This window comes from Carlito syrichta, unplaced genomic scaffold, assembly GCF_000164805.1.
Source record: "Carlito syrichta isolate Samal-C Ts95f unplaced genomic scaffold, Tarsius_syrichta-2.0.1 Scaffold303331, whole genome shotgun sequence".
Classification (NCBI taxonomy): domain Eukaryota; kingdom Metazoa; phylum Chordata; class Mammalia; order Primates; family Tarsiidae; genus Carlito; species Carlito syrichta.
Window position 1 is genome coordinate 1,307,309 of NW_007247427.1, and position 72,089 is coordinate 1,379,397.

The following is a 72,089-nucleotide window of genomic DNA, read 5'->3' on the forward strand; positions in this document are numbered from 1 at the left end:
ATCAATAACTCAAAAACCAACAGATGCTGGAGGGGATGTGGGGAAAAGGGAACACTTCCACACTATTAGTGGGAGTGTAAACTCATGCAATCTGTGTGGAAAACAGTTTGGCAATTCCTAAAAGACCTAAAAATTGACCTTCCTTAGGATCCTGCATCCTCCTACTGGGAATATACTTGGAGAAACTCACATCACTTTATGAAAAAGATACCTGCACATGCATGTCTATTGCAGCATTATTCACCACAGCAAAAGCATGGAAGCAACTGTGCTGCCCCTCGAAAGAGGACTGGATTAAAAAAAAATGTGGTACATATACACGACAGAATATTACACAGCCATAAAGGAGGACAAAATTATGAGCTTTGCAGCAACTTGGATGAACTTAGAGTCTATAATTCTGAGTGATCTATCACAGAAACAAAGAACTGAGTACCACATATTCTCACTCATGAGTGGACCTTGAACAATTGTCATACTATAAGAAAGGGATTGGCAGTAGTGGGAAACTGTTGTGGTGGGAGGTGGGATTGGCAGTAGTGGGAAACTGCCAGGGGGCAGGGGGGGCACACCTCATCAAGAAGGTACCTAAGCCGGGCTCAGTGGCTCAGCCTGTAATCCCGTGCCTTTGGGAGGCTGAGGTGAGTGGATTGCCTGAGCCTGCGGGTTTGAGACCCGCCTGGGCAGCGAGACCTCATCTCTACAAGAAATCAAAAAAATCAGCCGGGCGTAGTAGCGCATGCCTGTAATTCCGGCTACTTGGAAGGCTGAGGTGGAAGGATCGCTGGAGCCCAGCAGGTCAAGGCTGCGGTGGCCGGGAGCGGTCACTGCACTCCAGTCTGGGCGACAGAGTGGTACTCCAACTCAAAAAAAAATAAAAAGAAGGTACCTGAATAATGAACATCTGTATACCTAACCCTGAATTTTACCCCACATCTTTAAAATTAAAAAAAAGAAAAAAAAAAAAAGAATGTAATCTTTTTTTTTATATTACTTGGGCTAACCACATACAAAATGTGTTTCCCTATTAAGAGATTACCTAATAATTTTTATAACATTCTTCTTTTATGTATTGGATAAATGCATTTTTAATTTTAGGAAATATAAACACCTACCTCTTTAGATAAGGTCCAAAGAACATCATAATAAAGTCTTTATTTCATTTCATTTATTTTATTTAGAGATGTAGGGTACAAGTCAGGATTAACTATACAAGTAGGCTTCATGCAGGTGAGGTCTGGGCCTCTCCTGGTCCTTACCTCACTTGGTTTGGGGCCAGGTGCTTTTTGCTACTGGTTACTGAAATACAGACCTCACTGAAAAGGCAGAACAAATGCATTATGCTTTCTTCTTCTTACCAACTTTCAAAGTAAGGAATTGGCTTAATGACCATCTCAAATGGTGACAAAAAAGTTTTACGACTTATTTGAGAATCATAATGAATTTAGTAGACTTAATGAGTTTCAGTCACCTGTAGTCAAGAATCAATGGTGGCAAATTCAGCCATTGGAACCTGCATCACTCTGGTTTTTGTGACCTTTTGATATTACCTTATTGGTCTTTAACAGTTTCCTTGCTTTTGATCACAAGATAACATGGGCTCACCTTGTGCATCTCTGTCCAAAATCTGGATCAGCCATTTCTTCAAGGAGCCCTTATTACTTTTAGTGAGGAATGATATTAAAGACCAAAATCTGGGCTTGAAATGGTAAGCATTGGTTTTTAAACTACACTGTTTTTTAGCTTGACTTTGTTCTTATCATACATTTTTCCCACATGATTAAATATTCTGCTAGACATTTTTTTTTTTTCTTTGAGTTGGAGTCTCACTCTGTCGCCCAGACTGTAGTGCAGTGGTTGCTCCCGGCCACCGCAGCCTTGACCTGCTGGGCTCCAGCGATCCTTGCACCTCAGCCTTCCAAGTAGCAGGAACTACAGGCACACGCTACCACACCCGGCTAATTTTTGGTTTATTGTAGAGATGAAGTCTTGCCAAGTTCCCCAGGCGGGTCTCAAACCCGCGGGCTCAGGCCATCCACTCACCTCAGCCTCCCAAAGGTGCGGGATTACAGGCTGCTAGACATTTTTAAGTGACTGAATAGTGTTCTCTGAAGTCATCATACATCATAGTTTTTGTTGAGTAGGTTTGTGTTGTTAGTCTCTTACATGCTTTCTTCAAAATGCTGTTAAACATTAGGCCTAGAAAAATTGCAATAGTCCTACAACGTTTTCATTGACTTTAATCTATTAATATGACCCTTTGCCAGCTATCCCACAGATCTTACTAGACTGAAAATGTTTTCAATAAGAATTCTCAAATTCTCTTACCAGAAAATCAACCCAATGGGAGAATAAACAACACAGTAATCTTCCCTAAATTGACTTATTGCTTTTCGTTGAGTTGTATCATTTGTTCAATTTTAAACTCATCATGACATCTTTAGGCACGTTGTTGGTCAGGATTTAATTTTGTGAAACAGAATCAGAATTAAGTCCTTTTTTTTCTAACAGCTTTGAGGTCGACAAAAATTGTGTATCTGTATATATATATATACACATCTATAATTATATATAATTATTTATCTATTTCTTGAGTCCAGATCTCACTCTATCAGGTTGGAGGCTGTAGTGCAGTGGCACAATCAGTATTTACAGCAGCCTCTACCTCTTGGGCTGAGGCAATCCTTCCACTTCAGCCTCCTGAGTAGCTGGGACTACAGGCACACATCACCATGCCCAGCTATTTTTTTCTTCTTTTTTTTAGTAGAGACAAGGTCTTGTTATTTTGTTCAGGCTGGTCTCAAACTCCTGGCCTCAATGAATCCTCCTGTCTAAGCCTCCCAAAGTGCTGGGATTACAAGAGTGAGCCACCACAACCAGCTACAAATTATACATATTTGAAATGTACAGTGTGATGTTTGGATATAAGTATACATTGTGAAATGATTACTACAACCAAGGTAATTAATATATCTATCACCTCACATACTTTTTGGCGGTGAGAACAGTTGAGATCTACTGTTTCAGCACACTTTAGGGATGCGATTTGTTAATATTGACTTTAATCATCATATTGTACATTAGGTCTCCAGAACTTACTCATTTTACAACTGTAAGTTTGTACTACTGGTCAATATCTCTTTTCCCTACTCCCTCCCCCTGGTAATCATTATTCTGTTACTTTGAGTTTAACCTTTGAAAGAAAGACTCAACTTGTTAGTAAGATCATGTAGTATGTCTTTCTGTGTGTGGCTTCTCACTTACCATATTGTCCTTCAGGTTTTTCCATGTTATCACAAACAGCAGGATTTCCTCCTATTTTTCAAGGATAAATACTTCTCTGTTGACTACATACCACAGTTCTTGGTCCATTCATCCATTGTAGAACACTTAGGTTAGTTCCTTATCTTGGCGATTTGTGAATAATGCTGCAATAAACATGGAAGTGTGGATAGCTCTTTGAAACAGTGATTTTCTTTTCTTTGAATATACACCCAGAAGTGGAACTGCTGGATCATATGCTGGTTCTCTTTTTAATCTTTTGAGGAATCTCCTTATTGTCTTCATAATGGCTATAATGGAAGGACCATGTTGTCACTTCCTCATTCTTGAGATGGGGAAATTGGGACTTTCGGAGTTGGTGGTAAAGGCATGACGAGGAGTTTCAGACGTCCAACTCTCGTGCCAATTCTTTCCATTTTCATTTTGCAATTCTGCCACTCATGTTCCTGTTAGTGGAGTTGATGGTTGTAAAGTTGCAGCAACATTTTTGAAGAGGGAAGAGTAAAGATCAGAGTAGAACTTACTACGATTGCAAAGGTAGGAAAGAACCAAGAGTTGAAATATGAAAGATCAGAATTTTGTCATAGAAAACAGGAGGGGATATGGCATGGGTTAAAAAAAAAAAGGGTGAGGGGGAAGACTAAATGTTATGGCAGTACTTTCCAATGGAGATATATTATTGAGAGAATTGAAGCACCCAGTGGGCATTTAAAATGCTGTCCAGGGAGCATGATCAGGGAGTAATACACTCAAATGAACATCTGGGTAATGTTTAATGGTCAATACTACACTACAAAGAACTCAAGGCTTACTACACCGAACTATCAATATTTTTACAGTTTGACATTACCAGTACTATATTTCAGAACATGCTATTGATATTTAGCCAAGCATTTTTAAAATCTGTACTGCAGTTCATTACAGAAAGAACTGCTAAATGATACTGATGTCTGGGTAATTTCTTATTCTTATTTTAACAAGTAACTTTGATCACCTCGTCACTTTATTAACACAGCTAAAGGAAAGATAGTGATGTAAGTTCTTTCCCAGGATTTCCTCTCCCCCTGGTGGCGATGAGAATAAGTAACCCCATTCCCACATCCTGATGACCTAATGTTAACTCGTCAAAAAGGTAACTACCGTAAAAAGTTGTTTTACTATCAGTAGCACCTTGATCTTACTTGTAAAGATTAACAGGGTCTGTGGCCTCAAGTTTTTATTGCCAGACGATGATATATTGGGGAAAAAAAATTTCTTCACCGTTACCTGATGTGACTCCTTCCCCATACATAAGTGGAAATGTGGTGGCAACGTAGTTCTTCCTTGGCCTTATATCCTGGGTTGTTGTATAAGATTCAAGTCATTTCATGAAAGAAGTGAAATTGTAATAAGTGATAGTACTTTTTATATTTCTAATTGCTGCCAAGCAATGGCATCTGATGTAATAATCGCCTGTCTTTTCTGGCTTACATGTGAATAAGAATATCAGATTCTTGCACTAAATTCATGTAAAAACTTGACATACCTATCTCCAGTTTTAAAAAAGACATTAATTATATTTATAGAATTAGTGCCAGAGCCTTTCAAGTACTCTTGATTATTTTCAACATCATTCTAGATGATAGGTTTGAAAAACAAAATGAAAACAGCAAACGTTGAGAAAAAGTATAACACAACATTGAAATACATTAGAACACTGCATGCAAGACAGCTAAATGCAACCAAGAATTGCCAAATCTTCATAAATTAACATTTCATCTGAAGATGGTTTTGGCTGTGAAACCAAGAAATATCATACTTGCTGAATGTCCTTCAGGAAATTAATATGCTAAAAACTACTTAATATGTTGAATACTCACCATATTTGCTAAAAACTACTTAACCTTTTTACAATAATCCATAAAATGAGTATCCTAATACCCTGCTGATTACTATTAAAAAAATCAGAACACCTGTTACCCAAAACTGTAGGACTCTGAAACTGAACTATGTCAAGCATAAGGAGACACTGACTTCATCTCTACTCACGTTATTCTTCACGTCACTTAACTTTTACCCATGAAAATGATGATGGTATTTATTGTTTATCTCCCGGGGTTCTTGTGAAATAAAATATAGAGGGGAAAAGCTACACAAACTCACGCAATAGTGTCAGAGAGATACTTCAGGATTTATGTTTGTTAAGGATTTTAACTGTTGGTATTTATAGATATATCTCCATTTACAAATTTGACGGCCCAAGTGTTGAGTGTAAATTTATTTTTGTAATCAAATCACTCAAAGGGACTCCGTAGAGAATCACTCAACAAACATTTTATTTGGCAGTTGAATTGGCACTAATATGAATGTAACTTTTTATGCGAAGATGTTCTTGATACAAGCGATGTCTGTTATACAGCTTTGATCTCCTCACCCTCGAGTAAGAGTCATTGGAGTTGATGTGCTGTCTGCCCTGTCTAGTCCCCACTTCCACGTGGCTCTTCTCCTGACACGCTAAGGTGGAGAACTTAATCTTCCAAGGAGAGTTCCCAGTGAGTCAGAAAGTTCTAGAAGTAATATGTAGAAGAATATGGGGAAGAAAGAGAAAAGAAAATCCAAGAAGAAAGCAGGAGGAGAAATAAAAATGGGAATGAAAGTTTGTGTTGGTTGGAGATTTCGAGGTATATGAACAAAACAAAAAAACCACCACCACTGCCCCCACCCCACATACATATAGTATGAAGATTTTTAGATATTTTAGCATATATACGAGTAAAAGAATTGACTATTGCTTATAGCAGGAAGAATAATGAGGAAGCAAACATGATTTTGCATATACTTACATAAGCAAAATCTTAAGCTTTGATTGGCAAATCATCTGTAAAAATGGAATTAAAGGACCGATTTGCAATTTTAAATCAAAAGTGCAAGTCCTAAATTTAAGCACTTCTAAAAATGTAAATATCTATTATAATTTTGTTACTTTCATTAATAGATTAAATTAAGGCCGGTCTTCTTAATTTAAAGACTAATGTAGAGAAAGAAAAAAAATACAGTTTGTGAATCACCCAGTGGTTCTTTGCATCTGAGGAGGTCAGATCAAATTAACATATAGCACGATGCCACTGAGGCACAAACATGACCTGGAGACCAACCATGCCTTGCTGCAATTTTCATCATATCTAAAGCAAAAGAACTGAGATTCCCGTGGGTACAGTCATGTGTTAAAAGTAGTTTCTCTTCAAAGAGAGAACTCCTGGTCTCTTTAGTGCCATTTTTTAATAAGTAAAAAGAAAAAGAAACCTATGGAAATTAAGTAGTCATTGAGTATTTTAACATACATAAAAGTGTACTTAATAGTTCCAAGTTAAGAGAGTTCCATAATATCACTTTCTACCCAAAAAACAGCTCCAAGAAGAACACCGAAACTCATGCATGTTTGCAGATATCCTTGTCTGTTTATAAAGGTTGTTTGGAAATCTGTAACTCCCGGTCATTTCTGTCGCCTTTGCTTGCATGGAAGATTGCATAATTAAATTAATTTGGAGAACAAGAACAATATATAACAAGTGAGGATTTTCTTTATAAGTTCAGCCAAATTGAGTGTGTAGCCAAAGTCAACAGTGACTTGAACCGGTTTGATTTCAGATGAGTGCCACATAATTAAAGCCTCTAGTATCATCCAATTTTCAGCCATTTTTTAATTTAGAAAGTTATTACATATATTTTAGCACACTCCCAATTTACTGTAATAAAATCTTATTAACTTCTCTTTTGCATTTTCTGAGTGGCAATAGTCAAGTAACAAATAAATGGATGGTGGGAGATATTCTATTCTAAAATAAAACATCAATGACTGAAAATGTTAAATAATGCAAATTTAATAAAATAAACTGAATGACTATTATACAGTCTTGCATTATATAGCCTGTATTATATATAAAACCTGTAAGAAAATCATACCGTAAGCAAACAGATTACATGACAAGTGACCAGCAAATTTTTGGTTGCTTCTGAGTAATCCAATAAGACTTAACAGGCTTCTATTATGTCTTCATAGCACAGCGTTCTTCCTTATCTCCAAACTTCTAGAATTTTATGGAAAATTAAGTGAGAATTTATGACTATTGGGATTCATAAAATCCTAGGAACTTCACACATTGCTAGTTCCTCATGCAGGTATCCCTTGGCCTTTTGCACTTCAAATCTACCATGGGAACAACCAAGGACACCTCACTTAAAGCTACAGACACTACCATGCCCAGAAATGAACCAAAGTTGTCTTTCTTCTAGAACTTTTTTCTCCCTTTAAAGCCCAATCATCCCATTCCAGCAGGTGTAGCCAAAAACAGAAAAACAATCAAAACGTACAAATATTTTCTATCATCAGCATCAACTTTGTTGGCACTCTTCTGAATCTCTCATTCTTAAAACATTAATCCTATTCTCCCAAAGTACAGAGGGTTTTCTTCTTCATTCATTGATTTATTACTTATTAAGATACAGTTTTAGGCTCTAGGGATACAAAGTGGAGAGTTGGGCAGATGGGAAGGGCAATGTTAGTAAGTCAAACAAATTAACAAAAGATCAGGTATTGCTGATGCTATGCTAAATAGGGTAGAATGACTGAGAGAGACAAGTGACGACTTGACAGTGAGCCATCAAGGAAAAGCCTCCACAGAAGCTACGATTATTAAGCTGAGATCAGAATTACAAATGGTGCATCATTTACTGTAACGTGCTGCCTGCAAATATATGACTCTGCTCTTAGGCCTTTAATGAGTGATACATTCGAGTAGTTATCCCTAAAATACGTACTCCTTACTGCAAATACATCATCCACATGCTTGATACTGACTATAAAGTCAGATTTGAGTTGTTATGAACACCTCTGTACCCAATATCCTAAACACAAGTCTCTACTCACATTATAAATATTATTTTTAATAAGTTTTCAAGGGGAGGGTGCTCCTAGTACCTATTATGTATCCTATAAACACATATATAAAACATGGTATTTGCATAGAATTTTACTATATTAATAAAAATGACCACCTTATTCCATGGAATGTTGAACCTGGTATTGACTTGTAGAAGAATGAACCTTTTTTTCTTTGTATGTTACTTTATCTTACTACCTCCTATGCTCAATTTCCAGGCTACTATTAGCAGAACCTCTACTTGTATTTAATTAGCCCATGCTTTCACTTTCAAGTCTACAGATGGTCTATTATCTGTAGTATTTATAGTTGCTACTTTTTAATCAACATAGATTTTCAGAGAATTAAAAATTATAGCTTTTATTATTCCTGGTCCCAGGATAAAAATGGTAAAACTTTTGAAGAAACAAGTCTTTTTTTCCACAAATATAAAAATGAAGACTAAAATGGGGAAGACGTCAAATACAGACACAATGACATTTTTATTCATTACAAAAAATAATTGTTAATTAGAAAGTTCTAAAAAGCATATTGAAAGACACACTAAGTAGATAAGAAAAATAAAAACAAAAATCGATACAAAGGTAGAAAAGAAAAGGGACATAAACTCATCTTAAATACTCTTCTATCCCCAGGGATAAAGTGAGACAAGGTACTGGCCTAAACATCAACACTAACTATAAACCATTTTAAACTGTACTTCCAAGCCAATGTAAACTGGAGGAAAAGGACAGAAAAGATAATTTCATTTTTAGCCCTCTTTTAATGTTACCTAATTCTGTCTCACACACACACACACACATGCGCGTCTTGATTCAATAAGCCAACAGAAAAAGTATTGTATAGGTAATTATGTGTTGTCTTCAAGTCCACACTGAGTTGTTTATAAGGTCCTCCAAAGAATTTAAGAATGTTGTGATACATTAAAAAAAAAAACAATGACTTACTACTATTCTTTCCCTGCAGCTTTCCTTTGAGTGGCTGCACTTAGAATTGTGCCAATGAAGTCACAAGAAATCAACTACAGTACTCAAAGTAAATTTTATGGTAGCAGCAGAATGATTCTGAATGTCTGCTTCAGATAGAAACATTTATCTACAAGAAAACAAGTCATCAAGTTAAAACTTTAAGGGAGCATTTTATTCTTTTCTTTTTCTTCCCCCCTCCCCAAGAGCCCCAAGTCATAGTTATAAATTCCAAAGAGGAAAAACTATTCATCTGATAAATGGATCACAGCTGGCTATCAGTTCTAGGCCACACAAGCCATTTTCATTTTGGTGTGTTCAAAACCACGCACATAAATACACATTTTTATACATGTGCATTAGGACTCCTTTTATAACCCATTTAACTGGAATTAGAAGATACTTTAATTAAAAACTTTCTAGAGGATTACATAAATGATTTCTTAGCCTTTATGTCAGCAGTGGCCACATACATATTAATTTCCATCACTGATGAGAGACTCAGAATTTTAAGGGGCAAACACGATGCACTTTATAACAATGCATATCACAGCAAGTTTTCAGAAATTCATTGTGGCAAAGTTAAGAAGAACCTGATGTTTTTATTTGGGTAGAATACAGAAACAGTAATGGGAAATTGAGACAATATGCTACAACTCAGTTCCTTCCTTGCCCCCCAAAAAAGGTACATCAAGAGAAGTTAAACCACCTTACTCATGTTGAAAGTAATCTATTCAGCCACTCAAATAATAACTAAACATCAAATAAATCTTGAAAAACCTTTTCAACAAGTTTCAGTGAAAATTCTTTATTGATAAGCAGACACTTAAAACTTTTTGATTACATACATCATGCAGAATGACTGACCTCAAACATAGTAGTCTGATTGTATATTGTGACAATCTTTTCTGAGGTGACTATAAATGTTAAGTTACGATGACGACAGTCGTAAAAATAATTCAAAAAAATGACTCTCAATGATGCAAAACACTATGTAGCACATATAAAAGTACTGTTTATTCCTCCTGTAGTTTAATTCTCCTAATGTAAATCTCTGTACTTTGGAAGACTATTATATACAAAAATGGCAGTTGTTTTTGTATGTGCGTCTATAGGCACTCAACTGATAAACACAATAAGGAAACTTCAAATAATTTTATAAGGTTTGGTTATTTTTCCTGTTTTGGCTGGGTGCTGTGGCTCACACTTGTCACCCCAGCAATTTGAGAGGCCAAGGCAAGAGGACTACTTGAGCCCAGGAATTCAAGACCAGCCTGGGCAACATAGTGATACCACACCTCTATAAAAAATTTTTTAAAAATTAGCCAGATGTGGTGATGCACATCTGTAGTCCCAACTACTTAGGGAGCTGAGATGGGAGGATCGCCTGAGTCCAGGAGGTCGAGGCTGTGGTGAGCCATGATAGTGCCACTGCACTCCAGCCTGGGAGTCAGTTTGAGACCCTGACTCAAAAAAATAAGTATTTTTCCTGTTTTGTTAATCCAAAACAGAACAATGCCCTTTTATTTAAAATATTTCTTTTGGCCAGGCATGGTGGGTTCATGCCTATAATCCCAGCAGTTTGGGAGGCCGAGGTGAGAGGATTGCCTGAGCCCACATGTTCGAGACCAGCCTGGGCAACTTGGCGAGACCTCATCTCTACAATAAATTAGCCAGGTGTGGTGGCACGTGCCTGTAGTTCCAGTTATTTGTAAGGCTGAGGCAGAAGGATCACCTGAGCCTACCAGGTCAAGGCTGTGGTGGCCGTGAGTAGCATGCCACTGCACTCCAGCCTGGGCTACAGAGAATGAGGCTCCGACTAAAAAAAAAAAAATTCTTTCAAGAAACCCATTTCCTTAGGGAGATGATTTTTGCCCCATGGAAATGTAGTTTACCTCTTGAATTGGGATTGTTATATATATATGTATTAACTAACTTGTTCAGTAAGTAGAAAGGAGCAGGGCTTCCTATTTTGAAGATGACTTAAGAATAATCTTCCAGGCCAGGCTTGGTGGCTCAGCCTATAATCCCAGCACTTTGGGAGGCCGAGGTGAGTGGATTGCCCGAGTCCGTGGGTTCAAAACCCGCCTGGGCAACTTGGCGAGACCCCATCTATACAATAAATCAAAAATTAGCTGGGCGTGGTAGCGTGTGCCTGTAGTTCCAGCTACTTGGAAGGCTGAGGCGGAAGGATCGCTGGAGCCCGGCAGATGGAGGATGCAGTGGCTGGGAGCAGCCACTGCACTCCAGTCTGAGTGACAGAGTAAGACTCCAACTCGGAAAAAAGAAAAGAAAAAAGAATAATCTTCCGCTATGTTATGACACAAAAAAATCCTCTGCAGTGGTGGGATCAACACTTCTATCCTGTGGCAGTTCTGTTAGTACTCCTAGTATTAAAGCCTCTAGCACCTCCTTGAAGAACTAGTGACCTTTGAGAAAGGTGAATTCCAAATCTACTAGCAGCACATTCAAGTCTGGCAGTGAGTAGGCATAAAAGACTTCTGGATCCTTGGAAGTGGGTGCTGCTGAAACAAATACCTAAAGACGGAGAGTGGCTCTGGAGTCAGGCAGTGAGTAGAAGCTGAAAGAATTGTGAAGAGCATGACAGTAAGAGTGCAGATTGCCTTAGATTGTAGGTAGAAATCTAAAGTGTTAACGTTAGCAAGGGCTTGAAGAAAGGAAGGAGAGTGGTAGAGTATCTAAATTGCCATAGAGAATATCTAAATGTAATCAACAGACTGTTGGAAGAAATAACATTAAAGGTCTGCCACTGGGAGCTTTAAGGAAAGTAAGGAATGTATCACTGGAAAACTGTAAGAGATCCTTGTCACACAATGGCAAAGAATCTACTTGAATAGTAGTGTCCTGCAGTTATTAGAAAGCAGAATTTATAAGTGTTAAAATTATTATTTAGCTAAAGATATTTGCAAGTAAATCGAGAAAGGTATGGCCTGCTGTTTTCTTCCTGATTACAGTAAAATGTGAAAGGAGGTAGAAAAATTGAGGGAATAACTATTATATGATGCTGATGATTCAGGAAATTCTCAGCCTCCCCAAATGGCAAAAGACACTAAGAGTCACAGTCAGAAGCCTGTTCTAGAGAGAGACATGAGTGTGGCCGTACAATCTTTTGCAGATACCTCAGAAAGATCAAAAGGTCTTACCTATTCACATAAGACTCTGTGAAGATACTTAAGGGTATGAATCATAGATCCCTTCTGTTTCAGAAAAAGTCAAAAGTAGACATTATACAGGAAAGACAGGTGAGGAACTTCCTGCCTGATGAAATGGATTCCTGTGACATACACAGAAGACCCACAAGTTTCTTGATATGTCAGCAGAAACACTGCCACTGTTAATTAAAGGTATAGAGAATATGAAACTAAAGAAGGAAACAAGATGATAAGATGACTCAGCTGCAAACTGTCTGTTGGAAAAGAGGAAAGACCATTCAGAGACAGAGTCACAAGCCCAGAAAACTGAGCTGTGAGCCAAGGAAGATTGATCCCAGGCCTTGAAATCTAATGAAGTTTGCTTGGCTGGATTTGTAACTTGATTGGCACTGGTGGTTCCTTGTTTTCCCATTCCATTTTCTGCTTTTGAACAGGAATGTGTATGTTATTCTATGTCTGTCCTGCTATCCTATTTGGGTATACATAACTTGTTTTTCAGGTTCACAAATGCATAGATGAAGAGGAATTATGCCTCAGGAATAATTCCCAGATTCTCTTCTATACTTAAAATAGATGATTTAAATAATGAGATTTCAAACTTATGAGTTGGTGAAAGTCAGAAAAGATTGTGGACTTTGAACTGATGCCATCATGGGTTAAGACTTTTGAGCACCTTAGAATGTGGTAAAATTTATTAGGGAAGGATGCAAATCTTTGGAACAGGGTGGGCTGTGGTAGGCAGGAGAAGTAACATCCACTTAAAATGTTCATATCTTAATTCTTAAGCCTGTAAGTAACCCTAAATGTTAAAAGGGACTTTTGCAGATGTGATTAAGGTTACTATGAATCTTAAGATGAGGTGATAATCTTACAGTATCCAGTGGACTCAATTTTATCACAAGTCCTTAAAAGCAGAGAATCTCTCTTGGCTGCTATCAGAAAAATGTGATGGTATATGGGCTTTTGAGACACAAGAAGAGGGCCACAAACCAAGTAATGGAGGTGGCCCTGAGAAGCTCAAATGGCAAGGAAATGATTCTCCCCTAGAGCCTCCCTGAAAGGAATGCAGCCCTGCCAGCAAACTGACCTTAGCACAGTGAAACACATGATGAACTTCTAACCTACAGAATTGTAAGATAATAAGTCTGTTATTTTACATCACAAATTTTGGACTTTACTGTGGCAGGAATGGAAAACTAATCAGTCAGAAGAGGTAACAAAGGTAACATGGTGTCTGGGAAGAAGGGAAAGCTTTTCTATCACTCCTGATGTAGTCTAACTCATTTAGGACTCCAACAGAAATGTAAATATTTATGCTGGTAAATCTTTAGCTTTAGTCTGACAGAATTTACATTCCTGTATTTTTATACAGTTTGTTTTGGAGAATGCATTCTGAGTTGAGCACTTAGAATAGTGTTTAGTGTACATAGTGGATCCCCTAGAAAAATGTGTTAAATGAATAAATGAATCTGACCAAGGCAAGCTCTGTGAAGAACAGTAATTACTGAATTTTAAAGTGCTATTTAACATATTTTCTCAAGAATTGTCTTTTTGTTTCTAGTTTATGATGGTCACAGTTCTATAAAATACAAGGCCAAACTTTATTTGTTGATACGAGTAATATAGCTAAATCAGTAAGTAGAAAAGATGTGTAAAATTCTAACAGGAGAAATATAATTATTGGATGATCGATTTACTTTTCCATATATATTAAAGAAAAATTTTCATCAAAGATCAAAAGATTTCTTATTGGCTGCTGGTCAATGCTGCATCAAGAAACTTTAGTGCAAATTTAACCAAATGTATGTATCAAAAAGGGGTTTTGTTCCTTTTTTCTGCAAACGAATATTGTCACATTAACACCGAGCATGTAACAAATTGGTTTGCCTAGTTATTTAAAAATTGTCAACATAAACCAGCCTCAAAGCTAAAAACTAGAACACACTTATTTTAAGATCTACTCCTAGTTCAAATTCATTTATACTAAGGCTGGAAGACTGAATAACAATAAAACAAAAATTTATCTGTAAAAATAATAAAAATAATTTGGTTGTTTTTAATACTGGAAGTTATTTTTCTTATTAATATGGCACATTATCTATTCCCACATGCTACTGCATGGATAGGAGCAATATTATTTTAGTTGCTGGAGTATCACAGTGTTAAGAATATCTGCTTCTTGTAGTGTCAGGCTTTCATCTGTTAGCTCTTTATTTGGAAATGAAGTCACAAGAATAAAGTCAAGAGTTGCAAATTCAGGACGAGACTGTATAATAAAGTCTCGAACATCCAGGATCCTGAAGAAATAAGATAAAAACTATTTGTGATACAAAAAACCGTATTTTCATGTAAGCTTATAGCTACAAGTAGATTATAACAAAAGTCACACAATTGTAACTGTTATGTAAAGGTGTTATAATCTTAATATATATTATTTCAATGAAAGGATAAACTTTAGAGTATACTTAACATTTACTTTTACTGTAAAACAGAAACAATATTCAGGTGAGTTATGAATAAAATAAGCATAGCAATATTGTTATACTAAAAGTACAGGTTTTATTTTTTTCAGTGTACAAAATGTGTTGGCAACATATGACCCAGAAAAAGGTAACTATGATTGGCCCGGAGCCAGGTGAATCTAAAACTACAAAATGTGTGTTAAGTTCTAAGAATAATTTTACTAAGTACTCTTATATATACATAGTAACTAAGATCATAAATGTATCCTTTAAGGTTCTGCTTCAATGAACCAATAAATACAAATAATTACCTTATGAGCACAACAAATGTCCACGGACAAATGATGTGAAAGGGATATTTAAAAGTTTATTTGAGGAACTTGACAACAACACAAACTTTTTTTATACTAAACATTTATATAATGAAGAATCTGCTATACAGAAAATTAATCCCAATCAGAGTTATCACATATCTTTAAATGAGTAAAGTCCAAATAAGGTTTTACCATATTAAGTTAAATCTGATTCCACTTCATAAGGTTTTAGCAACAATGCAAACTACAGCTCTTTATTTTTATGTGATATCCGAATTTGCATTAGCATTTTCATGATTTACAGAGATTACTTGAATACCATGCATTTCATTTCTCATGCACAGCTATCACCCTTTTGAAGATTTTTTTCCTCCGTCAAAACTTATTTCAAATACAAATCTAAAGTAAATCATTACTTAAATTACATAAAATTTTACTTAGATAAGTAATTTAGCATATAATAGCCAACCAGACACTTTGCTGGTAAAGCTTACCTGTGTGTACTGTTGAATTTTTGTATCAAACGACTTCCATCTGCTAATCTGATTTGAATTTTTGTTGTGGGCACTGAATCATCAATAAGAACAACTGCATTAAGTATTGATTTATCCTCCTCTTCTGGTGAGGAAGGTGTACTGACTATTTCAGGTGTAAGACTAAGAAAGAAGAATTAAAGAATTAGAATACAAATCTGAATACGTAAGACATGACAAACTGAAGACAGCAGATAAACACTTCGCTCTATAGCTGATTCTCAAGTGAACCCTCATATGACTTCTGGACTAGCAAGATCATGGCTTCTTTAGTGTCCTATACTTCTTCAACTTCTTTCGTTATATTACAATTAGTTTTGATCCTATGGTTCTTAGTGCATCTAATCTCTCTCAAAAAGCCTAACTTTGCATCCTTTCCTCCTTTACCTCTTTAAAACTTCAGACTGTTTAACCCAAGTTTCTTTAGTTAGAAATCTGAGCAACTTGGTTGATGTCAAAGAATGACCAAAAGCACAGATAAACTTGGTTTCAAATCCCAGCTTTGTCAACTGCGTAAACTTGGGTAAGTTAATTCTCTTTGAACGCCAGTTATATCATTTATAAAATGAGGGGAATAATACTATGTCACGAAAGTATATTATACCAGTAAGCCCTTGATATAGCATCTAGAACACAGTGTTTTAACAGGAGCCCATTATTTTTGCACATATTATGAGCACTACACTTTTTACCTAATTTAAATGTGGCGAATATTACTTTAAAACATCTGATTTAAGTAGTTACTGCTTTGCAAAAGAGAAATAACTCCTAAGTATTAGTAAGGAATAAAATTTTATTGATGGTAGTCCATTTATAATAAAGTTTATTTGACAGAACATTTGTTCTTCATTACTAATTGTTTCTTAGTATCTTTCATCTGAATGATCAGTCATTATAATCCAAAAGTGACCGTCCAAAATAGAGTGCTTCTTTGGTTAAAAGATTAAAACAAATTCAGGCGAATTCTTTACAGACACAAAATGTTAACACTCTCTTAGGTATCTTAAGGGATTCTTTGATAGTCTTGATGTTTATTCTCTTGAATACAGAGATTCTGATGGCTCCCTAGAAATTATTTTCTTTTAAAAAAATAAATGTATCTCCAAATGTATTAGCATAAAAGTTCTATGAGTATTTGGGTTTCAGTCCAATGTAAACTTAATTCATAAGAACTCTTACTCCCATTCAAAAAGTTTCTTTCCTGGAGTTCACGGTTATCATGGTTAAGTGACAAAATTAACCAGTACTTATTGCTAACACTTCTCCTTTCTTTAGCTACTTCCTGACATAGATTTAGAATCAATTTAAGAATATATATGTGAAAGACCTGAAAAAGGAGAAAATGATGACTTATAATAAAGAAAAATTTATTTTCAAGTTTGGAATTGAGGGCTTGAACAGATGCACTGCCAAGCGAGTTTACTGTGTCAGTCTGGTGTCCCCTACACAAGGTGGGGGATGGGAGGTGGAAATCCAAGGAAAGGGACACAGGAAACCGAATGCAGAGGCCCTCTTCTGCCTCACATATGGCCAGGTATAACATTATTGCCATCATTATCACCACCTCCATGATTCACCCATTTACGTCACCCTGTGTGGAGGCAGTATTGTCTAATGGTTCACAGCATGGATTCTGGAGCCAGATTATCTGGTTTCAATCCTGACTCCACCGTTTATTAGATATATGACCCTTGGGCAAGTCACTTATCCTTACTGTGCCTCAGAGACAACAGTAGCATTGTTATAAAAATTAAATTAGTAAATGAACTTCAAACAATGCTTTTATATAGCTGGCGCTACTGACAAGTTGGCTAGTAGCATTATAATTATTATCCTAACAATAACCCTGGAAGGAAGTTATCTGTTGATAAATGAGCAAGCGGACATTTATTTGGGGCTCTTTCCAGGACCTAAAACCGGCTCATGCTATTTCTGTAATCCACTGCTTTCTGTTTAAAGTAGATTCTGACCAGGCAGGCCACTTCTCAATACATAAAAATAAAGCATAAGGTAGGGAAACTAGGTAAGAAAAGATCTTTCATGTGGTTTTAAAATAAAAGGTATGTATGTTAAAATGAAATTATGTATATGGAATAGACATTTAAGAGCTGGAAATGATGCACTTTCATCATAATTTAGAACAGTCACATCATTTAATCATAAAAGAACTGAGATTAAAAGATATGTTCAGCCTCAGAGATATGTAGTGGACAAGTTGGTAGTGTGGTATAAACAAACCATCTTAAAAAGTTACATTAACTTTAATATTTAGCTTTCAAAGTCATATCTGTTTGCTACATACATCTTTCCCTTTATTATTCAATTGATTAAACCATAGTGACATTTTTACATATTGTTTTTTCAAATTTTACATCAATAAATAATTTTTTTAAGAAAAGAGAGGGACATTAATTGATAAAACAAGTTTTCCAGGCAAAAGGGAGAAAAGGATATGGGTTGTGAGTAATTCCCTAAGACAGAAAGAGAAACATCCTCTTCTTCAAACTTAACGAGGGAGGTAAGGATGGAAACAGCCATTCATAAATTTGGAGACTAAGAGAACTTATTAAGAAAGTTGATTCCTGTCAGTTTCTGTTTTCTCGGTGAAGCTGGAAGCAAAGAAATCTGCTGTTGGTAAGGCCAGGGACAGAACCTGGGGCTCGGTGAAGCGGGGGGTATCTGGGGTCAGCCCTGTGAGAGTGAGGGAGGGGAAGCACTGCATGCCCAGCCTAGCTGAGGTTGTCCCCAGCAGCACTGAGCCGCAGAGGGGCAGACAACTCCATGGCTGCAGTCAGGCAAGGGACTACCCAGCAGCGGGAATGAGGAAGGAGAGGAAGGAATGCAATGCAAGGAAGGAAGGAAAGACGGAAGGAAGGGGTGTTAGACTTTAGAGACAAGAGCCTTCGTCTAGTATAACAGACAGCAGCTGTTCTTAAGCACATCTACTTCAAATCATAATTTTTCCAAGTATACATGACAGCTCAAAAGCCTACAATGAAGGTCTATTCTACAGTCCCACCTAACAAAAATGACTTTGCAATTTTCTTGGTCTTTTACTTGCTAGGCACTATTGTAGCTCATTAAGCTAATTTTAATTCAGTAATACAGTCTGATCTACCATTGTAAATATGCAGTTTTACATCTATGATTTCTTGCTCCTATTATATTATGTCAGGGCACTAAGTACTATTTTTACTGCATTTAGGTTTGCCCATAACTGTTCATATATCAAAATAAAAAGTTAAGTTAGTTTCTATCTGTGTAATGTCCTATTTGTAATTAGACTGCCATCTATGGAAGAAAACAGATCATTTCCATTTCTGCCTTACTTGTTTCTTTTTCTCTGTTCCGTAAATAGTTGTCTGGAAACCTTGAGAAACGAGTCATTTAAAAAAGTTACTTTCTAAATAGATAAAGGTTAACTGTTAAACTGTTATTTTAGTACATCTCTTAATGTAAAGTGTTTAGCATAAAATGTTCTATGCAATTCTTTGCTTTTTTAGAATATGTGATATTCACTTATTCAACATTTGGGTTGATGTACACAAAGGCTCACATCACCACACTAATCTCCTTTTAGTGCAAATTTTCTATACACTAAGACTTGGATAATTCTAAAGGCTACCTCTCTCAGATTCCCTTGCTGCTAGGATTTTAAACAATTCTACCTTTCCACCAAACAAATACATACTTGTATGGTGAAAGTAAGCATTTCAGAATGGAAGCTGTGCAGTTCTTTTGGTTACCAAGGTGGTGAAAACTGACTGTTCTATGACAGAAAGTTCTAGTATCTGGTTCCTAGCTTTGTGGGCACTGAACACCTGATGGGGGTGAACACAGGTGGTATTCTCTCTACAACACTCCTCTGTTGTGTTTGTTTCTCCTGACTAAGGAAAGCTTGGTTTACTGTCTCTTCCAAGAATTCTATAAATTACCTAAGACCCTGTAAGAAAACCCTTTTTACTTAAACCAGCAAGTAGATTCTGTTTTCTGTAATAAAAACCTTAATTAATATGACTAGTGATTAACACAGTACTACCACCACTACTGATCTCTGCCACTGTGTTCCATCAGTTTCTCCTTTCTTTTTGTCATTTTCTCTATTTGTTCTGTAAGAAAAAAGACTGACCTTTGTGAGATACTATTATCAGATAATTTCCTTATTTTCATGAGTTGAATTTGCAGGTTATCATCACTAGCTCTTCTCAGCTGCCTTTCCTTTATGCAACCTTCCATTTCAATCCTAGATTCACTATACTTGCACTAATAAAAATGTGCATTTTAGCCGGGCTTGGTGGCTCAGCCTGTAATCCCGTGCTTTGGGATGCTGAGGTGAGTGGATTGTCTGAGCCCGTGGGTTCGAGACATGCCTGGGCAACTTGGCGAGACCTCATCACTACAATAAATCAAAAAAAATTAGCCAGGCGTGGTAGCCTGCGCCTGTAGTTCCAGTTACTTGGAAGGCTGAGGTGGAAGGATCGCCGGAGCCCAGCGGGTCGAGCTGCAGTGGCCGAGAGCAGCCACTGCACTCCAGTCTGGGCGACAGAGTGAGACTCAAACTCAAAAAAAAAAAAGGGCATTTTTATTTATCATTAATTATTGGTCATAATTTAAATAATAAACAATGCATACATAGCAAAGAGATGATTTGGCATTTTATATTTTACTTTAAAATCATAATCTCAATAAATAAGTGTGAGGAAGTTTAAAAAATATCAATCACCAATTTATCTATCTAAAGGTCATTGTTATAACAAGAGGAGAGAAGAAATAGTACAATTCAAGAGAGGCCTGACATGTGCTGGCAGGAAAGAGAGATGAGGGAGAAAATATCCAAGCAGATCTGCGATTGGGCACTGAGGGTTTGGGTCCCAACATAACCAAATTAACACATATTCCCATATTCTCTATATATTCCAGAAATCAGTCTCTATCAGGAGAAAAGGACACAGACAGTAGAGATACCAAAGACAAATAAAGAATTGATATTAACTCTTTTCTATCTTGGGAAATGAAAGGGGAATATACAACCAATGTGCACAAGGCAATTGAAGAAGCCCAGGAAAAATGGTGTACAAAATGATACGCTGGAAACATTGACAATGTGTACATCACCCGCAATAATGTACAGACAAGTAGACAATAACTTTCACCAACATATTCTACAAGATTTATGAAGATTATATTAAGCCACAGCTATTATAAAGGAGTTCACGCATATATTCTGCCATGCATATCAATTTTTTTTTTGAGCTAGAATGAAATGCGGTGACACGATCACAGCTCATTGAAGCCTTGACCTCCTAGACTAAGGTGATCCTCCCACCTCTGCCTCCAGAGTAGCTGGGGCTATAAGCACACACCATCACACTCAGTTAATTTTTTTTTTTTTTGGTAGAGATGAGGTCTTGCTATGCTGCCTAGGCTGGTCTTGAACTCCTGGGATCAAGAGATTCTCCTGCCTTGGTCTCCCAAAGTGCTGGGATTTCAGGCGGTTTTTGAGCCTGGTCCACGTTATTTTTTAAATTGACCTCTTCAAAGTCCTAGGGGTTCTTTGGGAATGACTCAGAGACAATTCCCTCTTTTTTTTTTTTTGAGTTGGAGTCCCACTCTGTCACCCAGACTGAAGTGCAATGGCCGCTCCCGGCCACTGCAGCCTCGGCCTGCTGGGCTCCGGCGATCCTTCCGCCTCAGCCTTCCGAGTAGCTGGAACTACAAGTGTGCACTACCACGCCTGGCTAATTTTTGATTTATTATAGAGATAAGGTCTTGTCAAGTTGCCCAGGAGGGTCTCGAACCCGCGGACTCAGGCAATCCACTCACCTCAGCCTCCCCTCTTTTACTTACACTCAGAAGAGCTCAAGTATGACATGCACTTTACATATCGGGCTTCCATAACTTGAAGAAAGTCGGGTTGCTTAAAAACTACTATAAATCACTAAGCTAAGCAAATTGCTTCTGCTGCAAGAGCTTCACAATTACTTGTGGCAGACATGCATGCGCTTAAGTTGTGAAGTAAGATATCCATTATTTTATCTAATCAACAACACTTTACAATTTTCCCTTTTGAAACCAGGTGGCCTGAAAGAGGCATACAGCAAAGTGCTGAAAAGCGGACTCTGGAGCTAGAGTACTGGGGTTTGAATCCCACACACTAATCATTTGTAAATTCAATCATCTTGAGCAGATCACTGCATCTGCAAAACAGAGTCATAACAGTATCTGTGTCAAAGAGCTGTGAAGATTAAGTGAGCTAATGCATGTAAAGTGCTCTGAAAGTCAAAAATATGGTAATTCCTATCTAATTATTAGGCTACTAATAATATACCCAGATTTGCATATCTAATTCCACCAGCAAGGTCTTCATGGTTCATATTTTGGTTTTTACCTCAGAAGTCATTTTCCAATTTTTACTCTCCAAGAAAAATTCATGTTAAACAAAGACAAATATTTTTTCTCATTTTAGGATTTTTACCTTCCAAGTTTTTGTCCTTCTCCGCTAAAAGCTTTGAACCTCAATCTAGGTTTTATGTATTCTTGATCCTGATGATCCTCCATATCCAAATTCACTTGGCCACCATGAACCAGTCGCTGAAGCTCCAGGGGAATTTCTCTTTTCAAAAGGGGAAAAAAGGTTTTAATTAAGTTTTTCAAAAATTAGACGACACTGTTGAGATTACTGTACTCAAGTCATCTCTGGGAAACAGCAAGTTTTGTTTAAATTATAATATTAAAATTTCTATGATGATCTTATAGAAAGATCTTATAGATCTTTCTTTCTTAAAGTTATCTCATATTATTCCTTAGTGGTTCTCAACATAGGGATGTTTTGGCTGTCACAATGATCTTGGGGTGGTTCTGAAATACAGAAAGTTAAATTGTAAGATAACAGTTTATACCATAATTAGCATTAGAAAATCCCTATGACGATAAATAGTTAATATGGACATTTACTTATAAACCCCCTGGAAAAAGTTCTGAAAATTGATGCACATTGTTGACTGAGGGGTGACTCATGAGTACTGCTGCTGTTCCGTGTCAGGGTGGAGGAGGTGAGAGGAACTGCAACAAGGGGCTATGCTTGCACAATGAAGACTTGTCTTGGGTTCCACAGAATCATGAAGCAATGAAGCATCTTCTCGAGAATTATGTGGATGACAACACTGTTTATGATGTGTGAGCCTAAAACCTAACTTACATATAACCAAAAAACATTTTATGTATAATCAGAAAACATTTTGGGGTCTATCATATTAGTATACCTTCAAGTTTCCAGGAACACACTGTCATGCAAGCTGCAGAAAGGCTGCACTTTGTTTCATCTGAAGTGTTATCAAACCCTTGAATGCAATGTCACTTGTAGTAATTAAGCTAATGACTTCACATACTTCATTATACTGTCTTTATATGTCTCATATTTTTCACATGAGAAGTGCAAGACTGCACAGAGGCACAAACTGACTACTTCTTATGTGTTATGATCACTTACTGTGATCATACCTAAGCAATTATAAATTAAAATATGCATCATTTATGATAAATTCCTTTATTTCTTCAATATATTTTTTGGAAAATAAAGTACATAGATTATATTATCTATGAGCTTTTCTTTGAGAATAGTGTAACAAAATATTATAAAACGGTGACAAAGAATCTTTGCAGTTGAGCATCACCAGCTGACACCAGTCTTTTTCTTTCAAGGAGTCTTTTCTAAAACTCTTCTTATTCGTTATTTGGTATGGCTCAAATCCTTTTAATATACTATGTTTGTTTAAATATTAGATTGGCCTACAAAGTATATGGACCATTTTAATTTAACAATAAATTAGATATCTATATAATAGTACATTCATCATTATGTTATTTTCCATAATCTTGAAATTAGCATCAATTTCAACAGTCATGTTGGTTTTCACTTAGCAGATGAATACTCTCCCACCCACTTGTTCTCAGCACTCTTCAGTGATTCTGTAGGTCTCCAAGTCCACAGCATTGACTTAAACTATTATATCTTATATTTGTTACTACCATATTCTGCCTCCAAGGACAGCTCTCCATCTTTCTCAATGACTTCATTATAATGCTTATAGCATTTCTTGACTTTTTTTTTCTTCTTTGGGGGGTATCCTGTATTATTTGTGCAGAAATTACATTCAAAACTCATGATATATTAATTAGTATTCTAAAATACCTTTCCTTCAGAGTACCTTGGATACTTCAACTCCAAAGAACTTAATCTCCACTCCAATCAGCCACTCTCCCTAGACATAATTCATTACTTGGAAAAACTCCACTTTCAATTCCTTTATAAAGTATAACCACACACATATAAAAATCTGGTTGTGTATATAGCTCTAGTCTCTTTGTGCTACTTAATCTCCTAGTTTATGATCAACCTTATATCTCCAGTTACATTTCTACTTAGAAGTAATCCTAATCCCACTGTGAAATCATAATGCAGAAAAGCTTTTATTATCATAGAAAAATCACACTTGATTTCTCATCTAATAGCAAGAAGAGCTGGTAAGATATGATGTTCTTCACATGGGTCAGAACACTGAATATCTGGTTTACTTTCACAAATCATAACTTCAAACTAACCTTTTGACATCTTCTGCCAGCAGTTAATGCCACTTTAAAAGATTTCTAACATAAGTTGCTGAATTTCAGGCATACATGCAATGAGTCACCCTGTCAACAGTAAGCAGGACAGTGACTTAGTGGATGGGCAGCTACATACTAGTCAATTCACTGATTATTACATTAAGATGCTTCTTCTTGGGAGTTGGGTCCACAGTTTGATCAGATTTTAAGAGAGGCCAATGTCTAATGCCCCTACCCCAAAAAGTTAAGAACCAGTGACTTACAGATAGCAATATACCTTTTATATACTTAAGAATATCTGTCCCCTCGAAACCACTTATGTCTTATATTTCAGGAACCAATTCTTGAAAACCAATAGCGCACAACTGATCAGCAGTCTGCTAATATAAAAGCAGTCCCCTTCTAAGTAACAAATAGAATACAAATAATACATCTTACCCTCTCTTAACAGACTCCAGAAACTGAGCATTCGTTGGGTCATTGTAAGGTCTCAATTCTCCATCATCTAAACTGAAACCATTGCTCCACAGTTTAAGCAAAACCTGAACCTTTATGGCATAGAAAAAAAGATATATATCAGAATACATCTCCCCCAAACATTTTAAGTTCCAAATGTGATATCTCACAACATATTAAATGATAAATTTAAAATAGGCAATTATTTGTACTATTCTTCATTCATAGTTAAAGACATAAATAAAACCATGTGTGTTTGCTTAGATGATTTGTATTTAGCTTAACAAATTGACAATAGTTATAAATATCAAAGATCCTGTAGCTGGACCCTGGCCTTGAAGTACAATTACTGGTGGTTTACTAGAAAACGAAAGCAATGAGAATATTCACTGCCCCTTTTCCTTTATCTGCATCCATATTCTTCTCTGATACAAAGCTTAAATATTCATGGCAAAGGGCAAGACAGAATTTCCAGTGGCCTTTTAAGAAACTAAAAATGTTTAAAATAAAACTGAAACTCCGAAATTTCAAAAGGCAATGGAAAAAAAATTACTTTAGGTGTTCTATGTTTACACTTCAGCTTACTTTATATTATGACAATGTACCATTTATAACAATAATTAAAATATATATAAGTACATTTTTAAACCTTTGGGGGGGAGGGGGTAAAGAGACAGTCTCACTTTGTTGCCCAGGCTGACTTCTAATTCTTGGGCTCAAGCAATCCTCCTACCTCACCTCTGGAGTAGCTGGGAATACAGGTACATACCACCATGCCCAGCTATAAGTTCATTTTGACAGTAAATTCCACATTCTTTCCACAAATAATTATGACTCTCTAAGTACAAGGCATACTTGAGATACAAAACATAGAAACTGACAATGAAACTTATACATTGGTCCTTTTAACTCATGTTCAACATGCAACTACAAAAATATTATATTTATACCATTAATTTCTAATTTTAAAAGTTTTAGTAACTAGAGGCAAATATTTATACTTTTTCATTTTGATGACTGTACCTACATCTTGCAGCTGGTTTTCTCCATAGATATATTCCGAACGCTTACAAAAGGAATTACCCAATCTGTATCCTCCACCTGTAAATGACTAAAATACATAGCAAGTGAGTTAAAATTCGCTAAGTTCTAAATAAATTTTAAAAGGTACAAAAGCAATTCAGTGGAGAAAGAAGAGCCTTTCAATAAGTCAAGCTGAAGCAACTGGACATCCGTAATCAAAAAAAAGATGTAAATCTCACATCTTTTATAACATCAATTCAAAATGGATCAGAGCTTTAAATGTAAAACTACATAAAATTTTTCTAGATAACATTGGAGAAAATCTTTAGGATCTACAGTAAGTGCAAAGTTCTTAGACAAGACACCAAAAGCAGGATCCATAAAAGAAATAAAAATGAGTAAACTGGAATCCAAGAAAAATTTAAAACAGTTTGCTCTGTAAAAAACCCTGTTCAGAAAAGAAAAATACAAATTATAGGCTGGGAGAAAATATTTGCCAATCATGTAAGTGACGAAGAATTCATATCTAGTAAAACATATAAAAAACTCTCAAAGTAACAAAGAAACAATCCAATTAGAAAAAGGGTAAAGTCATTTAGAGACATTTCACTGAAAAGGATAATAATAGCAAATAAGCAAATGAAAAGCGTTCAACATCACTAGCCATTAAGAATTAGGAAAATGCAAATTAGAACCAGTGTTATCATTACACATCTATCAAAAGAGCTAAAATGAAAAATAGTGACAATACCGAATGCTAGCAATGATGCAGAGAAACTGGCTCTTGTAAACACTGCAAAAGTTTAAAGTGGCACAATCACTCTGGAAAATAGTTTTGTAGTTTCTTAAAAAACTAAATATAACTTAATATATGACCCAGGAATTGCACTCCTTGGCATTTATCCCACAGAAATGAAAAAAATCTGTACATGATTGCTCATAGCAGTTTTATTTTTAATAAACAGGAAACAACTAAAATGTCCCTAAACAAATAAATGGTTAAACAAACTATGATATGTCCATACCATGAAATGCTACTCAGGAATTAAAAAGGAACAAAGTATTGATAACATTCAATAACTTTGAAGGATCTCAAGGGCATTATGCCAAGTGAAAAAAAGCTATTCCCCAAAGGTCAGATATTATATGATTCCATTTGTATAACATTCTCAATACCATAAAATTATAGCCACCACTGATCAGTGCTGGCTATAGGTTAGGTATGGCAGGAGAGAGGGAGGTTGGTATGGACTACAAAGGGGTATGCCATGAGGGAGAGCTTCATGTGGATGGAATAGCATTTCTTTTGTGTTCGGTGATTATACAAATCTACACATGATCTACACATGGCAAAATGACACAGAACTACATACACACACCAATCTCAAATTCCTGGTGGTGGCTCACGCCTATAATCCCAGCACTTTGGGAGGTAGAGGTGAGAGGACTGCCTGAGCACAGGAGTTCAAGACCACCTTGGGCACCTTGGCGAGACCTTGTCTCTACAATCGAGAAATTAGCCAGGCATGGTAGCGTGTGCTGTAGTTTCAGCTACTTGGAAGACTGAGGCAGAAGGATCACCTGAGCCCAGCAGGTCGAGGCTGCGTTGGCCGTGAGCGTGCCACTGCAGTCCAGCCTGGGAGACAGAGTCAGACTTCAACTCAAAAAAAAAAAAAAAAAAAATCATGTAAGATGTAATCACTGGGGGAAACTGGATGAAAAGTACACATGACCCTTCTATATTCTTTTTGCAGAGCCTGTTTATCTATAATTATTTCAAAATTAAAAGGTAAATTAAAAAGTTGGATAGAAATTCAAGAAATTGCCTCATCTTTCAATTATTCATAGAAGAGTAACAAAAATAAAACAAACATTTAAAACAAAAATATAGTTAGAAAAACAATGTTATAAATAATATTTAAAAATAGAGGAGAACAAATATAGTAATAGTATATTGAGTTTTAAAACTGAGCACTGACCTTAGATTTGTCATCACTGGACACTCTTGTGGCTTCATTTAGAGGGACAGCCCCATGTTCCCTTGCCTCTTTGAAAAGTTCATTCACAATTTTCCCAGGTGAAGGCCGAACTATATGTAATCCACTGTATTCACGTTCACTTGAACAAAACCTTTAAACATTATAGTTCATGAATAAAAACTTAGAATAACAGACATAAACTACTTTAGAGTAAAAACCTACATAGTTTTACGAAATAACTTTCATTTAAAAAGAGGCATTCCTGTGACTTCTGTGAAAATATTTAACTTTTAACATATGGGATTAAGAAAAAGATTAAATAGGAAATTATTCCTTTATGCTTTCTCACTGAGTTTGCAGAGATTCTAACAGCAAGTTCAGCATCCAGAATGATAACTGGCTTGCCTGTGTCCTCCCTCAGTTCCTTGTAACAGCTTATCAAGTACTACCATTGATATGTTCCCAACTCCAAAGAAAATCTTTCACTATTATTGTTAAGTATGCTTCTCACTGTAGGTTTTCTGTAGTTCCTTTAAAATCAGATTAATCTGATCCCTGTATTCTCAGAGTACTGTGTACTTTTAAAAATTATAAATGTTGTGATTTACATTTTATATATTTTAAACAATGCTACTAAATTTAGAATTGTTCTATCTTCTGGAGATAGAACTGACATTTTTTCACTATGAAATGACTCCTCTTCAGTTTCAGTAGTAGTGCTTCTTGCCTGAAGGACTGTCTCATCTATTATTAGTTTAACTGCATCTGCTTTCTTTGGTTAGTGTTTGCATGGTACATTTCTATTTTCAATTTCTCTGTGTCCTTATATTTAACATTTTCCTTTCATAAGCTGCACAAAATCTTTTTTCATTCAACCTGCCTATCTTTCTGTCCTTTAAGCAGATTTTTTTAACCATTTGTTTGTAATATAACTATTTTGTTTTTTGAGACAGGGTCTCGCTCTGTCACCCAGGCTGGAATGCAGTGTCATGATCATGGCTCACCATAGCCTCCAACTCCTGGGCTCAAGATCCTCCTGCTTCAGCCTCCTGAGTAGCTGGGACTATAGGTATGTACCACCACATCCAGCTAATTTTAGAAAATTTTCTGAGAGATAAGATCTTGCTATGTTCCCAGGCTGGTCTTGAACTCCTGGGCTCAAGTGATCCTCCTGCCTTAGCCTCCCAAAGTGCTGGGATTATAGGCGTAGGCCACCGTGCCCAGCCTTAATGTAACTATTGATATAGTTGAGTATGTGTTTAAAATCAAATTATGCTTTATGTTCCTTATTCTCTGCTTGCTTGTCTTCTGTTGAGTTAGTCAAATAACTATTGTTTTACTTCCCTTATTAGTTATATTTTCTTTTTATTTTAGATACTGACCCAGATATTACAACATGCAATCCTCACTTCTTAGAGTCTAATATAAATTACAATACTTTTAAAAACCATTATCAATTAATAAAAGAAATCCGCAATTTTAGAATAAATTTAAGTAGTAGCAATATTAATAGCAGGCAAAGTAATAGTAAAGGCATAAATATAACATAGTACAAATAGGACAATTTTATATCTATTAGCTGTTTATTTCACTTATTTAGCCATCTTGTTAGATTTTAAACTCTATGAAGTCAAAGTCACCACATTTTACAATGCCAGCAATAGTCAGAGTAACTGATACAGCTAAAATTGCTGAATGAATAAATTCATCCTCAAGGAGACACAATAACTATTCTTTGTAAACTGACTAGTTAAAATTTATGAAAAGAAAACTATTACTACCTTTACCTAAATAAGGGAAAACACAAGCAAAATTAAACCATCTGATATATTGTTTTGAAACTTACAGTTCCATTTTTACCTGAACTTTTTTCTATTTTTTTAAAACTTCTGAAGGAGTTGATGTTTAAACTGTCAAGATTTGTTTTTGTCCTTATACTAATAACATTTTTATAAGCAGATTTTAATGTCCCATTAATTACATCAGCAATAATGTGATCACTGTAACCTTTCATTAAGTGCTTCTACTGATGTCAATTTATAGGGAACCACTCAGAGAAGCAGTAATAAGAATAAAATAATTCTTATTTCATGAACCTGGCATTATTTGACAATTGAAGATAAACATGAATTAAAGACTTCACTCTCCTTTGTCAATCTCTCTGGCTCCTAATGATTACCTAAACCTTCAACCTATTATCTGCATCTGGTGCCCATACTTGCCATGCACTTACTCCCTTCGGTAAGATTTTTACTCCCATTTTCCCTGCTCAATCTATTTTATTCAAAGATTCTCAGTTGCCTTCTAATTGTCAAACCCCAAATACTTTTCTGTTATTGCCCACTTTCTGAAATGTTTGACCCTTTTAAGCCTAGTCTTCTTCTTTTCTCACTTCATATTTGAACTGTCTCTCCTGGAGTTTCATAATACCAAATTCATTGCTTGTTTCTTTGCCCAATGATATCCAATGATTCCTCCTTTATTTTACTGAGTTTTCTTTCTACTTTACAGGCCTAATTAAGTATGTCTATATTCTTGTCTCCTGTTCTACTCTATTTAAATTCTTTTCATCATCAAAATGCTTATCCACTTCCAAAGGTAACTCTATACAGATATCTCTTGTATGTATATTTTGACAATCCTCTTATTTATGGTCCTGTCCTGAATTTGAAAGCACCTACTGGATAAGTCTACTCGAAACAAGTTCGTCATCTCCAAAACTAAAGCTATATTCCACACATGAACTCTCCCATTAATGACCATATTTTCCCCTGTATCTCAAATTAAAAACCTTCAAGCGTTCTCTCTTCCCATCACACTTACTCTATCCCATGTCATCAAGTTTCGACAGTGAATTCCTTGAAAGTATTCCATAACGGACCCTTTCCTTCCATTCCGTTCACACCACCTGAATCCAGAGTTTCGTCACCTCATTCCTCAGACGACCTCAATTGTCATCTCCTTGATTTATTTGCCTCTTTATCCTGTTCTTTTATTGCCGTTAATTATATGTAGTATTGTCTATCCTATTTTCCTAAAAGGATATAATAACAACTAATATTTACCAAGAGATGACTATATGTTAACTTAAACCATAATCATGGTATTATCACCATTTTACAGGTGAGAAAACTTAAATTTAAATAACTTGTCCATTGATGAAACCTTATTAGAACATAGAGAAAAAAATTTTACAACTGAGGCATGTCTATCTCTTGCACCAATGTTTTTAATGCTATATTATAGTTTTCTCATTACATTTACATTTTAAAGCATACTGGCTTGGCACTGCTTTCTACACAGGTGCAACTCCTTTTCTTGGCTTTCAAGGATGTATCCAGGACAGGCAACATAATTTATGGGACCCAGTGCAAAATGAAAATGTGAGTTTCCTTGCTCAAAATTTATTAAGAATTTCAGACAGTAACGGCAAAGCATCAAAGCAAGAATGGAACCCTTCTAACAGTAAGGTCCTGTGTGACAGCAAAGGTCCCATGCCCACGAAACACTTCCTGGCTGCACCCCCACTCACCCAACTTTATTTGCCACTAGATTACTAAAGTTCTGCTGGTTCCTTTTCTGATTGCTCTGGTTATTTTGGTTATTTTCTCCTGCGTGCCTCTTCATTTTCTGAATTTTGTTCCTTGTCTTCTGTGCTTTATCTAAATCCTAGTAATCTTTTAAGGCCCCACCAAGTACCAACTCTGTGTTAGGCACATTATATTCTTTATTTCATTCAATTCCCAAAACAGTACTGCCATATAATTTAGGTTGTTTGTGATATGTAACCTTTCATATATGAATATGTTAAAACAAGCATCAGATTATATATTCTGAGGGTCTTTCTTGCAGATTATGTACCTCCTCTTATAAATTAAACATATAGAGCTTATTATGTCTAGAGTCTAAGATAATGAAAATATCTTGACTTAAAATGACAATAAAGAGAAAATGGCTTGGATATCTAATATTGCCAGGGAGGTAAACCATGAAAATAAGCACTGCTTTCTGTACCAAACAAATCAGTAAAATACAATGAAATTTGGTAAATGTCCATAAGGCATATGATATCAGAATGGCAGTACATATTTACTGTCAGAAAACACCATACTTATACTTCTAGAGATCAAAGTATGGCACAAAATCCTTAAGAATGGATTATCAAATTACAACTACTAAAGACAACACTTTCAGATAGCATACAAGAGGCAAAATATCTTAGCAATTATTTCTGAAAAGCAAGGAAAATATTAATATATTACATCTTATTATAAGAACTCAATTATTTTGATTTGCTACAACAAGAGCAAATTAAGTCATTCAACATATGCCAATCTGGGCAACCAACGGCCAAATTGTGAATGACTAAAACTTAAGTATAAAAATATGTAAGTGCTTTCAAAACTTGAAAGAATATACAAATTAAGGAAGCAGTTAAAAATATACCTTTTATATATAAAAATATAAATACTTTATATTTATAAAAATAATTATGTGGGCAACCCCCTCGGGTCCCCTCTCACTGGGGAGCTTTTCTGCCCTCTCAATAAATCCTGCTTTCAAAAAAATAAAAAATAAGTAAGTAAATAAATATTTATATAATATTAAATAAAAGGAAAAATTAAATATTCAAATAGAGCCAAGATACCAACCTGATTACAAAAGACAATGCAGTGATGTGATGATTAGCACATAACCACGTGAAAATATCACTAATGGTGGAAAAACCTGAAATTATATGACTCCTTAAGTCATAAAATAGCAGACAATATCACTTATCTAGCATTCTTAACAAAAATGCTTTACAAGAATCTAATTATTAGGAAACAATGAACTAGAATGGGGACATTTTAGAAGACGTGGCCGAGATGCTTCAACAAAGCCAATGTAATAAACTTTAGACTATGTAGTTGAGCTAAAAACAATCAACAACAAGATGGGGAGAATGTTCTGGATTCAAAAATTCAAAACAGGATAATCAAATGTTATGCATGGCCCTGGTTAATCCTTTATCCGAACAAAAGGCTATAATCTGATTACTGACTTTATATTAAATGATATTATGAAGTTACTGCACAATAAGGTTATAAAAGAGTATGTGATTAATCTTAGAAGATGCATGCTGAAGTATTTAGAGGTAAAGTGTCATGATGGCTACAGTTCTCTTTCAAACAGTTGAGGAAAAAAGAATTGCACACGCATGTGCACAAGTAAATGTTATAACATGTTAACAACTGGTGAACACAAGTGAAGCATATATAGTATTTATTCACTCTATTAGTCTTTTAATTTTCTATGGATTTAAAAATTTGTAAAATAACAATAGGAGAAATTATAAATAAAAAATGTGAAATAGTGAGAAACAAAATAAAATAATTTCTAGTGAATTTTTCAACTTTTGGTAAGCTTACAGACTTTCTGAGAATGAGATATAACGGGAAAATTCAAGTTTCTTCCCAGGGATGAGATTTGCAGTATCAAAGGGCTGTTAATAAAAATATTCCTAGCAATAAGAAAACTTACAGCAATAAAATATACCCAATTCTCATCTCTTAAATTCTCACTGTTTTTTTTTAATGGTTCAGGGATTTTAACACCAGTTACTATATAGGAGGTCACATGCTATACAAGTCATCACCTAACAGAGGCAGAGACAGACTCCAGAAGTCACAGATTATTATTATTTTTTGAGAGAGGGTGTCACTCTGTTGCCCAGGCTGGAGTGCAGTGGCACAATCTTGGGTCACTGCACCCTTGACCTCCTGGGCTTAAGCAATCCTCCTGCCTCAGCCTCTGACGTAGCTGGGACTATAGGCGAGCACCACAATGTCTAGCTATTTTCTTTTCTTTTATTCTCTGTAGAGACATGAGGTCTTGCTATGTTGTCTAGTCTGGTCTCAAACTCTTGGCCTCCGGCAGTCTTCCCACCTCAGCCACTCAAAGCACTGGGATTACAGGAATGAGCCACTCTGCCCACCTAGAAGTCAAAGATTCTTAAATGGAGTATGAAAGACCCACAGAAGCTCCGTGGATGGCCTTTAAGAAACACATGAACCCTTAACAATGACTGACAAACTTGCCAATAAATGTTGTTTTGGGAGGAGAGAGGCTGGCTTTCATCAGATCTTCAATGTGCCCTATTACTGAAAAATATTAAAGAACCACTATGCCCAAGAAAAACAGTATTCTGGATATAATACTTAGCAAAATCATTTTAAGGTGATTTTCCCATAGGTTTTTTTTGTAGCTTTCTGACTGTAAAAGTTTTAGGAATAGTACCTAAATGCTGTTTCTTCTATTTATAGTACTTAAATAATATTTAAGAAATAATCGTATGTATTTTTACCAAATCTGCCTTCATCTTGGAAGTAAATAGCAATTTTTAAAAATTATTGGAGAAACCTTAGAAAAGGCCATTTGAAAGAATTTGGAATTAGTGAACTAAAAAGGATTATAATTTCTTTTTAAAATAAAACAAAACTTACCGTTGAGGTGGTGTTCGTGGGCTCTTAAAGACTGCAGCTTTAGGTCTATCAGCCTTGGAAGATTTGCACTTCACTTCATCTTCATATAATTCTGCCAAAGCCAACTACATAATAACAAGCTTGTTATGAAGTATAACACTAATAATAAACTCTTCCATACAACTAAAAGTGACAAATACAACATTAACTTGAAATTGAGTGTTGACTTTTCATGAAAAAAAAATTGAAGGCTGCTGCTTTAGAAGATGATTCCTTTCCAAAATACAAGGGAAAACCCCAAAAAACGAAAATTATTTTTTAGAGGGCAAGCCCCTTATAGTACAGGCTTCCTAGATTAGGTAATTGCTCTAGGAACCATCAGCATCAGTGTAGCAGCTAGAGCTGTTGTGAAAGGCTGCATTCGGCTTCAGTAAATTTTCTTTTGGAGATTTTTTCAACACACTGGCCCATTTCATGATGGGTGATTTACAAGTGCACCTGCCCACACCATGCTGAGTGTTCAGCAGTTTTGTTTTGGTTTTGGTTTTTTTTGGAGTTGGAGTCTCACTGTCACCCAGGTTGGAGTGCAGTGGCACACTCATGGCCACCCCAGCATCGACCTGCTGGGCTCTGGCGATCCTTCTACCTAGCCTTCCAAGTAGCCGGAACTACAGGTGTGCGCTACCATGCCTGGCTAATTTTTTTATTTATTGTAGAGATGAGGTCTTGCCAAGTTGCCCAGGCTGTTCTCGAACCCACGGGCTCAGGCCATCCTCTTGCCTTGGCCTTCCAAAGTGCTGGGATTCCAGGCTGAGCCACCGAGTCCAGCCCCGTTTTTGACCAAAAGTGGCATGACCCCCATGTCTCACCCTCCGTATTCACCCAGTCTCACTCCAAGAGACTTTTTTTGTTTCCCAAGAAGTCCTCCAAGAAGAATGTTTTGCTGATGTGGAAGAGGTGAAACAATAAATGGCAGAAGCACTAAAAGACAGCCAAATTGACGAGTTCAAAACTGTTTTGAGCAGTGGAAGAAGTGTCTCAATAGGTGCAGTGCATCAGACTGAGAGTAATTCGAAGATGACTGAAATTTAAACACATAAAATACTCAATATTTTATAAATAAATTCTGGAGCGTTTTGGTTCTACATCTTTCACCGCATCTCTCGTTTTATAAACTAACCAAAATGCCACATATATTAGAATAACTTTAAGTCATAATAATTATTTGATCATTTTCAATGAACTATTCAACAGTTTCAAAAACTGTATAAGAAAACAAGCCATTTTCAAATTTGGGCCTACATCATTCTCCCATAATCTATTAAGAATTCTTGAACATGTTTCACACTCATGTCAGCTTCTTTCATCAAATCTCTTAATTTGAATGAGCTGTTCAAGTTTTCAAAATTCAAGCACATAAAACAATTTCTAAAGTATCCTGTAAAAAAGACTATGGGACATATAAATTTCATCAAGATTAGGAAAATTAATTTAAAAAAATACAAGACATTGTATAGTTTATATGCCATTTAGAAAGCAATATAATCAATCTAAATTATACATTGTAGATTATGGATGTATGGTTGGATATTCTCAAAATGAAATAAAACCATATTTGTTCTTGAAATCAAATTTTAAAAAATAATCCAAAAATTTCAGTATTATTTTTTCTGACTTCTTACACCTTTGGACATCCCCAAAACATGCCCCTATGGCTACTCAATTATAATTGAAATGAAAAACTTTGGGTTTTTTTCCTCCAAAAAACAAAACAAAACAGATAAAATGCTCCCTTTAGAAGCACAAGATATATGAACACTACCTCCACGGTTTCTTTACTCAGTAGGAAGAGAAGAACAGGGAATTGATTCTTTGAAAATTTTATTAGTCAACTTTTAAAATATATACAAAGAAAAAAAATGAAGACCTCTATTCTACACTCCCTAGTTATTTTTTATCCTTGCTCCCAGCCCATACGATAATTTTCACATTTCTAATGTGACAATTCTGCTAAAATCCAAATTATAAAAGTGCCTTGTAATTTAAAAGGAGGGAATTCAAATCCTAACCTGGGCATTTACTGTGTGATCTTAGGCAGATTAGAGTTCTCTAGGCCTTAGTTTCCACATCTTCATATGCCTATAAAAAATCACCTTAGAGGGTTGTTTGAAGACTTAAATAACTGTAGGAGGTAAAGTTCAAAGCACATACTCCATCATTAGAAGTTACTATTTAAAAAATATCAACAATGATTTGCATTGTTTCATTTTCCCCAAGACTTAATTTCTTCCTGCACTGTTATCAACATATCTACTTATATTCCTTTACTACCTCATCCCCTCCAAAACAAAAACAAAAACAAACTAAAGAGGAGAATCAAATACAGACACACAGATATGTGCATGCGTGTGTACATACAAACACACTTTGACTGATGGCTTGGGTCTGAGGTTTTCAGAAACTTTACCTGCCTAAAATCTTTTTAAAATAGTATTTTTAAATGGATTTCCTCCCGAGCCAATTATTTTACCTCAGCTCTATGAATAAATAACTTTCATGCTACTCCTATTCTTTTTTTTTTTTTTTTTGAATTGGAGTCTCACTTTGTCACCCAGACTGGAGTGCAGTGGCCGCTCCCAGCCACCGCAGCCTCAACCTGCTGGGCTCCGGCGATCCTTCCACCTCAGCCTTCCAAGTAGCCGGAATTACAGGCATGTGCTACCACGCCCGGCTGATTTTTTGATTTATTGTAGAGATGAGGTCTCGCTGCCCAGGCGGGTCTCGAACCCGCGGATTCAGGCAATCCACTCACCTCAGCCTTATCAATGAAAATGTCATCTGTATTCAAAGGCCTTTCTAATTTTCTTAACAAAATATCTTTTCGAAATTCTCATAGTACAAGATATCCCCCAATGACATCTTTAATTTAGTATCTGGTTTTATTTTGAGACAGGATCTTACTCTTGTCACCCAATCTGGAGTGCAGTGTCATGATCATAGCTCAGTGCAGCCTCCTGGACTCAAGCAATCTTCCTGTTCAGCCTCCTGAGTAGCTGGGACTACAGGCATATTCTGGCACACTTGGTTAATTTTTTAATTTTTGTTGTAGAGATGGGATTTGCTAGGTTTTCCAGGTTGGTCTCAAACACCTGGCCTCAAGCAATCCTCCCACTTTAGACTCCCCAAAATACTGGGATTACAGGACGAGTCTCTGCAATATCGGTGACATTTACATTAAACATTATGTTGTCATTACTTGTTTTCTTTTGCTATTTTATCCCCCCACTAGATTTTAAGTTTCCCAAATTATTTCTAATAGTACTTAAGAGACAAATTCACATTGAATTATGTATAGACTACAATATAACATAAACATAAAGAGATATAGACAGATGACTCTAAATGGAGATTATATCTGCTACACAGTTTTGTGCTGTTTTCTGTTTTAAGAAGATTTAAATAAATGCTTCCAATTAAATAATGCCTTTTGATTCCATGGAATGTGGAGCACATGTCAACAAAATAGGAATATGAGGAAAATGCTATTATAGTAGGGAGTCTACCTGGCTGAAAGATCCTAGTTATTAATAGTACATCATTAACTTATTTGAAAATAAGTGATATTTAGAGGGAGTTGATGTGGCATCATATGCAGAGGTTCGTTAGTAAATATTATAAAGAAATTTAATTTATATCATTTAACATAGCAGACAATATCACACCAAAAAAAGAAAATGGTAATTTAAATTGATAGAAACTAATTGAAGTACTGGTCAAAACCAATAATACAGAGAATGAAGAATGTAAATTGAGTATTGATAATCTTTCCTCTAGAATTTGAAATGTGAATAACTGAAAGCCAAGTAATTGAGTGAGGAAAATCAAGTATATAGCAAAAGACTAGAAGCACTGGAATTCTCAGCCTTAGAGTGAAAATTCTAGAAGCTATAATAATGGTCTATTACATAGAATAACAATATCCGCATCACCTGGGAACTTGTAAGAAATGCACATACTCAGGCCCCACTTTAGACCTAATGAATTAGACTCTGGGGTGGAGCCCAGCAATCTCTAACGAGCCTTCCAGGTGATTCTGACGTACACTAAAGTTGAGAACCAATGGTATGGAATAATATTATTCTACAGATTAGGATATTTCTGGCAATCAGACAGTTTAATTCTTTTCTCACAGTACCTAGCATCAAGCTCAAGCCTAACCTTAATAGGTACTGAAGTCATCCCTATTCCCATCCACCCTCCATTTGAACCCATCTGGAAAGAGAGTATGTGGAGGAAAACTGGAACAGAGCATACAATCAATTATTAACTATGTTTCTGTGGATGGCTGAGGGGCACCAAAGAGACACATCTCTGAAAACAATTCAGAAATACTACTGATGAGGTTCCTACACAGATGAGGTTTCTAGGTTTAGTTTTGTCACTAACAGTCCCACCCCTAACTTTCCCAATGACCATTTCCCATTTTCAGGGGTGGGGGGAGGGGCGGAGAATGAAGGGAACCAAGGAAATCCACTCTTTCCTGAGTCTGCAGTTTGAAAGTGGGAGGCTCCCAGTGCTGGGAGGCCTTTTGTGAAACTACTAAGCAGTTTTCCTCTGGTGGTACCTGGAATGATCCCTCCTAATTTAGATGCTGACAAACTCTACACTGCATGGCAGCTAAGATACACTTATTTAGGGGTACTTGTGCTTGTCTAAATTAGTAATACACTGCCTCTTTCCTCATCCTGAAAGACTCTTTGAGCAAACTATTAGGGAAGTAAGAAATATCTACCGAAAACTGCACTAACTGGGTAACTCTTAATATAAGCATGTCTAGAGTAAGCAATAAAAGGATAATCCATAAGTAATCAATATCCAAGAAACCACTTGGGAAGAACATAATTCCTTCAAACATTTGATACATACTTCAGTTCTTGATATGTCATCACTTTGGCTGTTTTCAAGTTTCTTTGCAAATTCTTCATATTCATATTAAATTCTAAAGGAAAGATTTATCCATACTTAGACAGTTTTTGATACACCAAATCATATTCATAAAGAAATCAGCTATATCCCTACTGACCTACCCACCAGAAGTAGTTAGATTTTTTTTTTTAAATCCCTATTTTCTAATTTATGGTGCAAATGAAGGCATTCTCACAATTAGCAACATCTGCCAGAATGTCTCCAACCATTAGTCACCCACTCCACTGAATTAAGTCTGTAAAATATTTGCAGGTATCAGGTGGTCTTTACCCAAGCTCTTCTCACTTTTCATAAAATTGATTTAAATTAGGGAAAGGACAGTAAATTACAAAGTACTGTACTACCCTTAATGGCATCAGAATGAACTAACCAGTGAAAGTCACAGCATTTTTCTCCTTTAAGGGAACGGAACCAAAGAACTGCCAAACAAGCACTGAGCCAAGATAATATGATAATTGTGCACAGGCCCTTTACAGACAATATTTATCTATTTACTTATTTATTTTTAGAGACAGGATCTCACCTAGTCCCACAGGCTGGGGTACAGTAGCATGATCATAGCTTACTGCAGCCTTGAGCTCAGTGGTTCCAGTGATACACTCATTTAATCCTTACACTATGCCACTACTACCCTCAGTTTACAAACGAAGACACTGAGGATCAGAGAAGTTCAGACATTTTTTTCTAAATTCACACAACTACTAAGTAGCAGGACCAAGAGGCAAATCAAAATTAGCCTGACCATTAATTCAACTTTTTCCCGATACCGCATGTTGCCTCTCAGTGATGTTGGTCTGTAACAGAATGGATGAGGTAGATAATAGTTTTTTTCTTAATTCTGTTTAGTATTACCGAATCAGCTATGTGCACTGGAACTATTTATTTTACACTGAGTTCACTTCCTAACCTTACACTCTCCATTCTCCAAATTCTTTTTTTTTTGGTTTTTTTTGAGTTGGAGACTCAGTCAGTCACCCAGACCAGAGTACAGTGGCACTCTCCTAGCCACCACAGTCTCAACCTACTGGGCTCCGGCAATCCATCTGCCTCAGCCTTCCAAGTAGCCAGAATTACAGGAGTGCAATACCACACCTGGCTAATTTTACTTTTTTTAAAATTTATTGTAGAGATATGGTCTCGTCAAGTTGCCTGGGCAGGTCTCGAACCAGCGGGCTCAGGCAATCCACTCACCTCAGCCTCCCAAAGGCGCGAGATGACAGGCTGAGCCACCGAGCCCGGCTCCAAATTCTTCACTGCTTATTTTGGCACCCAAACACACTCCATCTTAAAATGTTATACTAAGTGTATTTCGGACCTATTTCTCAAAAGAAAATCTGTGGCCTTCCCAAAGGGAGAAACGTCTTTTGCACTTATATACCTTTCAACAGTGTCCAGCACGGCTGTGGATGTGACGTCCTATTTATCTCATGCCCTAGAGCTTAGCAGTATGTTACAGGGACAGTGGTCAAGATGTTTGTTCAAACACGTAGAATGAAGGTGTGGCTGTACAACAGCCGAACTACCAAGGTTTGTGGATTCACTCTTATTTATCGTTACCGCTCCTTACAGATGTTTCCTTGTTGACATTTTATCAATGATCTCACAAGGAGACAGAACAAGAGCCTAAAAGGACCCGAGTGGCGCTAGCATTTGGTAAAACAGGATTTCGTGCACTCCTATTTAGTGAATACCAGTGTCCCCTAACATTCCAAAGTCTCATTTCCCCGTCTCTTATGGGCAACGCTTTACAGACTGGATCTGTTACAACTAGGCCGTACAGCCCTAGGAGGGACCGCTTTAGTTCACCCTTTGAAAGAGAAAAGCCACTTGATGAAAAATAACCATTCTTATATTGAAGTTAAGAAGACAGAAACAGCAGCCAAAACAACAAAGAACAAGTCAGCACACGTGTCATGACTTTTCAAGCGATGGCCTCTTTCCCGACGGCCACAAGTCAAGCTTTCTTCAGTCGAAAGTCTCACGAAGGAAGCATCAACCGGTGAACCACCCAACCGACCCCGCCGCAGTCGCTTTTTACATTACATGGGGGGGAAGGGAAACAAGGCATGGGCGCCCGACACGGGCTCGGGCACTTGTTCCCACGACCCAACACCGCGCGACGCACCGACCCGGGGAGACCCCCGCGGCCCCGGAGTCGCGATCCTGTCCCCACGTGGGGTCCGGCCAAGGCTCTGCCGAGGCCAGAGGCCGCCTGCGACTCGCACCTGCCGGCGCCCGTCCCCGCCCGCGCCCGCTGCCGCGCGCTGTCCCTCCGCTGCCCGCCGCACCTGCAAATCCCGCGCGCTCGGGGGCCGCGGCCCGGAAGACCTCCTCTCTTCGCCGGGCCCGGGGCCGCCGCCCTCCGCCATCTTCCGCCCGCGAGCGGCGCCCGCCGCAGACGCGCCTCCCGCGACTTCCGGGGCCGGTTGCCGGGCAACCGCTGGAGGGGCGGGGCCGTGCGAGGTCCGTGCGCGCTCCCGCTCCCCGAGAGCTCGGTTCCCCCACTTCCGGTTCCGGCCCCCCTAGGCATTTACCCTTTTTTCCTGGAAGGGGAGATGCTTGAAAGCGCTGTAGTCCACCCTAGAGGGCGGCATAGACTGGCAGGTCATTTAACTCAACGATGAAAACGTCCTCTGGAGGTTTTTCTGGTGAAAACTGCACCTGCTTTTGTGGATTTGGTCAGATTTTCTCATCTTTCCTATCAGGGACTGGATGGTACGTTGCCCCCAGCTGGATGGTGAATTGCCACCAGTTCAGAGGGAATTGGTAGTGAGGGTCAACAACACCCTGTAAATGCCTGACATAATACACCCACACCAGAACCCGAGGCTATGAAAAGCCTTCCTCACTGAACTGTGGTCGATTTAAACTGTCTTATCCCAGGCACTTTTATGTCCACGGGAGGCACAGGTAAAATGGAAATAGCTTCGGTCATTATGAAACTCACAGTCTAGTTGGGGGAAAGAGAGAGGTAAACGGATAAGATGCAGTTTGCAGTAGCCCTTTGCTGGAAATGTTATGAGGGAAATGTGTGGCGTGCGGGGGGAGTATTCCGTTGGAGGGTAGGTGCTGGAGTTGAGAGCATGCCACCTCAAGCTTTGGCATATTGATTATTTTGAGCTAAAGGCACTTGGGAAACATCAGGTGCAAGAACAGCCCTCTGACCTCCTTTTTCTTCCTGAAAGCAGGAAAAGAAACTACCTTGGGAAAGACGGTCTCCCTAGACCAGGAGGAAAGACACTGATCACCAGAGAAGGGGGTTTTGGCCGAGAGAAATCATTACAGACCTTGTTAAACTAACCCCTATCTTCCACAATTAGTTACTCTTCCACAATCGCCTCTCTTGTTCAACCTAATATATAAGCGCTTAGGTCTAGCCCAAGTCTTGGGTCTTCATTTTCCTGTGAGGACATCCGTATGCATGTACAGTTTTATTAAATCAGATTTGTATGCTTTTCTCCTGTTAATCTGTCTTATGGCAGTTTAATTCTTGAGCCCAGCTAGAGAGTGTGAGATAGTAGAGGAGAAAAGTTTTCTCCCCTACAGTACATTCTGTGTATAATTTCATTTATTCCTCTGCAAGTCAAGTTTTATTATTACCTTGTTACACCTGAGGAAACCAGATGATAAAGATTAAATTCACTCTGTAGTACATGGCAGTACCAGATAGGAAGCCTTGCGTTTGCTGTCCTGCTACTCTCAAATACAACATTCTTTCCTAGAAATCCCTGACTCTTAAAACAAGAAATACCCCACAGAGCCAAACATACTTATCTGAGTCTTGAAGGGGAAGTACTTCCAGTAGAAATACTGAACCAGAAAGGACCACAGGTAAAGGCAAGGATATGTGAAAAGGCATAGAGATTTCAAATATCATGTTCATGTCAGCAAAATACGACATGGTTTCAGCTTAGAATTGATAAAAGATGGTTATGGGTTGATAGGGAGTAGATAGATCTAGACTGGATATGTAGACTAGAGGCAAATTCTGAAAGATCTTGCCTTTAATTGAAGATTGAACATTACTCTTTGGGCCAGTTATTCTCAAACATTGATATACATTATAATCACTTCTTCCTTTCCTTCTTCAGGGACTCAGATTTAACTGGTGTGGGGTGGGACTCAGGCATGATATTTTTTAGGATGCTCCCCAAGTGGACTTTGCTACTGGCCATGACAGTGTTCCTGGTACCGGATTTACCCTTTCACTCTTAACAACTAAAACCCAGCAAAATATATAGTACAGCTTTCCTGAAATTTCTTCAGGACACTTCTTGACACTCTCTTCTTACCTACCTAATAATTCCCTTAGAGCTTCTGCTTACATTTCATCTTCTGTCCACTCTCTAAGTGGTGATGATGTTTCCTAGGGTTTTGCCTTTGACCCTCTTATTTTTTTCGTGTGTATATTTTTCCACATTCAATATCAGCTAGTCTCATACCTACTGGTTACATGTAGTTGATTCTCCTTACTCACAGTAGTTATTTATTTATTTATTTATTTTTTGAGTTGGAGTCTCACTGTCGCCCAGACTGAAGCGCAGTGGCCGCTCCCGGCCACCGCAGCCTCAACCTGCTGGGCTCCGGCGATCCTTCCGCCTCAGCCTTCCAAGTAGCTGGAACTACAGGTGCACACTACCACGCCTGGCTAATTTTTTTTTATTTATTGTAGAGATGAGGTCTCGCCTGCCCAGGCAGGTCTCAAACCCGCGGGCTCAGGCAGTCCACTCACCTCAGCCTCCCAAAGGCGCGGGATTACAGGCTGAGCCACCGAGCCTGGCTACTCACAGTAGTTATATTCTCCTTATTCGCAGTAATAATTTTGAGAATTACTGAACACTGAATCATTTCTACTGAGGGAACTACTAGGGGAAATACAGAGAGCTGCCCTGAGGACATCTTCATCAACTGCTCAATGCATAACCTTGTTTTATGTCTGTTTCTGTTAAAAAAAAAAAAAACCCCATATTTAATATTTTTTTAAATTTTTATTTTTATTTTTTTGAGTCGGAGTTTCACTCTGTCGCCCAGACTGGAGTGCAGTGGCCGCTCCCGGCCACCGCAGCCTCGACCTGCTGGTCTCTGGCGATCCTTCTGCCTCAGCCTTCCTAGTAGCTGGAATTACAGGCGCGCGCTACCACACCCGGCTAATTTTTTTATTTATTGTAGAGATGAGATCTCGCCTGCCTAGGCGGGTCTCGAACCCGCGGGCTCAGGCACTCCACTCACCTCAGTCTCCCAAAGGCGCGGGATTACAGGCTGAGCCACCAAGCCCGGCTCCATATTTAATATATATCATTGATTCACTAACAACGAAGTCATAGCCACTACTAGTACAATAACTCCTGCCTGAAGGAAGCCTACCTAACATATGTGTGTCTCTATAAGGCACATCACAGCCTCTTGCACTTAGAATTCCCAGATAGCGCTTCAGCACTACACTTGGGAGCCATTTTAAAGAGCAGAATCACCAACAAAAAGCACCCATGTGAAAAATGAAGGCACCAAATAGGTTATGGAAAGAATACTTTATAGTAGAAGAGCTGAAACAAGTCAAAGTGTTTCCTTGTTTTACTTCAGCAGGGAACATGTTCATCGGGCAACTCATTTTTTTTGCTTCTTTGTGCATGTCTGAAAATGATCACAAAAACATCGCAAGTATTTGTTTGAGGGTTACAAGTAAATTTTAGTGAGTAGGTGAATATGCAAATAAGGAATATGCAAATAGTGAGGATTGACTGTATCTAGGGTCCTCAAATCTTTTTTCAGTACCAGCTCTTTCCATTACTCCAGACATGAATTTCAGTCTTTTCAGCTAGTTTTTCCATTTGGATGTCTCAAAAGCATTGTGTATCAAACTAAACCTCTGGTTTTGTCCTACAAACATGCTTTTTCGTTTTATCATGTATTAGATCACCATTCAGTTTCAACTAGAAATCAGTCATTTTTACCTTTAACCTCACAGCTTATGGTTTACCAAATCTTTCAATTTTTCCTCCAGAGTATCTCTTCAGTATGTTTTACTTCCACCAATGCATTCCACAGCCTTCAGACATCCACCTAGGCTGTCACATGAGCTTCCCAACTGATCTCTCTACTTCCATTCTAACCTTCGCATTATTGCCAGAGAGGAGGTCTCTCTAATGTAGCAAGAGGACACCTTAACTCTTGTCCAGGGTCTTGACTTCATTGCAGGAAAGAATTCAAGAACAAGTCATCAAGTTGGCAAGTAAAGCAAAGAGTTTATTAAGGAGAAAGTACACACTCAAAGGGAAAGGAAGTGAGGTGGGCAGTCTTGAGAGCTGCACTGAGGGCATCTTGAAGGCTGGCTTTTATCTCCTTTACCTTTGGGAAGTTTGTTGGGAGGGTGTGAGGGTCTTGAGGGCTATAGATTTGTCTTTATTTGGGCATCTGAGCTGTGTGATGAGCCTATGTCCTGCTTACAACTGTGGGGTGCTCAAGAAAAGTGAAGGGCCTGCTTTGCTTTGCTGTCTCCAACCATAAACACCCTGGAGGTGTTTTACAAATTTGTATCTACTTACTTTCTGCTTCATGTAGGGCAAATCAGAAGCCATATTTTCTTGTGCTTGCTAGACTGCCTTAATATCTCTCTCAGAGTTATTTTTCAAAAGCACAGACTATCATGTTGCTCCTTTGACGTCAACCCTGCCACCTAGCAGAGGATAAACACCAACTCCTTGTTATGGAAAGTAAAGATACCTGTGAGCTTTTTATCTTCCCAGCTTTATTTCATTTTCTCCCATGTGCTTTAGCTTTTTTAAGCCATTCATTTGTTTGCAAGTATACCAGGTCATTTTGTACCTCATTATCATCTCTTTGCCTGGAATTTTCTTGCCTTCTTTTTACCTGAAAAACACATAATCATCTTTCATGATCACTCATTTGAACATGATGTTTGGTAAATCTTTACCACCTTCCTGAGGTAACTTCCTTATGTAAGTACAAAATTTTGCACATAGTATTTTCATGAGGCATGTTTCCAGTATACATAATATTGCCTGGTATCTCTACACTGTGAATTCCTCAAAGAGCAGGAATTATGTTCAATTCTCTCTATATCTCCAATGCTTGGCCTATAATAGAGGCTTGACAATGTATACTGAAGAAATAACACACACACAATTGCAATTAGTTGGGACTTATTTTTAGTGCTTGAATACTGAGTATACTTACAGTTAAATCTTATGCATATGATCCTTATTATTTTCTCAAATCCATTTTGTTATCTATTTCCAACTTACAAATGCACAGTATATAGGTTGTAATTAATATATGTAGATGCTGATGGAATTTTTCAGCAGCATCTTTACTAGTTATGGTATCTAAGCAAGAGTGGGTTCCTTGGTTGGGTGAAATGACTTCTCTCCAAATCTCCAGGAAAAACCAGTAGGGGAATTATACTTAGATTAGAAGGGCTGGCTTTATGATTTGATTAGATATTTACTATCTGAAATTTCATCAAGTAGGAAAACTTCTAAATTTTAACTGTAACAATCTTGATTAGTAATCTACCTAAAGAAATGTGTTTTTTGCTGTAGAGGAGTAAAAGATAAGTAATCTAGTCTTTGTTCTCATGCTTTGGTTCTCATTGTGAACAAATAATGCATGTATAAATCTAAAGTTACATTTGATACTATTAAAAATAGGACAATGAAAACAAGAGGGAGAAAGTAATTTTGTTTGAGGAAGATCGGGTTAGAGAAAAGGCATCCGAATTGACCATTCAAGGATTGGGAGATTTCAACAGATAAAGACGAGGCAAGAGCCTTCCAAGCATAGAGACATGAGCAAAAGTTCAAAGAGGAGAATGTGTGTAGCACAGTTGGTGAAAGGTGAGATCTGGCTTGAGTGGAGAATCTGCACAGTGAAAAATCAGAATGATCAAGGATTATAAATGCAGTGCTAAAGAGTTTGACTTTTATTTCTAGGGATTATTCTGAAAAATAAAGATTTTTTGATATGAGGATATTATCTAACTTTATTTTAACAATAGCACTTTGGTGCAATTCTTGATGAATTGGAGAGTATGAGACTGAAGTTGATTGATGCCAGTGGAATATTTTATTTTATTTTACTTTAGTTGAGGTCTCACTCTGTCACCCAGGCTGCAGGGCAGTGGAACGATCCCAGTTCATTGCAACCTCCTGGGCTCAAGTGATCCTTCTGCCTCAGCCTCCTGAGTAGCTTGGCGGTGTGTGCCACCACAGCCAGCTAATTTTTTAATTTTTTTGTAGGACGAGGTCTCACTGTATTGCCCAGGCTGGTCTTCATCTCCTGGACTCAAACAATCCTCCTGCCTCAGCCTCCCAAAGTGCTGGGATTACAGGTGTGAGCCATCATGTTCTGCAACAGTGGAATATTTTAAGGCATCTTCTGAGCAGAGGATATGAAGCTGTGAACAAGATCAGTGACAGCGGGGATGGAGGGATGTGTGGATTCTGAGTTTCAGTTGGATTGGGTCAGGTTTACTCCTGAATTATTATGCATGAAGATATTTTCTATCTTTGGCTCTGTGAATATTCTCTTTAAATCTCAAATCCTGTATCTTGTTTTCACAGTTAGGCCTGTCTGCATCTTACCTGCTGCTGACTCTGAAATTTGGTTGGTTATTAGTGAAGTCTACACATTCCTGAATAACTTATTTCCTTTTATCAGAATTTAATTTATTGAAATTCCTTAATTCTCATAAGTTGCCTGGTAACATATTATTTTCTTCTATTTATAATAAAAAAATTATTATTAAGTTCTTTCTAGGTTGGGAGCAGAGACACTAGAGACAGCACTTTGGCCAGTCTGTAGGTGGCAACAGAGAAATTGAGATGGTCTTCATTGTTTATGGGTGAGTGAGTAACTTTTGTAAACACATCCTCCAACCATTGTTTCTTAAAGTAATTTTTTTCATTGCTTATACTCAAATAAACAAAAATTGTGTGTGGCCTTATGTAGATGCTTTTAAGCCAAACTGAATTTATTGAAACACATTTCTTATAAGCTTTATTTTTAAGAATTGTAAATAGTATGTAAAAAAATCTTAAAATTACGGGAATAGAGGGAGATTAGCCTTGCAGCAATATTGAATTGAGCTTCAGGATATAAGAAAGTGTTATTTTCATAAGATGAGCACAATCATCCTCTTATGACTTTATGTTATCTATACGGACTGTAATGATACCTGTTTTTCACTCTTGAATTTGATTAATTCTTTTTTTTTTTTTTTTTTTTGAGTTGGAGTCTCACTCTGTCGCCCAGACTGGAGTGCAGCGGCTGCTCCCGGCCACCCCAGCCTCAACCTGCTGGGTTCCGGCGATCCTTCCGCCTCATCCTTCCAAGTAGCTGGAATTACAGGCATGTGCTACCATGCCCGACTGATTTTTTTTTTTTTGATTTATTGTTGAGATAAGGTCTCACTGCCCAGGCGGGTCTCGAACCCACGGGCTCAGGCAATTCACTCACCTCAGCCTCCCAAAGGCGCGGGATTACAGGCTGAGCCACCGAGCCCGGCTGAATTTGATTAATTCTATCTTCTTTATTTTTCCCTCTATTAGTTTTGCCAGGGTTTATAGATCTTATTTCTTGTTACAAAAATTGATGTCTGACTTTGTTTACCTCTATATTTTTTCTTGTTTCATTAATTTCTGATTTTTCTCTCTTCTACTTTTTATGAGCTTAATTTTCTAGTTTCTAACTTCTAAAGAAAGAAGCTTAACTTACTGACTTTTCAGCCATTCTTCTTTTCTTCTTTATGCATTTAAGGCTATACATTTCCCTCTAAGAATTGTCCAAATTCAAATCTTATGTGAAGGAGAAATATAGTGATATTTTATTTAGGCCACCAAAGCATTTTATTTTCTTTATTAAATACAGACAACTTTTGCCATCAAAAAAATAAGGACTAAGTCTCACATGTGAATAAAGGTTAGCTTGGAGACAAAGCAATGGAGTGGTATGTAGAGTAGAAAGCATAAATTCAATAGAGACTAGAACTTATTGCCAAATAGCACCCTGAGAACGTAACCCACATTTCCTCTCTGCTTCCCACCCAGAGAGTTCACAAAATCTAGAAAAGAATACTTAACTCCCCAATGGAGATTAGGGGATTTAGAGCCACTCCTGTCAAGACCTTAAGTAGTCAAGAGACCCTACATGGTATTTGGGTACATTTTGCCTTAGCTTTGTTAGGATGAGTGCTTTTTGTTTTGTTTTTCTTTCCCCCTCTCCCCCATATCCATCCATGATGTTCATGTAAAGTGTTCTGAATCAGAGGCAGAATCATTATTGTTACTTATGTGTTAGCACACCTCACCTCTTAGGCCAGTGCTTAGCCCCAGGTGACAAATGGCCACAGGTTCTCTGTAGGTGAAGGATAAGGGGAAATGGCTTTTCTCTGCTTATATACAGAGAAGGGTGAAGCTACCTTCATTTTCCCTCTTGAAAGGAGGCAGAAAAGCCTTGTTTTCTGGAGATAGGATGGAAAGAGTCTTGAGTTCACTCTAACCCTTTGAAATGGAAAGACATCTCTCAAGGGCCACATGATCCCTAGTATCTCTCTCACAACTGAGGGATATCTCCAGGACCCTGGGTTTCATTTTCCCTTGAAATGTAAACAATCCCCTGAGAACCTCTGGAGTCTGCTCTCTGGAATTCTCTCATTTATCTGTAGATTTGCAAATTAATTTTCCAAGATTGTTCTTAGCCTGGGATCCAAAGTTTTTAGCAAAATTGATTCAGAAAGCGCCAACTCTGCAGAAACACGGAAAAATTTTCAGTAAACACCACAATGACTTTATGCCAAAGCAAATGCTGTCATCTTTTACTGATACCTCACCCTTCTACACACTCAAAAATACTTAGAAGAGTGTGTATCAAAGCTCTAGGTTTATGTGTGTTCCTTTTCTTTAGGTTTATTGCAAAGACCTCTATTCTTCTGCCATTTGATTTGTTTCCCTTTCTACTATCGATGTGTAGCATTATCTTCTAAAAATTCTCTCCAAAAAACATGACTAGACATTTACATATTCTGGAAACTAAATGTATATGGTTGACATAAAGGAATACAGAAGTAAAACCACCTTTATTAGAATTTTGATTGTGGGAAATTTGGGGGTTTGATGATTGAGGATCAGTGTGACTAAATCACAGATAACATCAGAGTCTACTAAAGCATATAGGTCTGTTGCCCTTCTGATAAATAAACCCTGACTGATATCATTTCTTTTTTTTCCTTCTGCTTGTTATAGCTTACATGTATTCCTTTTGGCTAACAGCTGTTCCTTTTAAAGGAAATTAATAGATATATCTATAGAAGTAACAGCTTTTAATTTATTTGAATATTGAATATTAGATAATCTAGGTTTTTATGACCATGTGTAAACCAAGACACCCACTGAGGAGTGATATAGGGGTTTGTCTTTATGTACAATTAGGTTGTGTGTATGTATCAGTCAGGGAAAGTCATGCTGTGGTAGCAAATAATCCACAAACCTCAGTGTCTTATAAGCAACCAGAGGCTGATGAGTTATGGGAGGTTCTGACCCATGTTGTCCTCACTGAGTGATTGAGACTGATACCACTCTTACCCTCTGGAATAATTCCTGCTATCATGCAGTGGGAGAAAATCATACGGCCATACCCAGCAATCAAGGAATTAGGGAAGTGCAGTCCTACCTCATGCTCTGAAGGAGAACAAGAAATCTCAGTGAGTAATACTAGCAATGATTTCAGTGTAATTCACCAGTTCAGAGCAGGGGACTATTGAAAAATTTTCCTGCAGTGGTTCTGAAGTACTGGTGGGGGATTTCATTTTAATTGGAAGTTGTGACAAGGATGCTAAGTACTAGAGTAGGAAAGAAACTAAGGAAAAGGTACAGATGCTTTTGAGATCTGACAGTGAAGTTCTTGAACTTGCCACTGTGTTCTTAGATGGCTGCACTATGCAAACAGCTTAGTAAGGTTTCATAATCTTAGAATAAAATAGCAGTGTCTCACAGGTGTGTTTGTGTCGATGTGTGGTGATGTCTTGCTAAGTGGCGTGCATTATTGTTGCATGTTTTCGTATGCCGATGCGAGAATGTCAGAGCATGAATTACAGCAACAAGCAAACATTAAATTTTTTGTTAAATTTGGCAAGAGTAGAAGTAAAATTAGGGACATGTTAATCCAAGTTTATGGGGATAATGCCATGAAGAAAACGGCAGTGTTCAAGTGGATTAAACGTTTTTCTGGGGGGACAGAAAATGTCACTGATAAAAAGAGGTCAGGATGGCCATTAATAAGAAAAACTGATGAAAACATTGCAAAAATTTGTCAAATTGTGCATCAAAATCATCAACTGACTGTGAGAAGTATAGCAGACTAAATAAACATTGACAGAGAAACTGGAAAATCTTAGCTGAAAATCTTGGCATGAGAAAGGTGTGTGCAAAAATGGTCCCAAAAGAGCTCTTGCATCACAACAATTCACTTCTCACATAGCACTGTCTGTGAGAGAGTTTTTAGCCGGTAAACAAATAACTGTATTGGAACACCCTTCCTACTCTGACACCCAATGACTTTTTTCATTAACAGAAGATAAAGCAAATATTGAAAGGAAGACATTTTAATGACATTCAGGATATCACTAGTAATATGACAACAACTCTGATGGCCGTTCCAGTAAAGAGTTCCAAAATTACTCTGACAGGTGGACTAGGTTCTGGTGTTGGTGCATAGCTTCCCAAGGGAGTAGTTCAAAGGACCATAGTGATATTTGGCAGTGATGTATGTAGCACTTTTTCTAGGATGAGCTTACAAACTTCATTGTCAGACTTTGGTGGGCTTACATCCTGATAAGCCCATTTGAAATGGAAAATACCCTAAGTCTAAAATGCATTTAATACCCGTAACCTATTGAATATCACAGCTTAGCCTAGCCTACCTTAAATGTGCTCAGAACACTTACATTAGTCTCCTGTTGGGCAAAATCATCTGACATAAAGCCTATTTTATAATAAAGTGTTGAATATCTCATATGATTTGTTGACTGCTGTACTGAAAGTGAAAAACAGAATGGTGTATGAGTGACATCATAAAGTTAAAATATTGTAAGTGAAATCATTGTAAGTTGGAGATGGTTTGTACTTAGGAAGCTGGGTTAATAATCATTATAAGATTCCCAGAAAATCATTCTTGTTACCTCTAAAACCACTGAGGTCCTCCTTCTGTCATCGCAGTTAAAAAAAAAAAAAAGTTATAATTGTTCTCAGTTAGTAGTTTCATAATTATGCAAATATCACATCAGTCTTACACATGGACTTTGCAATATCTATTTTGGTTGTTCAGAGGCACTTTTCTCTCCTTTTTGCTTACTTCCCAATTCTTAGTTTTTCAGTGTGTTCCTGTCTTTGTCTCTGTTAGAAAAGTGTTTAGACAGAGAAAAATGACGGGATAGATCAGGTATAAAAATAGAGTAATAGACACTAAAATTGCAGCATTTCATTTCAACTGCATCTAAGTAAAGAGAAGTTGAGCAAATGCACAGGGAATTTAAAAGCCCAGTGGAAACTAGTCAGGCAGAGGACAATAAAGGACTAGATTCCAGTATGACATGATGGCACACAACAGAGTGGCTTAGGGAGGTCAGTTTCAGAAGACATGTGAGACCAGGCACAGGCCTGAGACCGGGTCCTTGCCTAGAGGTCTACTGCTGCCCCTCTTGACTGATCTCTGTCATCTCATCCACCCCCACACAGTCCCCCTATGTAGAGCCTCCTATGGGTGTGTCTGATGTAGACTGCAGTGTGCTGATGTACTAATGCCTCTCAGCTCTTGAGAAACAGTGCAAGAACTACAGTGGCCAGAGCCCTTGAACTCACCTCTGTTAGTGAGCTATATCCGTATAATTTCCTGTGTTTACCTTGCTGTGCAAAAGAGTGGTTAACATTGACCTGTAGTGTTGTTTTTGACTCTTCTCAGCCACTTCCAGTATTGTTGATCCAGAGATATTTGAGCTTTATGGATTTAGAAACCTCTCAAATAAAGTACCATGGTGCTTTGTATAGTAATATTGAGATCCTACATTCACCTGTCCTTTCAGACTCTGTGTCCATGTTTCAGCCAGTCCTCTTCAATCCCTGTATAAGTCAGCAGCCATAACAAACCACCACATACTGGATGGCTTAAACAACAGAAATTCATTTTCTCACAATTCTGAAGTCTGCAAGTCTAAGATCAGGGTGCCAGCAGGGTTGGGTTCTGGTGAGGGCTCCCTTCCTGGATTGCTGATGGCTGTCTTCTTACTGTGTGTCTTCTTATGGTGTCCTCACATGGGAGGGGGAAAGAGGATGGGAGAAGGAGATCAGACCTTCTGGTGCCTCTTTTTATAGGACACTAATCCCATCATGAGAACCTCACCCTCATAACCTTATCGTCTCCCAAATGCCCCACCTTCCATTACCAACACCTTGGGCATTAGAACATCATATGTTGAACTTACACATTTTGGAGGAATACAGGTCAGTTCAGAGCAGCCTCCAAGTCACCAGGACGTAAGATTCAGCCTATTCACCATGTTCTATGGTGGGACACATCTTCTCTGTTAAGGATTTGAAGGGTCCCAGGAAGTCTTCAACATCTCAGATTGCATAAAGAGTTTCCCTCGAATACTCCCTATCCAACATATATTTTTCTCTGTGGTCCTTGCCCTTCTATGCTACACTGTCCCAGAGAGGGCAAAATTCCTCCTTCCTCAACTCCCAAATCCAAATTCTCTATCCTTTATTAATCAGAGCAAACATTTTTAAAAAGTTATTAATTATCTGTCCCTTGAGGCTTTATCCTCTACTGAGCACTATTATCAAGTCATTTCCTCTTCACAAATTCCCTGAGAAAAATTCTGGCCAATACAATCAACTCAATGTCATTGGATACATGCATTTTTAATCAGACCGGGATCTTTTTGAGATTATTTCCTGATTGTTCTTGGCTTCTTGGCCTATGAAGTGCTTCCACATTAAAAAATAATAAATAAAAAGAAAAAAGATGCATGTGCAATGTGGCAGATGTCACCAGAGGGAGCACCAGCCCACAGACTCCAACTGTAATTTGACTTGAAAATTCAGCCCCGGTTCAGGATTCTTCCTAACCTTTATTGGACATGAGATGAAATCCTCAGGAATACTGTATTATCTAAGATATACATTAATAGAAGATTGACTATATGGAAAGGGAAAAATGAATTTGGCTAAAAAAGAAAAAAGAGAGAGATGAACAGCTGATGCAAAATTCAAAGCCATTGTTTTCATTCATTTCACAGTAGTCTAAGAAAGAAAGTTTAAAAACCAATCTTTAAAGCATAGTCTAGTGTAACTGGATTTTAGTTGTATTAAGTGATTTCATGAAAAATTTTGGGCAGAGTATTCCTCAAATATGTATCTTTTTGTAGAAACTCTGGAGATTTACTAAGCTTCTGCCTTTTCCCCCCTCCATTCCTTCAAGACCTCCTCAGCTCCCCCCTCTCCCTCTGTGGCAGGATGCGGCAAATGCTCAAATATATTTCTTGTGTGATGGAGTGAATAAACACAGAAACATGTAGCTGGTTCAGGATCAGCAGTTGGCCTCATGGCAATCACTAGCCCAGGGCAGGAAAGGAGTTGATAGCAGTGAAAGGTATTTCCTTTTGAAAGGCAAGTTGCAACTTTAAAGACCCGCCCAGGCCTCCAGGCAGGTTTTGTTTGGGAAAGACCAAAGGACCCAAAGACTAGCCATTTAATGGATATGCAAAAAGAGTGGCTAATTCACAGACTTATCCCAAAACTCCCCTTCTGAAGTTGACAGTTTACAAGCCTGCAGTTCCTGTAAACCATTTGTTCTTTGAAAAATCTGATTTTGCTAAGTACAACCTTGTAAGATTCCAAAGGAAATATGTAATCACTCAACACAACCCCCCTCCCTTACCTAAACAAGGGTATAAGACCCCAGGTCTCCGTTCTGGGGTGCTCGAGTTGGACGCATTAAATTCTCGGGCCCGCTGTGCTAGCCAGTATAATAAAGTGCCACTTCCTATAATAGTCTCGGTGTCACAATCTTTCTATTTTTCCTGCTACACCTCCTCTTCCCCTTCCCCAACTTGCCCACTCACAGTCTTCATCAGTAAGGACCTGCCAGAATTAGGGCAATGAATAAAAGCATCAATAATTCAATACACAAAATTTCACCCCAAATTCCTGCTATCACTCTGGGGGTCCTCCCTGCTTAGAGGAAGAAGCGAGTTACAGCTGAATTATATTCATAGAACCATATATGTACCTTTCATAAAGTGAAGTATAAGTCTGGAAGATAAAAAGGCCATCTTTGCGAGATTTATAAAATACTTGCTGTAATTTTATTCTTGACTATAATGAAATAACTGACCTTTGAAATTGGTGAAACTGGTTTGGGCCTGCTGCCATTTGACTCTGACTTTAGCCAAGATAAGAGTATGTCCAAGATTAAACAGCCTCAGTATTATTCCTGCCTCTGTGTCTCTGCTCTTTATAGTTAAGGGGAAAAAAGTAAAAGAGAGGAGCTTTTTCTGATTCCCTCCTTTATGTTTTTGTCTTCCGCTTTTTTCTAGGTAGTAATGCAAATGAATTTGACCAAAAGAGTCAGTTTCAGCCTTCCATTGTTCTTTAGCCTTTAACAAAAGCACCAGTGAGTGCCTTCATACAAAGCACATTTGTATAAATACAGTATCTGCCCCCTGAGGGTAACAGCCTTAGACAGAGAAGTAATTAAGTAAATATGGCCAGTGGTGAGTGGATGCATTATGAAGTGGCAGTCATGAACATTTCCTATTGTTGTTGGCCCAATCACAGGTCAGAGATTTTAAAAACCCTCACCAGTTCCTAGGTTCCTATGAGATACCGCCCAGGGAGACAAGGACGTAATAAGGAATTCATGCCAGAAGAAGTACCAAAGTCCCTACAAGTGAGAGAGATGAATAAAAAAAATACTTATTTTTAATTTCAGGAGGCTCTTTCCCTTTTCAAAAAAGAATATTTTCTATGAGTCTCATAAAGAAAAACATTCTATAGAATGTTCATATATAATACAAAGTTTAATTGTGCATGGTTTTAGAAATGTAAGTATTATTAAAGAAATGACACTATGTAAATATTTTTATATTATAGACAACATAGTCCTTTTGGATACTCTCTAGCCTAGTTCTAAACACCCATAAACATACATCATGGATATTTCAATTGAACAGTGCTGAGTTCCAGCCACTGACGCACAGGAAAACCTTGAGGATATGTATCTACCTGCATCCTAAGACTATTTAGATCCTTAAACAAATGCGCTTCGGTTTATTTTTCTTAGAGAGAGAGTGACTTCATCTACAGATAGAACAGGGTGGCTAGTGCAGTGTTCGAAGAATGCCGGGTCTTCTTATCTCTGTTACTACAACCTGCAGCTTCCACTGGTCATCTGAGCTTCCTAAAATTCTTCTAATCATTGGGCCATAGAATTTTAGAATTGAAAGAAACTTTAGCAATCATAGTGAAATTCTTTCTTTTAACAGTTTCAGAAAAAAGAGACAGATTATGACAAGCCCTGGGTAGTACAGTGGCAGAGCTCAGTTTTGGGTATCCCCTTAGTCCATTTGCCATCCTCCCTTGCTGAGGACTGCACCTCATCCACAGAGACAGGTCAAGGCAGCCATGCATGACACTCTATCCCTTGAATGCAGATCAGTGAGTTGGCCGTTGTCACCCAAGGTTGGCCAGTCTGGTTCTCCCTTCTGAAACAGGGAGTTAGGATTCAGATGTGTGGGTAGACAGTGTTCCAGAGGCTTTAATGGACACACAGAGCCATGGGACAGTCATTTTTTCAGAGAAAGATTTAAAAAAGCAGATGTCCAGGGAGGAGCAGAGATGAATCGAGAGCATCTTCTGGTTTCTACCACGTGTCAGGTTAGGAGCTCCAGTCCCTGCCTGCCCAGCACCTCTGCACTGCCTCCCCTCAAGTGTCCAGGCACATATGCATTTGTGACTCTATTAAACCACTGTACAATATCCACATTGGAAGCATGCCCAGAGCAGGTGAAGTGCATGACCAAGGTTGCCCAGTTAATTATGTGCACAAGACAGGTTTGGTCAAAAGTCCGTGTCATCTTCTCCACCCCATATGCTACTTCTGCAGCACATCCTCTCTGCCTCAGCTTCTCTGCTCCCACAGGTATTGATAAAAAAATGCCAAACTCTGTAAAATATTTTAAGATGACTTATTCTGAACCAAAATCGAGGCTCAAAACTCATGGCTTATGTCACAGGAGGTTCTGAGAACATGTGCCCACTGTGGTTGAATGGTGGCTTGGTTATACACAGTTTTAGGATGGCAAAAGTTACAAACACCAGAAATCAATACATGTGAGATTCTCATTGGTTTGGCCAGGGAAGGAGGAACATTTACAAGTGAGACTTGTAGGTTATAGTTGGGTTCAAAGATTTCTTGAATCTAAGGAATTTTGGGAAACAAGAGAGATGTTTTTCTGAGACAAAGTGTGGAAAGACTCCAGGGTTTTTGATATGTAGTTGTAGTCCTAAATGTGGAAAACTTCAGAGAGGATAGACAAATGTCTTACCAGGCTCCCTGGAGTCTCACAATCCATAAGAGAGAGCTTTTCAGGGTTGTAAAAGAATTTCATTTTCTTCTTTGTTATATGATATCATGCCAGAGTCAGGTTGAAAGACAAACTTAGAATATAGGGGAACAGGGTAATACAGTTCTGTCTGGTAAATATCAGGTGTGACTCCCCAAACCTCTTAGGAATTTGTATAAGAGAAAAAGGTCAGATTTAGTCTTCAAAGACCAGTGGCCATGGCAGGGTAGGAAGGGAGAGCAGAAATGATGAGGGTACAGGGCAGGGTATTAGAAAATCCAGGGGAGTCAGTACTCTGGCACACGAGGATACAGAAGACAGGGAGATTTTTTTCTCCCATGAAAATGTTTTTCTATTTGACATTTTTTTTTTTTTGCATTATATACAAACTAGCCTTTTAAAAAGCTATGGAATACATAGTTATGGTTAAAATTATTCAATCAGTTTGGGACTGGAAAAAGTAAAAATAAGGGACACTCTAAGCCCACACACCATAGGTAACTACTGAGTGTCGCAGAAGAGCCACAGGTATCCATAGGTCCCTGATTCCTCAGCATGAGGGACACCAGGGCTTCTGGGTTGTGGCTTCAGTGCTGGGGCTTTTCTGAGGGCTCATTATCAGGCTGGGACCCGGCACAGGCCCAGCAAGGCCAGGAAGGAGCTGGAGTTGAGCATGAGAGGGCTCTGCTTCTGCAGACTGGCCGCCAACTCCAGGGTAGATTTAGGCCCTTGGAGCTTCTAAAGGCCAAAAGGTCCTGATGCAAGTTGCCTGGGAAGCCTGAGGATTGGGGTAGGGACAAGGCTGCTGGCTTATGCAGTGGGGAGCAATTTTTGTCTCCATATGTATTGGTGTTTTAGGGCTGTCTTGACAGATTACCATACACTGGGCACCCTAAAACAATGGAAATGTATTTCCTCACAGTTCCAGAGGCCAAAAGTCCAAAATCAGCATATATGTCTGCAGGGCGGATCCCTTCTGGCAGCTCTGAGGATGACCATTACAAGGCTTTCTGGAGTTTCTGATGTTGCCTTCGGCCCTTTTGACAGTCTTTGGGCTCCAATGGCCGCCTCTGTGTTCACATTGCCTATCACCTTCTTCCTGTCCCTGTGTTTTCTCCTTTTCTATCTTTTATAATGAAGGACATCTCACTGGATTCAAGGGCCTACCCCAATCCAAGACAATGTCATCTCAAACTTTACCTTAATGACACCTGCAAAGATCCATATTCCAAATAAGATTGCATTCTGAGGTTCCAGGTGGACATAAATGTGGGCAGAGGGAGGGCGATGTCACTATTTAATCCAGCACAGGAAGTATATGATAAATATTCTATCCACTTGGGGCTGGTATGTCCTTTTAGGGGCATCCAAACTACTTTGAGAATGACTGCTACAAGGTACACACCTTTTTGAAAATTAGAAATTTGTTAGATTGTGAAATACTTGGTATGGGAATGTTTGATTGTGTTGGAAATCTATTCACATCATCTAATAAATTCAACATTACAGTTTTTAATGAAAAAAAGACATTCAGTTAAAAAATAAACTTTCAGCTGTGTTACAGTTTTTGCACAGTTGCAATTAAAATGCTAAACTTATATACTAGTAGAAATAAAGATTTTTTTTAATCAATGGCCATCAATAATTAGATTGACTAATTTAAATTTATTTTTAATTGTTATGATACATAATAGGTATACATATTTATGGAATGCACATGATATTTTAATACAAGCATGCAATACGTAATGGTCCAATCCAGTTAACTGAGATATCCATTACCTTAAACAGTTATCGTTTCTTTGTGTAGGAACATTCCAATTCCATTCTTCTGGTTATTTTGAAGTATATAATAAAATTATTGGTAACTATTGCTGCTGAACACTAGCTCTTATTCCTCTTGTCTAATTGTATTTTGGGGCCCATTAATCAATCTCTTTTCATCCCTCTCCCCCTTACTCTTCCCAGCCTCTGGTAATCACCATTCTACTCTCTACCTCCATGAGATAAATTTTTTTAGCTCCTATATGTGAATAAGAACGTATGATATTTGTCTTTCTGTGTCTGACTTAGATTAAATCTTTTTTAAAAAGTCTTGACCAGGAATTGCAAGTAGCCATTTCAAGAATAGAATCAAATATTAAGAAATTATATTGGCAATAACACACTTACAAGTACACTAAATGGTTGAAAATAATTTTCGGAAGTTTAAATTTAGTATTTAATATATTTCAAAATACTGTGTGGTTTTTAAATCATAATTTTATAATATAAAAATATGTGTATTTTTGAGTCTGAGTCACACTCTGCTGCCCAGGCTGGAATGCAGTGGCACACTCATAGCCAGTACAGCCTCGACCTGCTGAGCTCAGACAATCCTTCTACCTCAGCCTTCCAGGTAGCTGGAACTACAGACATGCACCACCATGCCTGGTTAATTTTTCTTGATTTATTGTAGAGATGAAGTCTCAGTAAGTTGCCCAGACGTGTCTAAAACCCATGGGCACAAGCAATCCTCTTGCTTCCACCTCCCAAAGTGCTGGGATTGCAGGGTGAATCACTGCACCTGGCTTCATTTTTTTTTTTTTTTTTAAATACCAAGCTCTATATTGACGTCCCTAAATCCCCTCCAGTTTACTTCAGTGTTTGGGACAGTTCTTTTGCTAAGTGTGAAAGAAGTTAGGCGCTGGTGATAACTCCACACCCGTTAAAGACCAAGAGATTTATTAAAGCAGCTGCGGCTACAGAAAGACGGAAGAGGGTCTGTAACCACGGGGTAGGAGAGGGAGAGTGAGTGTGAGCCTGCGAGAGAGGGCTGTATTTATGGGTTTGGGAGGGGGTGGCCAGTGCCGTGCTAGGGCCTGGCAAGGGCTGGCCAGTGCCGTGTTAGGGTCTTAATGGAGGGGGCTATGAGGTAGTATTCCTATAGGGAGATAATATTTGCACATAGGTTTAAGCTTCCCGTGCGCGGGAAAAGCTGGAGTTTAGGGCCTTTGTAGTCTTTGTTTGGTTCTATGTAGTGTTTAGGGCCATCTCGGGAGATGCCTTTCTGACTGTTCCCTGCGCCTTTCAAAGTGAATCATAACTTGAAAAAGGTGTATTTCATTGTGTTAGAAACATTTCTATGTATAAACAAGTATTTGTTTATATGTGTGAACGCGCATGCACACAGGCACACACACGCAGACACACACACACACACACAAACACACACACAGTCCTTGACTTATAATGGTTTGACTGCAATTTTTCTACTTTACAATGATGCAAAAGCAAGACACATTCAGTAAAAACTGTACTTTCCATTTTGAATTTTGTTCTAGTTCAGGGTAACCATATATGGTCTTCTATACTGGTAGTGGCAGATATAGATGGTCTTCTACACTGGTAGTGAGATATATATGGTCTTCTATACTGGTAGTGGCAGAGCCACAGTGCTCAGTCAACCACTTGAACAACTGATGCTGTACAGGGTATTAAGTTGCCAGATAACTTTGCCGAACTATGGGCTAACTTAAGTGATCTGAACATGCTAGACTAAGCTATGATGCTCAGTAGGTTAGGTGTATTAAATGCATTTTTGATTTAAGATATTTTCAACTTTATTAAGACAAAACTCCATTTTAAGTCAAGGGACATCATGTATACACACATTATATCTATTTATATAATTAAATAATAAAAACATATTAATACATTTTATATTTATTGTAAATATTTATAAAATTATATATTTTTACATATGTAAAAGAATAGGATACATATAAAGCAGAAACTGCTTCCTCTCCGTTAAAGTAAGCTTAATTATTTTTAAAGTATGAATAGAACCATGTCATTTAAAAAATGACTACATAGTATTCTATATAGTATAGCTGTACTGATGTCTTATAATTTATCTGTCTTCTATGAATAACATTTAGGTTATTCCAGATTTGTTGTTTTTGCTGTTACCAACAATGCTGCAATAAATATTTGTACAAAACTGTTTGTAGAATAGATTCCAAAAGTGAATTGCCATGTCAAATGCTATATGATTTAAACTTTTGATAGATACTGGGAAAATACTAGCACAATTTTACACCAATTTATTCTCTCATGTTTTATGAGGGAGTCTGTTTTCTCACATCATTTCCAACAGTCTTTGAAGTTGTTAGAGAGTTAGAAAATGCTGCCTTCTTTTTTTCGTTAATTATAGATGAGAAACTAAAAAAAGATATATGAGAAACATAGACTGCACATACTAAATAATTCAATCAACAAATTACAGGAGAAACCATAAGAACTTAATAGAGATTAATTTCTTAGTTATTCTAAGATAAAAGGCAGTAAAAGAAAAATGAGAAAACTATCAGTATAATTCTTTCTTTCTTTCTTTCTTTTTGGAGAAAGCAGAATTTATTGAGAGGACATAAAAGCTCCCACATCAAGAGGGGACCTGAGGGGGTTGCCCTATTTTTTTTTTTATTTTAAAGATGTAGGGTTCAATTAGGTACATAAGTAGTCACAGTGCAGGTGAAACTCGGGCCTCCCATTGGTCCTCACTTCACCTGGCTTGGGATCAGTTGCCCTTATTGATGTTATATGCTCCCTCCCTCCCTTGGCAGTGTTTTGCTACTGCCCATCCCTTTCTTGTAGTATTATGACAATTATTCATGATCCACTTATGATTGAGAACATGTGGTACTCAGTTCTTTATTTCTGTGATAGATTGCTGAATATGATAGACTCTAAATCCATTCAAGTTGCTGTGAAGTTCATGATTTTGTCTTTCTTTATGGCTGCATAGTATTCCATCGTGTATATATACCACATTTTTTTTGGTCCAGTCCAGTTTTGATGGGTAGCACAGTAATTTGCTGGATATTGCATGGAGTCTGTAGATTGCCTTGGGTAGGAGGGGAATCTTAACAATGCTGATTATTTCTATCCATGAGCATGAAATATTTTTCCATTTGTGTCTTCTTAGATTTCTTTGAGCAGTGTTTTGTAGTTTTCTTTGTAAAGCTCTTTCACTTTTCTGGTTAGAAAGATGCCAAGGTATTTCATTTTTTGTATGTGGCTATTGTGAATGGGAGTGTGCTTTTTATTTGGTTCTCTGCCTATTTTTTGTTGGCATATAAAAATGAGACTGTTGTTTGCATATTGCTTTTGTACCCTGAGACTTTGCGAAAGTCCTTTATCAGTGCAAGGAGGTTTTTGACAGATTCTCTTGGGGTTTTAGGTATAGGATTATATTGTCAGCAAAGAGGGATAACTTAACTTCCTCTTTTCCTAGTAGGATACCCCTGATTTCCTTCTCTTGTTTGATTGCTCTAGCTAGGACTTCCAACACTACATTCAACAAGAGGGGTGAGAGTGGGCAGCCCTGTCTTGTTTGGTTTTCAGGGGAAATGTTTCCAACAGCAATATGTTGGCTGTGGGTTTACTGTAGATGGTTCTTACTATTTTGAGGTATGTTCTCTGTATGCCTAGGTGTTCAAGGGCTTTTATCAAGAAGGGTTGCTGGATTTTGTTGAAGGCACTTTCTGCATCTAATGATATAATCATATTGTTCTTGTTTTTACATCTGTTGATGTAGTGAATGACATTTATGATCTTACAGGTGTTGAACCAGCCCTGCATCCCAGGGATGAAGCCTACTTGGTCATGGTGGATGAGTTTTGAGATGCGTTGTTGGATGCAATTTGCTTGAATCTTGTTGAGAATTTTTGCATCTATATTCATCAAGAATATTGGCCTGTAGTTCTCTTTCTTTGGGTCTTTACCTAGTTTGGGTATCAGTGTGATGTTAGCTTCATAAAATGAGTTGGGGAGAGTTTTGTCTTTCTTGATGACCTGGAATACTTTTTTTTTTCTTTGAGTTGGAGTCTCACTCTGTCACTCAGGCTGGAGGGCAGTGGCACACTCATGGCCACCTCAGCATCGACCTGCTGGTCTCCTGCGATCCTTACACCTCAGCCTTCCAAGAAGCTGGAACTACAGGCACGTGCTACCACACCCGGGTACTTTTTTATTTATTTGTTGTAGGGACAAGGTCTTGCTAAGTTGCACAGGCTAGTCTTGAACCCACAGGATCAGATAATCCACTCGCCTTGGCCTCCCAAAGTGCTGGGATTACAGACTGAGCCACCAAGCCCGACGACCTGGAATATTTTCAATATAATTGGTATCAGTTCCTCCAAGTATGCTTTGTAGAATTCCTCTGGAAAGCCATCTGGTCCAGGGCTTTTTTTTTTGTATACAGTTTTCTTATGATGAATTTGTTATGCTGTTAACTCATAATCTTTCTGTTTTCTTGTTGTGTGTACATAGAATTATAAATTCCCCTTTTAGTACTGTTTTATGGCAAGCCCAAGGTTTTGATAAGATGTAGCTTTGTTTTCATTTGTTTCCAGAAATCTTTTAATTTTTGTTTTGATTTCTGTGCTGACTCAGAAGCTCAGAAGTTGTTCAGCGTCATGCTGCTTAGTGTCCATGTTTTTGTGTGTTTTGGGGAGATCTTGTTGGTGGCAATATTTATTTTTATTCCATCAGAAGATATATGGTAGTATTTTGATCTTACAAAACTTGTTGCCAGGCTCAGTGTCTCAGCCTGTAATCCAGCGCTTTGGGAGGCTGAGGTGAGTGGATTGCCTGAGCCTAGGGGTTCGAGACCCGCCTGGGCAACTTGATGTGATCTCATCTCTACAATAAAATAAAAAAATTAGCCAGGTGTGGTAGCGCATGCCTGTAGTTCCAGCTACTTGGAAGGCTGAGGCAGAAGGATCGCTGGAGCCCAGCAAGTCGAGGCTGTGGTGGCTGGGAGCATGCCAACTGCACTCTGGTCTGGGTGACAGAGTGAGACTTCAACTCAAAAAAAAAAACTTGTTTATACTTGATTTATGGCCCAGGATGTGGTCAATCTTAAGAATATGGTGATGAGCAGGATGTATGTATTGTGGTTGTTGGGTGAAGTGTTTTGTAGGTATCTATTAACATTTGGTCAAGCGTCAAGTTGAGGTTCCAGATCTCTTTATTGATTTTTTTCCTTGGTGATCTATCTAGGGTTGTTAGTTGGGTATTTAAGTCTCCAGTTATGATAGTGTTAGAGTCAAGGTCCTTTTTTGTTTACTTAGTCATTGCTTTATAAATTCTGGTGTTCCTGTGTTGGATGCATATATGTTTAGGATGGATATTTCTTGTTGATAGATTGAGCCTTTTATCATTATGTAGTGTCCTTCTGTATTTTATTAAGTTTTTGATACCTTGAAGGCTGTTTTGTCTGATATTAAAATTGTGACTCCTGTCTTTTCTTGTTTTTCATTTGCCTGAAAGTTTATCCTGTAACTTTAAGTCTGTGGGTGTTCTTTTTTTTTGAGTTGGAGTCTCACTCTGTCACCCAGACTGGAGTGCAGTGGCCGCTCCCGGCCACCGCAGCCTTGACCTGCTGGGCTCTGGTGATCCTTCCGCCTCGGCCTTCTAAGTAGCCGGAATTATGGGCATGCGCCACCACGCCCGGCTGATTTTTTGATTTATTGTAGAGATGAGGTCTCGCTGCCCAGGCGGGTCTCGAACCCGCGGGCTCAGCCAATCCACTCACCTCAGCCTCCCAAAGGCGCAGGATTACAGGCTGAGCCACCGAGTCCGGCTGTGGGTGTTCTTTATCATGAGGCATCATATTGTTGGGTCATGCTCTTTTATCCAGTTTTCTTCTGTGCACAGCACTTTTTAAAGCATTTCCTGTAGAGCTGGTCTGGAAGCAGCATATTCTCTTAAAGACTGGATATCTGGGAAGGATTTTAATTCTCCATTACTGACGAAACTTCACTTGGTGGGTAGGAAATTCTTGGTTGAAATTGTTTATTCTTCGAGAACATTAAATATTGAAGTCCAATCCCTTTTGGCCTGTAATGTTTCTGCAGATAAGTCTGAAGTAATTCTGATTGATTTTCCCTGGTAAGTTGTCTGACCTTTTTCCTTTGCTACCTTTAGGATTTTTTCTTTTATGCCTACTTTGTGTGGGTGAATTATTATGTGTTTAGGGGTTGGTCTTCTTACAAGATGTCATGCAAGGGTTCTCTGAATCTCTTGTGCTTGTATAGTCATCTCTCTACTTCAGGGACACTATTCAGATGTAGGTTTGACTTCTTGATAAAATTGCACATTTTTGGGGAGAGTTCCCTCTTTCTTCATAAGTTTTTTCCCCTATATTTGTAGTAGATTGGGCCAATTCCATATTTTGGTCTTCCAGCTCTGAGATTCTTTCTTCTGCTTGGTCAATTCGTTTTCCTATGGTTGTCAGTTTGTTATTTATTTCTTGGATGGCGTTCTTTATTTCCATTATTTCTTAATATGCTTTCTTGAGTCTGTCCAACTCTGTTGCAATTTTGTTTTGGCCCTTAAATTTCTTAATTTTTACTCATTCTATCCATCCAGTCTCTGATCTCTGTAAGTACCTTATGGGTATAGGGTACTGATAGTCATTGTTTGTACTCCAGTAGCTGCTCTTTGAGTGTCTTTGTTGGCACTCCTGTGTTATCATGATTTTTCGTTGGTTTTTCCTCATTTGTGTCAGTTCCCTTATCTTTCTTTTTAATTCCATTACTCAGTGGGAAACAGAGAATCAACCACTTCTAATGTTTGCTCTACCTTCTGTCCTTTCCTGAGCAGGTCCTCCAGGTTTGTTTGATTATGAAATAGGACTGGAGGAGGAGCCACAAAGATTCATAACCTACTGATTGAACACAACATTTGTTATTGGATGAATGGGTCACCTGAGACTTGCTCTCCACTTCCACACTGTATGGTCTTATGATAGGTATGCTTGTGTAGCCTCTGAGTCCAAGATAGAGTATAAGAGAGAAAAGAGAGGGAAGAAGGAGAGAAAAAGAGAAAAAAAGGAACAAAGAAAGAAAAAAGGAGGATAGAAAAGAGAAAACCAACCAAGCTATCAACAAAACCAACCAGACAAACAAGAGCAAAAGAGAGAGAGAGAGAGAGAGAAAGAGAAAGAGAGACCAAAAAAAAACAAAGACACAAAAACCCACTGGTAGAGATTTCTCAACTTTAGTATTAATATGTCTCTTTGGGGAGTAGCTCCCTCTCGAGATGGATTCTGTGACTGTAGTTCTGTTACTGCAGGTTCCCACTTTGCTATTAAAACTTGAGATCTGAAAATCTTCACCCCCTGCTGCCTGCTATTGATAGCTGGTGTGCACCCATGGGGAATTGGTGGGGAGTGACTTGACTCAGCATCTCCTGGACTCTCTCTCCCTCCCTTCCTCTCCCAGCATGGCCACAGCTCCCATGGCATCCAGTTCACAGTGGGGGAATTGGTCCTCTGGTCTCTACCCTGCCCTCCTGATCTCTTTCACTCATTGCTGGGGAGGTGGAAGCCAGCTAGGTACTTCCCAGCCTCCTTCTCCAGTCAGATCTGCTGTATGTGTCTATCACCCAGCAGCTGGCTCATGGTAGGGGCCGGGTGGGTGGGTGGGGGTGCGGTGGATCCTCTGGGGCTCTGCATCCACTATTACCCACCAGGGCTTGTGCACCGGGGGGATCCTCTTTGGGTTTGTGAAGAGTAGTCCCAAAGCAATGCAGAGATCACCTCCTGATCTTAAGACACAGGCCTGTTGTTCCATGGAGGTCACCATGGGGCATTTCCCTGCCCAGGCTTTAGACTGGTGGCTCAGTTCCTCTATAGACTGCTGTTCCTGTTGCACACAGGGTCAGAAAAGACAGCTCCCTCTCCAGCAAGTACCTCAGTCCCAGGCATCCCAGGATCTGAGGTCCCAGTGGTGGGGTCTTGCAGTCTAGCCTGGTGCTGCAGGCAGTGGCAGCAAGTCCAGGCACTGAGTGGCAGCCTCTCTCTGCTGCTGCTTCTCCTTGTTTTGGAATCATGGCACTTGTTTCTGCCCTGTGAAATGCAACAGGGTCCAAGTGGCAGCAGCAGTGTTCATGCTGTGGGGAGAGCCCATGTCAGCTCTCTGTTCCCTGCTCAGGCAGATACTTGAGTGATCAGTTAAACTCCCATCTGTACACTCTCTTGCCCTCTCATACACCCGTTAACACCGACACTTAACATACTCATACTTGCTCTGTCTCCATCTTCTCCAATAAATAATTTTTATAGGAGAACCAATTTTACTTTCATGTTGTTTTTCTGTATTTTTTTGTTTGTTTAATATTAGAATCAAGGTGTACAAGTGCATGCTTGTTACATGAACATATTCTGTAGTGAGGAGGATTGAGTCTCAAGGGTCCCGCAGCTCAGATAGTGAATTTTGTACCCAATAGGTGATTTCTGAATCCTAAGCCTCTTCCCCATCTCCCCCTTTATTGGTGTACCCAGTGTCTATTATTTCCATCTTGGTGGCCATTTAGCGCCTACATATAAATAAGAACATAGGGTGTTTGGTTTTCTGCTTCTTAGTCAGTTCACTTAGAATGATGCTCTCCAGCTCGGAAAACATGATTCCCTTCTTTTTTTTTATGGATTCAGGGTGTTCCATGGTGTATATATGCCCCTTTTTCTTTTTTTAATACTCTATTTTATTTTAGAGTTGTGGGGTACAAGTGAGGTTTTGCTATGTAAGTAGGCTGCATGCAGGTGAAGTCTGGGCTTCTAGGTGACCCTCGCTACCCCCAGTAGTGGGCCAGGTACTCATTGTATTACTACATGCCCCCCTTTCTCCCCTAGCAGTGCCTAGTGATTGCTGATCCCCACCTTGTGCTAATGTGACTAGTGTTCAGGGCTTATGAGTAAGAACATATGGTATTCAGTTCTTTGTTTCTGTGACAGTTCACATAGTATGATAGTTTCCGACTGCAATCAAATTGCTTTGAAGGCCATGATGTTGTTGTTCTTAATGACTGCATAATATTCCATCATGTACGTATACCACATATACAGTGCTCAGTGACTGCTGATCTCCACCTTGTGCTAATGTGAGTGAGAACATGTGGTACTCAGTTCTTTGTTTCTGTGATAATTCACTTAGTATGATGGTCTCCAGCTCCATCTATGTTGTTGCAAAGGATGTGATTTCATTCCTTTTCATGGCTGCATAGGATTCCATAGTGTATACCTACCACATTTAAAAAATTCAGTCAATCATTGGTGGACACTTAGGTTGATTCCATGATTTTGCTATTGTGAATAGTGCTGCAATGAATATACACATACAGGTAACTTACTTATAAAATGATTTACTTTCCTTTGAACAGATCCTTAGACTAATGACATTTTGATTTTTAGTTCTGTGAGAAATTTTTGTATTGTTATCCATAGAGGTTGAATTAGTTTACAATCCCATCAACAGTGAATGAGTATTTCCTTTCCTTTTACTGCACCAACATATGTTATTTTTGACTTTTAATAATGCCTTTCTGCCTGGTGTAAGATAATATCTCGCTGTGGTTTTAATTTGCATTTTTCAGATGATTACTGATATTGAGCATTTTTTCGAGTTTGTGGCCACTTGCACGTATTCTTTTAAGAAGTGTCTATTAGTGTCCTTTACCCACTTTCTGATGGGGTTGTTTGTTGTTTTCATGTTGAGTTGTTTGAGTTCCTCACTTCAAGAGTGTTTTCAACCATTATTTAAGTTGTTTCTGAAGATGAACCTGGTATCTGCTATGCTGTAAATGCAAATTAGAACAGAAAGATCATGGGGCTGAGAACCAGGAGTCCTGGGTTAGTCTGGTATGCAATTAGTGGTCCGATTTGGGGAAAATCATTGAAACCTGTTTAGCCTTTCTGTGTGTCTGTCTTCTCATGTGCATAAAGTAAGGGATTAGGACCTCAATACCTTAAAAAATTGCACTAATCAAGGAAGTTCTAAATTCAATAAATACCATGATTGATGGGAAATTCCAAAATGAAAACCCTTCCAATCCAAATTCTCCAGTAGGTGGTGATACAACACCCCAAATAGCTACTAAGCTAGTAATTTAGACAGGACTCTGTCCTCAGGATTCATTTTAGAAATATTCTTTATCATTGTTGTAAAATTTTAATGTTATACAGAGAAAGAATTTGTAACATTTATTCTATTACATTTAATGTACCCAAGCTATCAATTGATCATCAGTTTGTTCTTTTACTATCTATCAACATGAATTTCAAATCCAATTAATTACCTCAGAGGTTATGATTTCATGTCATAGTTTTTCTAATTCAGTTAATTTTATAAATAGTTTGATTTTAATTTGTTGACTTATTTAATTAGAATACTATGAGTGGATGCAGATTAAACTGAAGTTTTTAGAATATTGTATACTATATAAGAAGATAGTTGAAGAAGTGCCTCAAATAAGGTCTCTAACTATCTTGTTAGCAAGTCACCTTTTACTAATCATAAAATGATAGAGCTGGGCATGGTGGCATACATCTATAGAAGTTCACCAGACATTGCAAGATTTCAAACTAACTTTAAAAAACTAATTATATATGTTAATGACATTTAGTTAGAAAATAAGTAAGTAAAAGTAATAACTTAGCAGCAAAAGCCTTACATCAATGGATAGTGATTCACTTTGGAACCTAAAATATATAATAACAGCATATGATAAAACCTTAGTATAAAAATTAAAATGGCACTTATAATTATAGAGATTAAACACTCATACAGTAAAAATGAGAATATTATTTACGTTAAACATAGATTAAATGTAAATATTCACTAAAAGCCTTTATGGAACATTTTATACAACTTGACAAGTTAATAATAAAAATCTTTGAGAAGAACCAGCAAGCAAATTCACAAAAATTTTTGATGACAATAATTGGCTTACTCTACAAAATTTCCAAACACTTAAAAAGTGTTTGTTAAGTTAGATGGTAACTTGAGAAATAGAAAGTTTAAAAAATTTAGAAAAGGATTATTATGATAAAGATATTTCACTCCTCAAATATATTAATAACATGTTTACAGATACTTATATCATATGAAATATCAATGTTAATATAAAATACTTCAACAAGAACTGACACTGATAAATGCCACCAAAGCATAACCACACCCTGATTCTTCTTTTTCTTTTTCTTCTTCTCCTTCTCCTCCTTCTCCTTCTTCTTTTTTTAATTTTATTTTAATTTTTTTTGAGTTGGAGTCTCACTCTGTCGCCCAGACTGGAGTGCAGTGTCCGCTCCCGGCCACCGCAGCATCGACCTGCTGGGCTCCGGCGATCCTTCCACTCAGTCTTCCAAGTAGCTGGAACTACAGGCACGTGCTACCACGCCCGGCTAATTTTGTGATTTATTGTAGAGATGAGGTCTCACCTGCCCAGGTGGGTCTCGAACCCGCGGGCTCAGGCAATCCACTCACCTCAGCCTCCCAAAGGCACAGGATTATAGGCTGAGCCACTGAGCCCGGCTTCTTCTTTTTTTAAAGCAGGATTTATTGAATGGACAGAAAAGCTTCCAGAGTGAGAGGGGACCCAAAGGGTTGCCCCATACCTTGGTTCTAAATATGCAGGTTAAAGCCCTATGTAGAGTTATTTTCTACTACTTAGAAAAAAATGGGACAGGCATGGTGGCTCACGTCTATAATCCCAGTACTTTGGGAGGCCGAGGTGGGAGGGTAGCTTGAGGTCAGGAATTCAAGACCAGCCTGACAACATAGTGAAACGTCATCTCTACAAAAAATTTAAAAAATTAGCCAAATGTAGCAGTGCATCTCAGCTACTCAGGAGACTGAGGCAAAAGGATTGCTCAAAACCTGGAGGTCAAGGCTGCAGTGAGCCATGATCATGCCTGACTCAAAAAATTAAAAAAAAAAAATTAAAACAAAAAGAAAAAAGTGTATGAAATCTGCTTTCCCTTAAAATAAATAGGTTTAGGTTAGGAATGAGACATCACTTGTTAGACATTATTTCCTTATTTCTTTGACAAGACGTAATCTTGCTGTAAAAATTTTAAATAGGATAGGCAATAATCTGAGTTGATTTAGGAGGTGTTGTCTGAATGAAGGATGGTGGATGAGCTCAGAGAGACTGCAAATTTCAATTTTCTTATTTCTAAAATAAAGAATGAATAAATCCTAGCTATTAAAACTCTAGCTATCTAAACACAAGCACCTAATAGACTTGGATAAGTGGTATCTAAATTCTCACAGTCTGGATTTAGGAACTGAATAGATGAAGATAATAATGGAATACTTATATACTATGATGAATTTAAGCACAACTGAAAGGGGAGCAGAGAAGAAAACCAAAGTCTACTTTTACCAAGTGTAGAGAGTGCTGTGTCGGCACAAAAACATCCTTCTTCTCTTGGGCACATAGCTAAACCTCTTCTCCCAGCCTGCTTTG

The 72,089-nt window shown here is 37.9% G+C and overlaps 1 protein-coding gene across 1 annotated transcript; it reads right to left on the bottom strand.

Moving 5' to 3' along the window:
- Nucleotides 1-11,411: 11,411 nt before the first annotated feature.
- Nucleotides 11,412-41,569, bottom strand: UBXN2B (UBX domain protein 2B). Its single transcript, XM_008058405.2, has 8 exons — nucleotides 41,449-41,569; nucleotides 34,196-34,299; nucleotides 27,711-27,861; nucleotides 25,736-25,819; nucleotides 24,691-24,800; nucleotides 22,124-22,261; nucleotides 15,610-15,771; nucleotides 11,412-14,636 (listed from the first exon to the last, which is right to left on the bottom strand). The coding sequence occupies exons 1-8, from the start codon at nucleotides 41,527-41,529 to the stop codon at nucleotides 14,474-14,476; spliced, it is 993 nt and encodes a 330-aa protein (XP_008056596.1). The 5' UTR covers nucleotides 41,530-41,569; the 3' UTR covers nucleotides 11,412-14,473.
- Nucleotides 41,570-72,089: the final 30,520 nt, after the last annotated feature.

Bases quoted from the DNA above. Each gene is read 5' to 3' on its own strand.
- UBXN2B (XM_008058405.2), bottom strand. From the start codon at position 41,529: ATGGCGGAGGGCGGCGGCCCCGGGCCCGGCGAAGAGAGGAGGTCTTCC. The intron at 27,862-34,195 runs GTAAGTTTTGTT...TAATGTTTAAAG, and splicing joins CCACGAACACCACCTCAACG to GTTTTGTTCAAGTGAACGTG. The intron at 15,772-22,123 runs GTAAAAATCCTA...CTTCTTTCTTAG, and splicing joins GAAGGACAAAAACTTGGAAG to TCTTACACCTGAAATAGTCA.